The 64,455-nt window shown below is 27.4% G+C and overlaps 2 protein-coding genes across 3 annotated transcripts in view; one reads left to right on the top strand and one right to left on the bottom strand.

Annotated features, from left to right (window-relative positions):
• Positions 1–7,924: 7,924 nt before the first annotated feature.
• LOC107450924 (coiled-coil domain-containing protein 186) lies at positions 7,925–36,378 on the bottom strand. Of its 2 annotated transcripts, XM_016066867.3 has the most exons (14): positions 36,125–36,377; positions 34,606–35,254; positions 27,392–27,554; positions 26,567–26,779; positions 25,314–25,433; positions 21,016–21,219; positions 19,888–19,974; positions 18,257–18,399; positions 17,902–18,082; positions 17,163–17,237; positions 16,907–16,991; positions 14,997–15,076; positions 10,902–11,108; positions 7,925–8,259 (listed from the first exon to the last, which is right to left on the bottom strand). In XM_016066867.3, the coding sequence occupies exons 2-14, from the start codon at positions 35,049–35,051 to the stop codon at positions 8,083–8,085; spliced, it is 2,181 nt and encodes a 726-aa protein (XP_015922353.2). In that variant the 5' UTR covers positions 35,052–35,254; positions 36,125–36,377; the 3' UTR covers positions 7,925–8,082. The 2 variants fall into 2 exon arrangements, with proteins under 2 accessions (XP_015922353.2, XP_042899907.1); XM_043043973.2 differs by lacking the exon at positions 10,902–11,108 and having other exon boundaries at positions 36,125–36,378.
• Positions 36,379–53,775: 17,397 nt separating this feature from the next.
• The window catches only part of LOC107449550 (amphiphysin), a 60,630-nt gene continuing 49,950 nt past the window's right edge, over positions 53,776–64,455 (top strand). Inside the window, exon 1 of the mRNA XM_021147865.3 lies at positions 53,776–54,240. Within this exon, the coding sequence (XP_021003524.1) occupies positions 54,169–54,240 (72 nt within the window). The 5' untranslated portion in view covers positions 53,776–54,168. The remainder of the gene's footprint in view (positions 54,241–64,455) is intronic.

The following is a 64,455-nucleotide window of genomic DNA, read 5'->3' as shown; positions in this document are numbered from 1 at the left end:
ATATATATGTTTGTATATGTTTGTATATATTTCTAATAAAATGATTTGTATCATCTGAAACTGTAAACTTAGAGCTGTTATTTCGAATGCGTAGAAGTTTTTATTGGTTAAAAACAAATAATTCTCGCAATTCACTGATATTTTTCAGAGTAATATTAAAATGGAAAAATATTACACACTAATAGCTATAAAATTTCTATTCTTTTTATCATTGAATTAAATTGCTATTTCTCACAGCAATATTTTTCGTAGAGTCAGTCATGATATCTGATTTATCTAACATTTCGTTCAGTTATCTACAAATCTCGTTCACCCGGTCTCCACGGCGTTAAAAAAGGTCGTAGCTGGTATTCAATACTTTAGTGATGTCAAGTGCCAATTTTGAAAATTAAATAATAAAAAAACTAAAATTTTAAACATTTATGTGAGCTTTTTCCAGACATATTATCTAAACAGATTTTTAAAATCTGTAATGAAATATGATTTTAACTAGTATAATTGTGAGTTCATTAAAACTGTATACCCTACTTCTGATTGTTTTATATATTTTAGATGATATCAAATTAAAACTGAAAATTGTCTTTATCTTTTCTTACAAAAGCAAAAAGCTGCTACGTTACTTCTCATTCCACAAGTACCAGCTCTTAAAAACTGGTCGAATCTCCTAAACATTTTTAATTTTTGTAGAGCCCTTAACTTAACAATTTGTATATTAATAACTATAAAAGTAACTTTAGTTGCAGGTGTGAAAAAATTTATTGTGTTTATATGTATAAGTAATCAAATGGTTACCCCAAACTTTATTTTAAGTCATTTATATATATAGTAATAAATTCATAAAATTATATATCTGATAATTTAATTAATTTTTGTATAAACTCATACTTTCCTTAAATTCATTAATTTACTTAGGTATCAAAAATTAAATATCTAATAAAATAAAAACTTAAAGAAAAAGCCCTTAGACTTCTTTTAAAATCAAAAACTCAGACTTTCTTTAGAATCATTAATTTAAATATTTTTTATAACACTCAAAGTCTGATTTTTATCATTTAACGAATCTTAACGCAAATATTAAAAAAATCATATGTTGAAAGGAAACTTCATTACTTATATACATGCTGTAAAAATATTTCGCAAATCGGATGAAAATAACTGTTATTCAGGTTTAAACGTTGAGACCTGTGGTGTTCTCCCTATATCAATAAATAATAATCATTTTATGAGATCCTCTTATAATAAAACATTGGAAACAGTTTCTCTATAAAAAAAAATTTTTTAAAAATCAAGTCCAATGCATTTTTAAACAGAACTATTGTTTTCTATGATGTCAAATGTGATAGAATAACATAAAATAAAAATATGAAAATATATAATTCATACCATATGTTATCATCAATCAATCCCTATGACAGGTGAATGAAACATTAACGATTTTTGAATATCGCTAGCAAACGTAACAATCAATTTAAAGATGTTGAAATAGTATTGAAGTAATGTAATAAAAAATATCGAAATTATTGAAGTAATTTAATGCTATATTTCGAATAATTTTTTGATAGTTAGATTTGTTTAATTGGTGCTAAGAGATAATATGCTTAAATTAATTAAACCTTTCTAATACACAAAAACTCAAAGAAATTAAATCTAAATTTGCACACAGATAGAAATGGTAATGAAAATTCTTATGTTTTTGTATATTTTATGAATAAATATTTTAATATTAAATTCATTATAGATAATTAAATTTATTATTAAACGATAACACAATCAAATTTTTACTATTGGGGGAAAATGCGATAGAACAACTCCTAGTAATACTATTTTATATGATTTAGTCGACGTCTTTCACATTTTGTATGCATGGTGTCATGAGCTGAACTAGAGCAATTTAAATGCTTCCAAAATATTCCTTCAAATTATATCAGGAATAATAATAGAAAAAAAAAATCAGAAGAAAAAAAATGGGATTTGATTGACACCATTATGCTTTTTGCAAGAACGACTATTGCTGCAAATATGGATAGAGTATCGCCATCTAGTTTTAATTTATGAAACTAATTATAATTTGCCACCTTGTCATTAGTAAGTTAAAAAAAAAATCGCCGCAATAAACTTACAGCATTTAATATAGAAGTATTAACTTTTTCATACTATTTTACAATTTTTTTTTCCAAGTATCTTTACTTATGAAATATGGCTTTCGAAATCTAACTTCAGTACTGCCATCTTTTGATCATGTAGAAAACTAATTATTTTTAATTCTGCTATTATTCTATTGACTAATAACTGGAGCGATATTATTTTTAAAAATGCACTTGTAACACAAAGAAAATTAAAGCTAAAAATATATTTAATTTTTTTATTATAAGAGGCTTATTTAATTTTTGTTTTTTGTTTTATGTAAGGTCAATGAAGCCTTAAATTCTCTGTTTAGACATTCAATTTTAGTCAAAAACATTCAATTTCATTCATACGTACTCAGTTAAATATGAAAGAGTTGAATTTGAAACAAACAATAGTTCACATTTTTTAAAAAAGAAAATTTAAGACGAATGTAATGTAGAGATCTGTTTAAACCATAATATCTTGGCAATAGAGAACTGATTCAGTACTATATTAATTATTCAGTACAGTATTCTACTATATTAATAAAATACTAATAAAATTTTACAAAATTTAAAAGTAACTGAAGTTAATTTTTACTCTGATACAAAGCAAAAAACTTTTTTTTTTCAAAAATTGCTATTAAAAAAAGTTTTTTTTTTTCTCAAAATAATAATAAGAAAATAAGATATGTAAATTTTTACTGGGTAAAGGAGCATATATATATATTTTTTTTTTGTGGGAAGGGTACCCTATTTCCCCTAAATTCCTCTCGCTTCGAAATAATGGTCGCCATGATGTTTAAAAAATATTAACTTTTATGGTTCTTGTTGCATTTTTTTAAAGCTATTTCCATATTTTAAATTTTTATCAGTGATGTATTAGTGAAATCACCAGGTTTAAAACTGTCAACTATTTAAAGATTTGTCATTAATTACTTGTAGAAATAAGATTTTGAATAAGAAATAAAGATATTAATGAAAATAATCACATCGTTTTTAATAATTTCATTTTATTAATTCATAACTTTATATATTAGTCTTAATTATTAGTTTTAAATAAATATTTCAGTTCCTTAGTGATTTATATAAGATGTGATTTAATAATAAAAAATATAACTTCATTAATTTTATTACAGAAAAAATAGCATTAATCTGAAAATAGCATTTAAAAGATAAATAAGTCTACGTGATTTAAAACTTTATATAAATAGAAATTTAAAAAAGTTACAATTTAATGGAAACTATATTTCGAAAGTTTATTCATTATAAATTTTAATGGAAAACTATTAATTTCATTCTTTTATTTACTGTAAAAAAAATCAAAATCTGTAAACTAAATAGTTAAAAAAATTGATAAAACAAATGTTTCTCCTTCTTTGTATTTTTATTGTTCTTAAAAAAGGGTGGAAAATCTATCTTATAGTTTCACTTCCTAATTTTTAATCCACAATATTTGAAATCGTAAACCAGAGTAATTGAAAAAAAAAACATTTTAATTTTACAATAAAATACAAAGTTTTTCTCATTTAAAAAATTTTTTATAAATATTTATTATTTATATATTTTGAGTTTTTTAAGGCCTTAAAAACTTGTCATAAAATTCTTTTGCGTTAGTACTTTAAATATTTCCTAAAAACTGGCACAATTGAAATATTAAAAGCTTATTTTTTTATTTTGATTTTTTTATATTCAGATGAACGTAGATTTCAGCATCTGAATAGCCAAGATCTTTAAAACCTATGGTGAAATGTTTTCAGAAATAAGTTCATTATTCATCTTTTTATTTATTACAAAAAATGATGCACATGATCTTTTTTTTTTGTCACTTTTCGAGTAATTGCTTCAAACTAGTTTCCATTTTTCTAGTTTATTTCTGACACTATAAATTAATTGACACACGTAACAAATTCGCATGCTTTTCAATATTGAATTTACCTTATGCCTGATGCATGAATAAAATATACGCGAGGAAAATTTCCTTCCTGTACATTTATTTATTTTAAGATTAACTCTTAAACGTACTGTTTAATATTCTCAAGAAATTAAACATTTATAGTTCTACAGAAAAATCACGTATGTACTTTGGTGTTCAAAAATAGTTTCCGAAGAGCCTGTCATTTTTTTCAAGAACTCCTTAAATGTACACAATTACTTTTATTAAAATAACAATTACGTGATAACTTATTCTTCTTCATAAACCTTTTATAGCATTGAAAGAGAAATATTTAAATTCACTTTATTAATCAAATTATTATCATTAATATTTTTGTGAATAAGTTTTGTTTCTATTATACTCAGGTTCAACTTCAATCATTCCTTCTCTGTAACAAATTATTTTTTAAACTATAAGTCGCGTAATTACGTATGGACTTCGCGAGAAACATGCAACTTACTTTTTCCTTTCTTTTTACATTGCATAAAATAATTTATGCATAAAACAATTTATATAAGCGAGGACATTTCACAAAATTTCATCACGAAATTTAGCGCTTTAATCCTATTATAAGCGGCATGGCAGTTCTACTTACAGGGTTCAATGTTGCATATATGCAGCAAAAATTAGCTTAATATTAAAAAAAAAAAAAAAAAACTTTCTTATGTTTGTTACATTTACAAACAGTTTAATTAAAGTATATACAATAATTATTGTGATTAATTTTGGATCGGTAAGGGTTAAACTTTCTGCTTTAATCTGAAAAAAAATTTCTCCCAAAATTTTCTACGTAATCATTTTGAGACTTAAATTGCTTGTTTTTCATTGTTTTTTCTTCTGCTTCATCGAAGTTTTAATTTTTTAATGAGAACTTCTGCATTCCGTTCCGTAAAATAAAGTCCTAAATTTTAGAATTAATCAAATTTAACTTTAGAATTATGATTTGAATTATTTTTACACAAAGCGACGTTTTATCAGAACATTTTACAAATCAGTTGTTCTTGCAGGAAATTAAGAAGAAAGAGTGATCCCCTTTTTTTTAAACATCAACGAAAAAATTTTCTCGTTGCGTGCAAATTGTTGTTGTAGTTCATTTACGTCACACTAGAGCTGCACAATGGGCTATTGGCGACGGTCTGGGAAACATCCCTGAGGACGATCCGAAGACATGCCATCACAATTTTGATCCTCTGCAGAGGGGATGGCACCCCCGCTTCGGTAGCCCGACGACCTGCATGCGAAGTCGAGCACTTTACGGTTGCACAGTTTAACGAGGACCCGTACCGCACACCCTCGGTCCCTATGCAGACTGATCCAAATTGTCACCCACCAGCACACTGACCGCAGCCAGTCATGCTTGACTTCGGTGATCTGCTGGGAACCGTGTCTTAACGATCAGTCCACTACGGAACCGCTGTGCGCAAATAAAAATGCATGTAAAAAATTAATATGACGGAAAAAGTTCAGGAGAAAATCTCACGTTGTTGAGCGATATTAACATGAAAAAGACGAGGGGAAACTGTGCGTAGTTCAGAATTTGCTCCAATTCTGCAACAAATTCATTAAGATTTGTAGAAAAAATTGGCAATGGTCAATACAATAAGTTATACTGTCGTAACTTTAACTATGACTTTTTGGAATTAAAAAGTGCTTAATGTTAAGGGCATAAAAATTCTACTGCAAATTTTAGGAGTAAAATTCGGTTACATCTTTCGCAAACCCTTTGTGTGAGTTAAAGAGAAAATATTTTGTTACAGGAAGATAAAGTAATTCAAAATTTGATTCTTCAAAGGCCATTAGAAATAGAAACGTCTACATTTTATTATTAAATACTATGACAAAAGAAAATTTTGAAGTAAACTTTATCATACCTAGTATATTTATCGACAAAACGTTTTGATTACGTTACTTTTCATCACACAAGCAGTGACTAATTTCCTTTTTGATGATGCTGCGTTTATATGTTCAAATTTAATTGTATTAATTTTGTACAGTGACAAATGCATTTCTGAAGTAGTAGTAGTAGTTTATTTACGTCGCACTAGAGCTGCATAATGGGCTATTGGCGACGGCCAGGGAAACATCCCGGAGGATGATCTGAAGACATGCCATCGCAATTTCGATCATCTGCAGAGGGGATGACACCCCCGCTTCGGTAGTCCGATGACCTGCACGCGAAATCGGGCACTTTATGGTAGAACAGTTTAACGAGGATCAATACAGCACACCTTCAGTCCCTACGCAGACTAATCCAAGTGGTCACCCACCCGCAGACAGTGATGCTTGACTTCGGTGATCTGCTGGGAACCGTGTCTTAACGATCAGTCCACTGTGGGACTTTCTGAAGTAACAATTGCTTTCCTGATGATGCTTGGTTTTACAAATGCAACATTCCGTATTTGAAAAAGCATTTTTTTTTCTGTTAAAATAAATTGTTGTTATATAGAGAAAAAATAGTAATTATACCACAATTTGCATTTAAATCAAATTATGCTTTCAAGTTTCGGCAGTAAATGGAATATTGTGGTATCTGGACTTTTTCAATAAATGGTAGGTTTTCTTCAATTTAGGCAAAACTTCTTTTTAGATTCTTACTTTAAGAAAACTGTTGCTTAAGTAATTATATCTCTTGTCAATGTAATTGATGCGCTAGTCAATGCAAAAAGTGCTAAATGCTTAAAAACACTTAAAGGGATGCTTCAGAAAATTTCACACCTAAAAGCATCCGTAGGTACAGCAGTAGCCAGTTTGATTCGGCATGTAAACAAAAGAAAATTTTAAGATAACAATACATAATGTTTACTAATTAGAAAAGATTTATATTTAGTTATGGCTCCATTATCTTTTCTAAAACAGTAAATACATTTGAACACTTATCTGTACATTTGCTTTTACATCTTTGGGACAATAGATAGAAAGTATTTTTAAAAAATCCATAGAAATCTATTCACATTGCCATTGAGTCAATAATTGAATTTCCTTTATTCTTACATGACAAAGATAAAATGTATTTCAAAGAAATATTTATGAAAAAATGATTTGGAAAAACTAAATAAAAGTTTTAAAAAAATTCAAACAAATCACTAAGTTAACTAAAAAAAGCATAAGAACAAGATGCAACAAAATTAATTATTTTAAAATCATTCCCAAATAATTTTGAATCATAACATAAATTAAGAATTTTAAAAATAATGGAATTTTAACATAATAATTTAATATTACCCTATTTAAAAGCAAGAGCTCATAATATAAATACCATAGACATAACAATTGCTTAAGGTTATGATGCTATGAAACATATGCTAAGATGCCAACAACTATGGATTTTCTGTAGCATTTCATTTTTATATTTACTGTAATAATGAATCTTATAAATTTCTTTTTAATTCTTGGATCTTTAAATTTAATATGATTTTAACTAATACTAAAAGCAAATAAATCAATCTTATATATAAGAGCAAGTTATAAAAAAGAAAATGAGTGCAAGTCATAACAATTGTGAATAGTTAATTTTATGGACAATTTATGGCATTTCAATTTCTCTTTCACTACCACTAGGTAAATAGTTTCTTGGAAAGAGTAAAAGTTAGCAAGTCTGCACACACAGTCAATTTTAACTTTACTATAACTTTAAATTAAAAACCAAAACAGCAAGGTCACAAAGATGATTGTGGCAATAAATTATATTACAACATTTATATAACTAAATTAATATATGCTTGCTTTTTATGAATCATGAAAAATTTTTTGAAAAGAAATAGAAAGTTTTACCATATCACATGAATCTTGGTATTTTCATACCATGAACTTATATAATTTTATTTTGAAAGATAAACTAGTTCTTTTTTAAATTTTAATATCAGAGAAAAACAACACACTAAAGGAATCAACAAAATTAAATTTTATTAAATATATGAGAAAAAAATAATATAGTACAATTATACATAAATTTACAATTTCCGTATAGATATAAGTTATATTAGAATTTTACACAAATATAGAATGATATATAAGGCAGTCAAAAAAAAAGTTTTGGCATTCCTAAACTGTTTTTAATCCATCACACTTGCATTTCTTTTTCATTTCTTTCACTAGATGAACAATGTGATCTTTAAGGAAGTCAATTCTCTCATTTTTTGCAACTAGTTGCTTCTGAAGCTTTATAATCTTCTCTATTAACATCTCTTTATCTATTCCAGGTAAATCATTATCGATTTTCTATTATAAAAAAAATATTTTTATTATTCAGCAGCTCCTTACAAAAAAAAAAAAATACAAGAATGGAGAAGTGTCAAGCAGTAGGAAAACATTTGTACCTAGGAATATCATTTCAAGAACAGATAAATTTTTTTTATCAAATTTAACTACCCTTCAGTAACAAACAAATATACTTTAAAACAATCACTACAAGATATTTGATAGAAAATCATTGTTAAATATATCATTATAGTAGAGTTTGACTCATTATTTTTTTTTAATTATAATTATTATTAACAAGAAATTAGAAGCAAAAAAAAAATTAGTGTAAGCCCCACTATTTATGCATGTTGTGATATGAAAATAGAATGACAATAACACACTATAAAATGAACTTTCAAAAAATGTAATTTTATCTACTAATCTCCTATCTGTACAAATCTATACATAAAATCTTCAAACTAAATATTTATTTAGAAAATTTTGTTTAATTGGTTGATATGCTCCTACTTGTCATGCTGAAATGTGCTTAACACATTTCCTGGCATTTAAAAACTAATTATTATCTTATTTTATCCCTTTTACAATAAAAAATAATCATTAACATAACTGGTAATCTTTTCTTACAACAACCTTGAATCAAATATGGAATTCCTTTCCTTGGTTAAAATTATTCTAAGGTAACATCTTAGAATAATAAAATAATGACACACTTACAATTGTATTTTTGATAACTTGATGGATGAAGGTGTCCTATAGAGCTTGCCTCTGCAGCCACACCCTCCAAGCCATTTTCAAAATCTATTAGTAGTAATATTTAGATTAAAAATGAAGATTAATTTTACTTTGATTTATTATTTATCAGTTTCTGATTTGTCAGTAAATTAGTTAAGCTTCATCACTTAAAATGAATGGACAAAGGGATAATAATAATTTCCTACAATAATTCATCAACATATTTCTTCAAGCACTGTTTCCCAAGAATAACCAATTTTTCTTCAAGAAATAATAATTTAAACATCTTTAACAACAAAACATTCTTCATACTACTATATTCTTAATTCTTAGGCATAAATAAGTTTATATACTATTTTAAGTATATTTTTATCAGCATTGTTGTGTTACCATTTAATCAATACATCAGTGTAAATTCAGAATGGTTAAAACAGAATTGGAGAATGTGCAATTTGGTCAATTACTTGGCTTTTACAAAAGAAAGTCAAAACTAGCCAAGCCATGGAAGGTAAAGACGCTCTGCTCTTTATGTAATACTAGTCAGATGACCACATGATATCAATTAAAAAATTTCTAGCTATTTATGCTAGTCATAATGTAAATAGGTTAAATAGAACTAGCCTTAAATCTTTAAGCCTTAAATAACTTTAAAGTTAATAAGTTTTTATTACAACATATAAGAAAGTATAACTTGCACATACTTTTTACTGTCATTAAAATAATAAATAATTTTTCTGATCATTTTGTTTGAGTTTCTTTTCTAAATTTGTTATTTGCATTTCATGTATTTTCCTGGACTTCTATACAAAACCATCGGGTACTGAGGGAGTTAATTTAGGCATTTGCTTCTCCCTCAATTAGATATGGTTTTGTTTTTGGCTACCGGGCCGGTACCCCCTGAAAACGTCGGCTTCGGTGGTCATATTTTTATTTCCTTCGTTTCCATTATTGCTACTTTTTTGAAATTTCTGCTGCTTTTTAGCACGTTTTTTTTTCAAAGAAGTTTTATCTATTTAGAATTATAAATATTTGTGTTTTCTTTTAGTACCAATTACTTTAGATGCAGTCCCACCCACCTCAATATGGGCCTGCCTAATCTTCTAACTCCTACTGGCTTAGCAAGAAAGATTTTTTTTGTCGTTCTATTATCATTCATCCTTAAAATATGTCTGGCCTATTTCATACCTTGGACCTTAATATACTTCAGAATGTCTGTTTCTCTGAATAACCCGTAATGTTCAGAGCTAGCTCTCCACCAAAATTTTCTGGTTGATACGAATTCCACATCTGTCTTGCACCAACCACAGTTCTGATGCAAAAGTATCCTCAGTGATCATAGGTTAGAGTCCCCTTGCTGTCAGCTAGCCGTGGGAGGTTCCTTCTTTTTCCTCTTTGCAACGCAAATGTGGGTTAGTTCCATCAAAAAATCCTGCACGAAGGCAATTTCTCATAATACTTGATCCAGGAGTTTCCTTGTCTTCCGGATTGGTTTCAAAATTTCAAGGCTACAGAGTTGAATATTAGTAATCGTAAACCAAGAAAAAAAAATTGGGTCAGCTGTTCAACTATGTTTATAAAAAAATTACCTTTAAATTGACACTGTACATGTATTTGTAAAGGTAGTAAAATATAACATGATTTTTCGTGCCAGTATTTTGAATGTCCGGCAGCATTAAGTTTAGAATAAAAAAAGCAACTTGTTTAGTATTGAATTTATTTAAACTAATAGGCAAATACATCTCCTGCATCTTGCAGAGGGAGGGGGGTTTGAATTATTGTTAGATCAAATAAACTCTTTTGGATATATTTTAAAACTTTCTATCGTTTCATGTGATTTTTCAAATCAAGAAATAAAGAAAAAATGACGCATTTGGAAAAATTAATTCACATATGAAAAAACAAAAAGCATAAATATTTATAAAAATTACTTCATTTGATGAAGGCTTTTCATTTAATGACTGAGATGAAGATGAAGGGTACATTGCACTTGCTTTATGCTCATTAGAGCTCATCACATCTAAGGATGCAGCAGAGCTTGCTCTAGAACCCAAACTACTAGTTTCAGTTCTAATACCATTACGAATGTCTACCCCATCTAACCTTCTTTTACATTCTTGAAGTTCTCTAGAAAGTTCCTAACGTCAAATATATCAACATGAGTAATCATACCAACATATATTAAAATAAACTATCATTCACATACACTACTTAATCCTTAACACAATGCTAGATATCACATGTCAGAAAAATTAAAAATAAAAAAAACTATGATTCTTCAAGCCTGCTTTCGTGAGGCAATGACAACTCCCAGCCTAACAGAGGTGTGTAATAATTAGCTCTTAAAGGCATATGGTTATTCTTTCCAATACAGTAAACTCCCGATTATCCAAGGAATTAAGTTGCCTACCTAGCGAGGATAAGCAAATTCGTGGACAATCTGCAAATCAATTAAAAATAACACACATCAATTTTTTTAATAAAAATTATACAATCTTTTATTATCTATTATTAGCAGTTTTCTTAACATTTTCTTTTTTTACATTTTTTTTTAATTGCTGTATGAAAAAGTCAACTTTAAACTTTTTTTGTTTCTTGGTGCTAGAAAGGCAGGAGACTACAATAAAACAGGCACAAGCAGATTTTTAACTTAGGAGTTCATACACTATTGAAAAAAGAAGGCACAAAACAATGTTCAAAACATGTGAATTAGTTCTTATAAAAAGTCACTGTGTATGCATGATTTTTAGAAACTCTTATCAGTAACAAAGCTAAAACTAAATAATAGAATTCACTAAATTCACAGAATTAACTAAATTCAGAATTGTTGTTGTCACAACAATTCTGAAATCCTGCATATGGCTGCTAAGTTATTCAAACCTCTGATTCATTCTTTTCTTCATTCATTCCAGGGGTATAAACGTATCAGGGGTTGTATGGGACCATACTCATTTGTTAGTTAACTGTTTCAAAACTGATAAGAGTTCCAAGAATGTGTTACATGTTACAAAAATAAATGACTGAGGATAATTCATTCTTATTCATCATATAAAAGCAAGACAGAAAAAACCATGTTTCTTTCCTTGCTATCTATTAATTGAAATTTGAACTTCATTCTGCATTTGTAGTTCATCAGCTGTAAACCCTAATTCACATTATCTTGCTATTTATGAATATCTCTCCATTTTCACCCTTTCAATTCTCATTTTTATTCAGGTATTGCACTTGAAGTTGCAATGTTTAAAAGCAGACACACTATTTGATTAATTGTAAACACCTGGGCTACAAACATGAATGTTTGTTAGTATGTTGTTTTCAAAACTCTTAAATAGTTCCATTTTTATGAATTTATTAATCTTCAATTTTAAAGGCTAAGTTGTTTATTATTGCAAAAAAAAGTCAAGTGCAAATAAATCAACCTTGGAAAATCTGGAGTTTACTGTACTAGGAAAACTGAACTTCTTGATTTCACTAATAGTTTTTATTTAACAAAACTTTTTTAGGCTAGGGCTAACAGATTTCTGCTTTACCTACCTTGTTTACTGCCACTGTGTAAATAGCAGGCTAAGTAAAATTATATTTTTATAGTAATACATATTATTAAGTTTTGAATAGTTTTAATCCCAAAATAATTAAAGACTGATATTTTTCAGACATTAACTTGGGCTTTCATAAGCAAAACTACATCTACTTTATATAAAATTATAACTAATACACTTTTCAATGCAATTTTATCTAATTAGTACAATTAAAACAAGTTTATTATAAAGTTATGAATAATATGCAGATTTTGTAAAGGTTGGTGGTATTGATTATATAACTTAGATTAGAGAAACTGTCTGAAACACAAGAAATTTTTACTAATGTACAGTGTGCGAAAAGGGAAAAATAGGAACCACTCTGAGTAACTCTTGATATAATAATCAGGTCTTCACGTTTTAAGGCACAATTTTAATGGTTCAATGAGTTGACCTCAAATATACTAATTGAATAGTGCAGACGATAATTTACGTTACAAAAGCAGACACAAAAACATATTTTCTCGAAATGAACAGCTTTTTTTCAATGAATTCGGATTTCTAACTCCCAAAATATACGGCAATATAACTGCAATCTGAGAAACATGGTCCCAATAGTTTGGTCAGGAGAGCAATCCAAAGTGTGGACGTTAATTTTATTTTTTGCATATTTCGCCCTATCACAAGAACTTTTTAAGCGAATCAAAAAAACTTGCACACAATTAGGAAATTTGTTCATAAAAACATTATTCCACGCAAAAAATAAATTTTAACAAATATTTATCATTTTATTGAACAATAGTTGAAAATTTTTGAATTGTAAGGTACATAATTTTTTACATCATTTTAAAGTATGCAATCTTACAAGGAAAAATACAAAATTTAAGCAAGTTCAGTTGAATAGTTCCTGAGAAATCGAATTTTAAAGAGGTCATATATTTAAAATTTGATTTCTCGAGAACTATTCTAACAAATTTGTTTAAATTTTGTATTTTACCATGAAAAATTCTAAAATGCCATAAAAATTTTATGCTTTAGAATTCAACATTTTTTTGACTATTATTACATAAATAACAAAAAATAATAAAGATGTACTAAGATTTATTCTTTTTCATGGAACTATCTTTGGATAAACAAATTTTATAATTGTGTGCAAAACTTTTTCAATTTACTTAAAAAGTTCATGATATGTAGTGAAATACGCAAAAAATAACATTAAGGAGTCAAAACTTTGGACTGCTCTCCTGACCAAACTATTGGGACCATATTTTCCAGATTTTGGCTACCCCCTATATTTTGGGAGTTAGAAATCCAAATCCATTGAAAAAAAGGTATGTTTCTGTGTCTGTTATCGTAACTTAATATATCATCTGCACTAATTAATTAGCTTATTTGAGGTCACTCCCTTGAACCATTAAGAATGAGTGCTAGAATGTGAAGGTTAGATCATTAGATCAAAAGTTATACAGAGTGGTCCTCTTTTTTTCTTTTGGTGCACTGTACACCACGTTTTAAAGTTTATTAGAACAATTTTATACAACTTTTGTGAAGAAAATTTTTTAATCAATGTATAAGTATTAGCCACTCATGTTCAAAGCTTAATAGAATTAAATAAATGTAGTCCATTGTGTTGCACTTAATATTTTTTGTGTGTTGATGTAAAGTGTTTTTGTCAATCTGTTAAAAGTGTTCTTGTTAACCGTTAAAAGTGTTCTGTTAACTGTTAAAAGTGCTCTTGTTAACTGTTAAAAGTGTTCTTGTTAACTGTTAAAAGTGTTCCTGTTGTAAAGTGCTCTTGTTAACTGTAACTTACATTAATATAAAGGTTATTCAAATCTAATAATTCAGACTACTTAGCACAATATGTAATATAATATATTAGTCTAAAAAGTTAACAACAGCATAATTCATAAGAGACTTATTGGGAGCAAAAAGTCAAAGATCATTCCTTCTTTATTATTTTTACATCAGTAATAGTGATGTTTTCCTTATTAGTAAATTTATTAACTACAATTCCACAAATTAATTTTTATTTAATTTTGAATAATAAATCAAAGAGCAGTCTTTTAAATAAAATGTGTCAAATCTGATCTTTTTAATATTAGAAACTCTAAGTAGGGAATAGAAATTCATTTGAGTGATTTATTATTAAACTATTACCAATAATTATTTTGAGAATGTGGTTTGAAATAAATTGAATAAAAAAAAACTATTTTGATTACAATTGAAAAACATACATACATAAAACAAAATAAAGATTTTAAAACAAAATTAAAACTGAACACCTGAACGATAAGTAAAGCCCAATAAACAACTTTTTTTAAAACAAATTTCTTGTATTTGTACATTAAAATACAAATTCTACTAAAGTGTAATATCACTAGCTGAAAACTCTGGAAAAAAAAGTTTTTCCTTATAATGCAAAATAAATTAAGCATAGTATTAAATAAATTTTTTTTAAATAAAAACATCAAAAAAATTTATGATTTCAAAGGTTTCTTGAAATACCTTAATACTGGCAAGATGTCGTCGTTTTAGAACTCTATTTTCATTTTCAGATTCATCCAACTTCATACTAAGCTTTTCAACTAAATTTAACACACAAAAAGTAAAATGAAAAATAATGCGATAGTAAAATAAAAAAATTTAAAAAATACAAAAAATAAGAAAAACTAAGAAATTAAATTCAGCATAAAATTTTAAATGTTTCATGAGTTTAAATTTAAATACTTAAATCAGACTTAAAATGTTTATCTGTAACTTTAAATGATCATTGTATTAATAAAATGTACAACAAATACTTGCTTCATAAACAGTTTTTTTTTTCTATCTGTATGGATCATATCTCAATTTAAAAACTTCCATGGGCTTAAATGGCATAATTGTCCTTCTATCTTAAAAGCAGAAAAACTAACTTTTCTTTTATTTGTTACCAAACATTAAATAATAATAATGCAATTGCTCTTTAAACAATCTAATGATTAGCAGAAACTTTGATTGGAAGGTTTTAAATTTGGAAGTCATAGTTAATACAGGTACTTAGAACAATTCAAACAAAAATAAAAAACTCTCATTTAGTTCTACAAGCATTGAACTTCGAAACTTACACAATGAATAATTGCTGTCATTGAAAAAAATATGCATAGATCAAAAATTTAAAAAAAATTTTAATACAGCTGACTCAAAACTCTTTAAAAAACCAAATTTTGTAATATAACACCATTATTTAGCCTATTTCATTTCTTTAGAATTAAGAAATTAAAAAATATAATTTTATAAGGGGAAAAAAAGGAGAACAACTTTATTTGCAATAAAATCACTCTCTTCTCTAAAATTAAATATAGTAAAATACAATCAAGCCTCTTTTACACAAAATCAGTGGAATTATCATAATTATTTCATGTTAACCAAATTTCGTACATCAAGAAATGCGTCATGAAGACAATTTATTATGTATTATTAATACATGTTATGGGGGTTCCGCGTTCGGCTGACCACCTGACCGGAACATATGCTCCTGCACCCCAGAGCCCAAGGTCAAGAAAACTGAGATGGGCACAGTCGGCCTTGGCCCTCTTAATGGGCTGTCGTGCCACTGAGTGTTAGTTAGTTAATACATGTTATGTACTACGTTAACGTATGCAAACAATACTATTATGAGCCAAACAAATTAAAATAAGCAAGCATAAAAGTTTTAATTATTTTATTTTTACTACTTTATTTATTTAACTATCTGCTACTTCTAACAAAGGAAGAAAATAGAAATAGCATTCCTCAAAATGAATGATAAGGATTTTATTCACATGCTTATTATCTGTGCTGTGTCCAGTTTCCTTTCATGTTAAGCGATAATCAGTTTGAAAATTTCCTGTTAAATATGTAAAATACATCAATAATTGATTGCTGACTCACTCACGGTACCAAACATGTGTTTCATGTTATGCGATATTTCACGTTAAGTAGCTTCGCGTTAATGAGGTTCACCTGCTTTTACACTAAAATATTTAGAGTGCATGGATTAATTTATCATTGAGCTACCAAGAAAAATTATGAATCCTGAACACAAAATTGATTTAAAAAATAATAAAACTTATTATTAATCAGAATGTTAATTAATAAGTTGCAAAATAGTATTCCTAAAATAATGCAATTGCAAATAATTTCACACTTGAGATTTTGAATACCTTATTTAATTTAGAAGTATTTTAAAAATGGTAGAAAAGTATTTTATTTAGAGTAAAATAATGAATATATTCATTATTATATTATTCTTGCCATTATTATTCTTAACATGTCTGCAAAATGTTTCTTTTACTTTTTCAAATATAAATCAATGACAATATTATGAATTTTATTAAAGAGCATGTAAAGTAAAATTTAAATATAGTAGTTGTAAACAAAATCTAAGATTATCGTACCATTTTTAATTTTTTCTGCTAGCTTTCGTGCTAATAGCTGGCCTTCTTCCTCATGTTCTTTGTGAACTCTTTCTGCTTCAGATACCTATACAAAACAAGAGAATATAAAATTTTGGAAAAAAGAAATATTAAGGAACATTTATAAAACATACATTTATTTTATTGTTGTATCATTTTTCTGCTGTTATTAATTTTGTAAGTTTATGCTTTTTGAAGACAGCTAAAAACAAAATAATAAGCATCAAATATAGCTTACAGACTGTAAGTATTTTTCTTGATAATCAGCAAGTTGTTGCTTGACTTCAGCTAATTCTTCTTCTAGTGCTTGAGCCTATTCAATAAAGAAAAAGTAATGAAGTATATCAATAGATCAATGATAATAGCACATCTTATAAAGCTAAATGTAAAATTTGAATAATTTACAGTTAATTATCAAACACACAGAAATTTTCCAAGGCCTAATATTCTTCTTGACATAGAAAATATGTATTTTAAAGGGACTTTTCACAAAGAATTATTAACTATTGATCGTATAAATAATAAACACAAAGATAATTATAAACTAATTACACTTTTATAAATAAAAAATATAAAATCTATCTGTTTCAAAGTCTGTCAGGCTTCATCATAGTTTCGGTCAGATAAATGATATGACGCCCAATGCAAAACTTGTAAAGCAAACTATTGCAGTGCATATTGTAATCTTGTTTGCTTGTGTCTAAAATTATAATTGACACTACGATGAGAAGGAAAAAAGAGGTTAGAGCTCTTTAATGGTAATGCACAACTACTACTAATTTATTAATAGAGAAAGAATAAAAATTTTGAATAAGAAAAATTATAAGAAAAATAAGATATATAATTTAATGAAAGACTCATAAGGCAATATTTTCTTAGACAAAGATATTAATAGTAACATAAAATTAAAATTTGTACTTATTTGAAAAATTGAATGAAGAGATTCCATTTTTATGTTTTAAATTCCAAATTATCACCTTAATTTCCAACAAACTATAAGCAGACTGCAGTTTAACATTTGTGTCTGTGACACCTTCAGTAAACTTTAAAAGTTCTCCCTCCTTTACATGGCAAGCATTCATATCAGCTTGTAGTTCAGCATTTGTTGAACGAAGTCTCTCAACTTCTTTCAAGCTTGCATTTGATTTCTCTTTTTCTCTAGAAATTTAAAAACATAAATGTATGAAATTAGAAATAACAAAAAATGAAATATTTTTAACAAAAACTTTTTTGAAATAAAAACATTAAATTAAAAAAAATTTCTCATTTATAAACAATGCCAACTGTCACGAAAAATTTTGGAGTAAGAATAAAAAATAAGCAAATTAGTACCTTTCTAACTGTAGCTGTAAAGTCTCCATTTCAGCCAGATGAGCAGTTAAATCAACAACTTCTTGTTTTAATATATTTTGAGAATCTTTAAGTTTACTTAAATTTTGCTCATACTCCAGTCTCTGTTTTTCTAAATTATGAATCTAAATACAAAATTCCAAGAGTAAGTAATTTAAAACAAAAATTAAGGTAGTTTAAAAATATTGATTGATGTTGTTTGAAGATAACTTTTTTAAGAAGCAGTAGTATTACAAATAACAAATTTTTTCACCAAATAGAAACTAAATACAGCGAAACCTCGGTTAAGCGAACTTTCTTGGGACCGAAAAAATTTTCAGTTTATGAGAGTTTTTCATTTACAGGCAGGGTATCCTAGTTAACAAGTTTAACGCCAAAAACTCTTTTCAGAATACTTTCAAATATATAGAAATAATTAAATAATCTACAATATCCATCTAGAAGGATATTTATTTAAACTTCAAAAAATATTTTTTCTATATACAAAGAATATATGAAAAAGTTTGATATAAATACATAATTCTAGATGTAGCTACAAAAAAAATGAATTTTCCTATTAACACAGATGTTCGAGTTGGTCATATGATACCGAATAGGAGATTTTAGTCCTCAGTCGGTTTCAATTATTAGGTTTACACTTCCTATCACTTGATTACACTACCTATCAATGTATGCCTGTAAGACATGAGGACCTATGGAGTTAGTTATTCACAATTGATCATCCATCAAAAGTCTGAAATAAATGTTTCCTTTATATCAACAACTCAAAGATTATATTTCTGTTCCTTTTTTTACCCCAGCTGTGCTAAATATAGTCTTCAAATTGATAAGAAAATGAAAGAAATTTTCAGAGGGGAAAAAGCATTGAGAGCATTTAAGACTTCATTTTAACTTGAGGGGTCTCATAACTTGCATTATACTGATGAAAAGATCAAAAGATGGTGATGTCGGAATTATTTGACAAGAGCAGTATCATTTTTTCTCTTTTCCTAGCAAATATAAGGCAAGGTGGCAGGAGAAAGATTGATTCCCTAATAGTGAAATAGCTTAACAACATTTATGGTTATGGATAAGGCAAAAAATTTACAGGCTTTAAAAATGGTGAAAAGTTACTTTTTTTTTCTTGCAAGCTAAAGCAGAAAGTTTTTTTTTTTTTCAAATTTAGAAAAAGTAGTGTCCGGCTTAAAGAGATATACAATAACATTTCAGGGCAAATATTACTGTCCGTTTCCGGTTACACGAGTGCCCGCTATGCAGAAAATGTACATAACGGTTTATTCATAAAAAATCCATGGGGAATTAAAAATATGTCCACATTGAGAGGCATCTGTTTAGGAGGAATGTCCATAACAGGAGGTTTCACTGTATCTTTATTATGATATCAATATAGAATGAACAATTAACATACTAGATATAAAAAACTTCTAAATAAAAACAAAAAAATATGATAATTGTTTCTGATGAAAGAAATAACAAAAATGTAGTGCACTAAGCATTTAGAAAGAATCAGCATAAGTTATAAAATTTAATACAAGAAATAAACCAGTCACTCAATCTTCCCTTAATTATAGCTGGTAAAAAATAGATATGCATAACTTGAATATTGCACTCACTTTTAGAGTAAGAGAACTATTTTCTTCCATAGTTGATCTTTGTTTCTTTTTTAAAGCTTCTAATTCTTGTCTCAACAGCTGGTAAACCTAAGTAAAAATATTAGTAAAAATTTAAATTTTTTTTCAAAAAGTTAAACATTGAGAAAAATGTATTATAAGAAAAATTATAGATGACTGAAAAAAATGACAAAACTAATGAGAAAAAGTAGAAATATTCAAGATCAAAATTACAGGTTTTGTAGTCAATGAAAAAGAAGAACAAAAAATCTAATCTTAATGCTATCAATAATAATAAAAATAATCAATTTACAACTTCAAATGCAAAATGCTAAAAACAAATAAATTTTTTTAAAATAATTAATTTAATCTTTCTTTATCGCAAAAATTAATAAGAAAGAGAGATAAAAAGAGAAAATTTAAATATAATGACATACCAAATTAATGTTACCTTCAAATTTATACAGATATTAAAAAAAAATTATTTTAAAAAAATGCTAAACTAACACAAGAACATTTTGTCATGTAGGGATACATGTATACAATTATAAAAAAAAAATTAATTGAAGAAATCAATAGCTCAACTATTTAAGAACATAAATTTTTTAACATTATATTGAAAATCCAAAAATTAACAATAAAATGTTGAATACTGCAGTAGTTCCTAAACTTTTTGTGTCAGAGAACCCTTTAAGACAGAAATCTTTCTTCAGAAACCAAAACCTGCAATACTTATTAACTAAAGTAAATATTTATTATAAAAATAATATCTCGAGTAATTTACTTCAATGATCTTTGATCCACGTGTTTCGAAAACGACAAGCATTTCAGGTGAATAAATTTTTTACCTAATACAAGTTTTTTCAATAACATAAACAAAAAGTGAACCATGAAAGAAAGGTAACTGGTAAGTAAAATGTATGTAAAGGAAAGTATTGGAAAGGCAAAAGGTATTTTAATAAGGAAGGAGGAAAGACAATCATTCAAACTTTGAATCAAATTTACAGAGAGCAAAATTTTGATATAAAAAAAAAAATTTATATGCACAAAAAAACCTTTGCAAAACATTGACACAAAAATTTAAGAAACAAACATTCAAGTAAAAAAATTTTTAAATATGAGATGCGTTACCTGCTCTTGGTCACACTTTTCTTGTTTTTGTACTTCCAACTCAGTTTGCTTTTGTTTAAGTTGGCAATCAAGTTTAACAGATTTTGTTTCTTCTCCTTCCTGATAACATTTTATCATTTCTTGACAATCCCTACGAACTTGCTCAGCTTCTTCCTTCATCTCATTCAATCTTTGAGTTACATGATCTAATTTTGCTTGAGTTTCCTTCAAAATAATTTGGATTAAAAAGTTTAACTATAAGGCAAGGAAAAATATTAATCATTAAACATAACATTCAAAATAGAATACAGAATTGTTCTTAAAAATTATTTCAGTAGCATCACTTTCAAATGAATTAAATTGGAAATTTGCTTAGAAAATATTACTTTTTAACGTTTTCTCAGTTTATTGCACATTTTTAACTTTTTTAAAAAAAAATGTGTTTTTCGTTTTTTTTTTACTAAAAAAAAAAGAAGAAACTTTTTACTAAGTTCAAACTATTTTTTATAATACATTAACATTGAAAAAAAATAATAGTTTAACTGCATGCAATTTTCTAATAGATAAAACAAAAATTAATGCTAAGAATTAAGCTAGTTGGACACAGATATAAAATTATTTTTATCTTCTATATACATTGTGCTCAAGCACAACATGGTATAACTGAACATAAGGAAAATAAATTCATACTAATGTCATTATCATGATGTTGCTATTTTGGGTAATGGCTATGACAATTTTTAAAAATTTATTTCTTTCTTTTTTAATAAAACTTACACCACTTTTATTTTATTATATTTAAGTAAGTTAAACTATCATAATATGTGATCTATTATGTATTGGCGTAATAGCTCAATGATAAATATCACAACATTATTTAAATAATACCATTAGCACTTACACTCAATTAGAAACCTTTGTCTTAAGAAATTGATATTCAAAACTGTTTTCAAAATTTTTAACAAAGAAAAAGAACAAAGAATGTCTCAAGTTTATGAAAGTGTTTATTTAAACACTTTCAGTACCAATCTTGTGCAAACCTGGATTACATAATGAGTAGCAAGTCACTTATTCATGCAGGAAGAGATCTCAACATTTATGCAACCCTTTACATAGTGGAAAAATAACTACAACTTAACACACTTAATCAACACACTTAAACACATAATCATGATTTTAATACTGAAAACTGTTCTTACAATGTTTTGTCATTCTGTTAAACATAGTGTTTTTGAATAGCATATTGCATTTGCCTGCATTTTGTTTTCATAGGCAATGCCTATGAAAAAAATTTCTTACGATTTAGCTACCTTTAGTACATAAAGGATATTTGCAATTTAGGTATTTAGTTGTATTTATTATTCAGTATTTAGTTGATTTAAAGCTTAGTATCTTTATTTTTTTATATTGTTCATTACTTAACACTGTTCAAGCTTGAAATTGTTTACGATGAATATTAAATTCTCCTTTACCAGTTTTAATGACAAGAACTCAAATTTTTTTTTTCCTTAACAGAGAAAAAATATTTGTTCAACACTCTCTTTCATATTCATGTTCAATTAAGTAAGAAAATGTCTTTCTCCGGCCTTTACAGCCTCACTGCTGTCAAGCTAAAAATAAAAATGCATACATAGCTTACACAAAGACTTTACTGATGTCAATGATAACTGTACATGTCAATCAGTTAAGGTAATATAATAGAGAATAACATCATCCAACATAAAATTTTTCCACTTTTTCAAACAGAGATAACAAAATTAAGAATTAAAAACCACCTAATAAAAATCCCGTTCACTGAATAATAGGACATTAATACTAAAAGGCATTTCTATAACATTTGCGATTTTCTGAAATTAGACTTTAGACTTATTAAAAAATTAAGTTCGGTGAATCTACTATAGTATATGTAATTAGTATATAATAACATCTATCTAGAAATAAGGTGATAATAAAAGAATTGTTAAAAACTTTGTCTAACAACTAAAATTCCCTAAACAAACACTAACAATTATAGGAAGACACATAAAAATAATTATGATGCATTCCTTGGGATACAAAATAAAGGTAAGCGGCATTCCCTGGGATGCATAATAAATGTTATGATGCATCAATAAATGTCATGATGCATCCCCTGGGATACATAATATAAGTTATGAATCGTCTCCTGGGATGCACAATTCTACAATGCCAGGTTTTTTTTCACAAAAACTTTGTGCTAGCAAATAAGGTAGTAAGATATGATGGCAAATATAATTAAACCAATCTATAAAAATAAATAAAGAGGAACAAAATTTCTTTTTCATCTAATTAAAAGTCTTTTCCTGATTTGAAATTCTTCATGTTTTTCAATAAACAGAATAAAAATATGCATAAAAGTGCATATTTATAAATGAATAAAGAGGTAGAGAATTTATCCTCTGCTACACATTGCAAATATTTTCTTTTCTTTTAAATATTGGAAATTTTTACTTCCCACCTATCCCTAAGTTTTTTATTTTTCAAAACTTCATTTGCACAGTACCAATTTATTTCCTTTCAATTTCGAATTTGGAATTTTTAATGATTTAGAGTTTTTAAAACTTCAGCCAGTGCTTATTTGAATTCTTGAAAATTTTATTTTTAACATTTATATATAAGAGCTAAATGATTAAAATTGAGAATATTTTACATTTTTATTTTTTACTGAATTAATATTTTATTATTTTTTACAGAGTTTTTTTCAGTCAATATATTTTCTTGTTTTGTTATTCATGTTTATGATAGTTTATTTCATAATGTTGCAGATTAATACAGCCTTCTGCTTCTGGAAAAAAATATAGATGTGAAAGATGAATACTAATTCAAGAAACAGAAAATGTGAAGACAAATTGATTACAGATAAGAGGGCTGTCTCAAAGAAAATGAAGTCAAACTAGATAAGTCAATAAAAGAAAAATTAAAGTAAATCTCCTTATAGAACTGATCAAATAAACAAGCTTACTCAAAATTTAACAGATGAAATAGTTGCTACAATCAAGTTTTTAATTTTCATTCTAAATCTGTTAAAACTCAATTGTAATATTTTTCATTAGAAATAAATACAAACAAAAACTTATTGAAAATAATGTATTATTTTATTATATTTCCTAATGGCAGAGGTGATTGTGGGCCCAACTCAAAAACCCTGAAAATTTCTTGAGTAAAATCATTCAAAAAATTAATATCTTTATAAATTTAAATCATTGAAATTTTCAAAACATGATCTTCTAAATGAATTATATGCAGCATAATTTAAATGAATAGTTATGTGTAAGTTTACTTTTATCTCTAATCACATTTATTATTCTAAGAGAAAAAATATTTACAAATGAAAGAGATGCCAAGTATAAATTCCAATTCTAATATTTTTAAATAAAACATACAAGAATTTTAATATATATATGTGATCGATGATTTCTTGAAACTTCTGGACTTTGGATTTCCGGAAACTTTCGGATCGCACTTAGCGAAAAATCCGGAAATCAGGATTTTTTTCCGGAGCACAATCACCCCTGTAATGGAAACTCAATCATTTCATATAACTTACTCATTTTTAAAATTCTTCTGCATAAGTAACATAATATTTAGCTTTCAGCGATGCTTGTTTTTATATCCTACCTTAGTGAAGTGTTGTTTTAAACTATCTAATCAGCATTATGAATTATTGCATATAATAAAGAATATTGTTTGTCTAATCTTTTGAAAAGGTCATCGAACTTCAATATTTTAAAGAATGCTAGTATTTAAATTTTGGTTATAAGTCATGTTAAAATTATTACTCAAACAATTGGTAATCATACTTTTAGCATAATCATAAAATATTTACTTTTTACGCGCATCTTTTAAGTAGATTTATATCATTTCAAATATGAACTAGCCTTCAGTAAAAAAGGTTTCAAAAATTTGGATGTCTTCCATCTAAGAACCTATTCAGGGGCCTGTCCAGGCCAAATTTACTACCGTTTAGTGGTACCTTCACAAATTCAACTTCAGGAAAAACAGTAATTTCACAAAATAATTTTTCTTAAAATTTTACTTTTGTATCCCCTAAAAAACGATAAATCCATATTTTGTGTTAATTTTTAATGTTTTCTTTTAATTTTCACAAAATAGGTACCTCTCAGAAAAACCTAGACAGACTTTTGCTATTGTTTTAAAAGTCTAGAGAAATCAAGGAATAAAATGGGAAAATATAACTAACTAAACAAGGGAAATGGATCTAGAGTATTTTTTGAAGAAAAAGTCATAAATTTATAGTAATATTAAAATAAACTAGGAAAATATTTAAAAGTAAAAATTACCTGGTGAGAATTCATTTCTGTTTTTAAGTTATTTTGCAGCCATTTTATTCGAATCTCTCGAGCATTAAAATCTGAGTTCAGCTTATCAAAATTCTTTTGTACTTTAGCTATTTCAACCATCTAGAGGAATTTGAAGAAGGAAAAAAAAAGAAATAAAAAACATTGTTGTTATGGCATATAAAATCATTTCATACACATTTGAATTCAATTTCAATTTTAGTGGCTGATTTTGTTCAAAAAATATTTCAAAAAAACTTTATGTTTTAATGTTTCTTACATTTAAACTCATTGGTTTAGATATTAAGAATTGAAAACCTTTGTAAGTATTTTTTGTTAAGGGAATAAAAATTAACTAAGAATTATAAATACAGTGGACTCTGTTTTTAAATTGAATATACATAATACAAATTCGCTACAAGTTTTAGAAAATTTTCAGTTAATCCCAATGTTAAATTTTTGAATTGAGAATTATTAAAAATATACCTAGTTTTTAGAGAAAGATGAATTTATTCCTTTAAATGTTTTTAGTTTTCCCCTTATTCAATATCTGTAATTTTCTATACTCATTTCAAACTATCAGCTGAAACTATCACAATTAATATTTATTCACTAAATTTAAAACAGAAACAAGATACATTACTGAATTTCGACTAAAACAAGATTTAAATTAAAAAAATAATCCGATGTAAATATAAAAACTAAAGAATTATGATTAAATTATTACAGTACAGAACCCATTATCCGGAAATCAGAAAACCGGAACAAAATTCGATAAATTTTCGCGCCATTTTTAAAAAAAAATTTTTTTTTCCTCATTAAGATTTTAGGATTTTTTTTTTCTTTTTTGAAAGATGTTTACCTTACCATCATTTAGAAATAATCATTAGTGTATTCCTTCATCGTTTTTTCTTCTTTTTAAGATTATTTCCAAAAAAACATTTTTTTTTGTTGGGTTTAACAATAAACAAACGGCTTTTTGTAGCGATTCAGAAAACCGGAAAAATCAGTTATCCGGAATAGCGATGGTCCCGATCGTTCCGGAAAATCAGTTCCCTACTGTATAAGGTTACAAAATGATTTGCAAACAATAAAAATAAATATCTTGTGATAATAATTCTTATTTCAATATTAAGTTCATTCAAATAGATATAGTATCAAATAACTGTGTTAAATCTCAATCAGCATCGAACAAATTTCAAAACAGATTAATTAAAACATATTTCAATTAAAAATAAAATAAATATAGCACATACTTTACTTTCATGCAAAGCAGACAACCGATTGTTCTCTGAGTTAAGATGTTTTACTTTAGCCATTAAATTATCCCTCTCTTTAGCCAAATCTTTTAACTTTTTATCCATTTCTTGACGTATCTTTTTCTCTTTGATAACTTCTTTCTCACTATTTGCATAACGGATAACCATTGTTTCTTTATCTTTCCGGAGAGTATTACATTCTTTTGATAGCTAAATGAAAAAATGAAGTGCCTTACTATTTTTAAATAAAAGTCATGAATGCAAAGAATGAAGTTAATAATATATAAAAAATATTTTATAATTTCGAACAAGCTCATTTGGATTAAAAATGGTAAGTATAAGGTCAGATGATATGTCTTTCAACTTTAGTGCACTTTCTTGATGAGAGTATTAAACAAATTTATTCTTTGTTTTGAAAATAAGGAAATCGAAGATGCCATAATATCTGAAAATTGTGGAATAAATCTTGCTAAATATTCGCCATTTCAAGTAGCTGTTTTTAGTTCAGTTTTGTTTCCTGGGCTTCTGAAATTTTGTAAGGCTTTTATCTTGTCTTGATCTGCAGTAAAATATATTGAGCAAAAACAAAGACTGATGCTATGTAGAAAAACAAAATGCAATTTACCGAGACACAAAGTGAAACATAGAGCAGAAAAAAACCAAAAATTAAAAACCTAAGCACATCACAGAAAGATAATCAAAAAATTTTACAAGTGTTACCAAACTGACTAGGAAAAATCTCTTAACTTCTAGTATGGCTACAGATTATTACTTTTAACAAAATATGCTAAAAAAAAATTATTAATGAAATAAAAAGAATACCTTTTCAATACTACTTAAGAAATCTGTCCTTGATTCAGATTCAGCTTTCTTAAATGCTACCTCTTGAGCATATAATGCTTTCCTTAACTGTGCTATTTCATTTTCCATCATAGCATTTCGAGCTTCTAATGCCTTAAATATTTCATTCATAGTATTATCTGGTCTGAAAATCAGAAAACTTGATATTTATTTTTAACTTATATAAATTTTATAACAAAAATGAATTTTTAATAATAAAAAAATAACACACATAGATATGAATAAAATTTAAATATTAAATCATATTTAAATAAATCATAATGAGAATAACATTAATTCAAGGAAAAAATGTTAGAAAAAGACTAGACTAGACATTAATTTGAAGGAAAAAATGTTAGAAAAGACTTATTAGATCCCAAGTTTTTCTTTTCTTTTTTTTTTCTTTTGCAGTTAGAAAAGTCTGTTGGGCAACAATCAATATATAGGTGAAAAGAAAAAGAAAATATTATAGTCGATTTTAGATTCACACTCTACTATTATAAATTATACATGCAATATTGATATTATATTCAATGATTTGAACTACCTCAGAAATTCAGAACTTTTATAACCATAACAACATTATTTCTAATAACTAAATAATTTAATTAATTAAAAAAAAATTCTTGCTTCTTTACGGCAAAATAAAAGAACATTTATATTTATAATTTCTAAAAAAATTTATATTAAAACTATTTGGTAAACATGTTAATTACATCTATAAAATATATTGTTAACAAAAATTTTCTTAATATGTCTTATTTTAGCATTAAGGAAATTCTAAAGTTAGAAGAAGAACAATTTTTTGAGATGATACTAAAAATAGCACAGTTTTGAAATCTTTTTACAATTTTCCATTTTTAACATTTGCTGTTTAACAAAATATGGCATATAGAGCATTTTCCTGACATAGCAATACTTTTTTGAATTGTGCTAAAGCTGAGAAATAATATTAACAACTTTTTAAGCAAATTTTTTCAACATTAACATTAAGGGCAATTTTCATAAAGTTAGCAGGCAAGAGTAACTTGAAACATCAAAATAAAATTGTATGTCCATAATTTTTTGTTCATTTAAAAAACAAAGCAAACTATTGTTTTTATTATTTTTTTTTGCTGTACACACATACGCATTAAGTTTTCATCAACCAAATATGTAAGAAACAATAAAAATAGTCGACAGTCAATAAATTATCTTCATTTTTCAACAAATAAAAAATAAATATGCTTTATAAATAGTCAGCTGTTCTGCATCGAATAATTTTAATCAGTAGAATATTTTTATTTTCTTAACAAGATTTGATTCTCAGTTGGCAATAATTCTTAATTTTCTTTTAATAAAAATTTGACAATAATTTAAAAAGGAATTTCACTTTAAAGGAAAACATAAATTAAAATACTAAAACAATTGATTAGAACACTCCATAACAAATAAATCGATGCACCAAGAAGGAGTTGTCCGATTGAAACAAAAATTGGTGGATAGGAAGACAATGTACAGAATAGTAAATGATTAAAATTTCAGAACAATTGAATAATTTATTGCAGAGTTACAGTAACAAGTTCAATAAGGTGTTGACCCGCCTCTAGCCTGGATACAAGCTGCAACACGGCGTGGCATAGACCGATAAAGCTCTCGGATGGTCTCTTGCGGTATTTCCTGCCAAATAAGATCCAATTGACGAACGAGGTCATCAACATTCCGTGCCAGATGCAATCGCCTTCCCATCATATCCCAGACATGCTCGATGGGAGAGAGATCTGGTGATCTATCAGGCCAAGGAAGAGTTTGACAAGCTTGCAGACAGTTCATAGCAACACGTGCCGTATGTGGTCTGGCATTGTCCTGCTGAAAAACCAGCCCAGGGAGCTGCAAAAGAAACGGTAGCAAAACAGGTCTTAGGATGTCGTCGACGTACCGCTGTGCAGTAAGTGTACCTCTAATGACGACCAAAGGGGTCCGGCTGTCAAAGGAAATGGCACCCCAGACCATAATGCCTTGTTGAGGGCCGGTGTGGCGTGCAATAGTGAAGGCAGGATCCCCCCTCTGCCCTGTGCGTCTCCAAACACGTCTTCGATGATCGTCAGGACACAGTTGGAAGCGGGATTCGTCGCTAAAGACTATACGTCCCCAGTCGGCATCATTCCAGCCATATCTGTTCAAAACATTCATGCATACAAAATTTCAAAGCAATCGGATGATTGCTTCGTGGTGTGTCAATCTTTTTGTTATAGAGTGTATATTAATGGAAGAAGAATATACATGGTAGCGTAAAAAATAAGATTTTGAGAAATTTTAAAATTTAATTAAATAGTTGGTAAAATAATTTTGCGAAACATGCGCGGACTGGTAATTAATAAATTTATTTTAAGATGCTTAAAAATGTTGACTATGCATTCGTATTCATAATTATAAAATATATCTTGAAAAAAATTGATAAACATATTATTCCAAATCTATGCATACGTTTGAAATTGTATCAATTATTGAAAGAACAAACTAAAAAAAAATTAATAAAAGCTGATGCAAAAAATTTATAAAAGCTGACATTCTATCAGAAACATGATTTTATAAAACTAAACATTTGTTGAATAAAATGCGTTTATTCAAATCTCCTAATTAAATTACAAATAGATTTTTAGACGACTGAAAAGAAACATTATATTTTATACTTTGAAAGAAGTAAAAAAGAATTAGCAATCGGTAATTAGCGAAAAAAATATTAATCAAATTTTACTCTATGCGTGCTTATGTCAAGTTCCTTGTAAGTTAACCACATTTAAATATTTCTTCATCCTCGCCAAATTATTTTTTTAAAAACAATTCATTTTAATTTTTCTCGGCTTCTACCCAATAAAAACTGTTGAAACTTCAGATTTCGCAATAGAAAAATACTTAGATTAATATGGTATGAAAGATTTTATTTCAAAATTTTTTCACCCACAGTTAAATTTAATAATAAAAAAATAATAAATAATTATTACAAATTATTTTTTACATGAAATTATATTTGGGTTAATGGGTTTTATAAGTGAGTGCAATTTTTTTTAATTCCTTAATTAGTTTTAAAAATATGATAAAAAATGCAAAAAGTGAAATTAACATTAAGGGGTCCAAACTTTGGATAGCTCTCCTGAAGAAACTATGAGGACCATATTTCCCAGATTGCGGCTACACCCTATGTTTTGAAAGTTAAGAATCAAAATAGGTAAAAAAATATATGTAATATTCAGAGAAATATATATGTATTATTCAGAGAAAGTACGTTCTGTGTCCAATTTTGCAACTTAATTAATAGTAAGCACTAAATAATTTGCATATTTGAGGTCACCCCCAAGAACCATTAAGATTGACACTTAGTATGTGAAAATTCCATCACTACAACGAAAGTTATTCAGGATGATATCTTTTTTTTTTTGCCCACTGTACCAAGCACAGAGGTATATTTAAATTGGGGATAAATGTAACAGTCCAAAATTTATTAGCAGAAACTTCAAGAAAATATAGCTATTTCTAGCACTCAAATACAGCTTCAATAACAGTGTAGTACAGTAAAACAAGAGCTTCACAATCTCAGAAAGGTCAATGATATAACTCAGGTCAAAACACTACTAAGATTACAACTTTCAAGCAGATTACAACTCTGACAAGGCACAAACCTATTTATATAGGCTTGGCAATGAAACATTGCAACTTTCTGCATGATTCCAGACGATTCTCATATAACCTCGAAAATATTTGTTGTATCGCTTTGAAACGCAAAGCTTTCAGCATTATAATTTCGTTGCCAACATGATCGCAAAGTTGGTAAATCGAGTCTCCAAAATAATAATAACAATAATACATTAGACATTATTTCCTCTCAAAATTTGTTAAAAATTACACAACTTTTCCGTTAATTTTCTAATTGGGTATAATATAGCCTACGTCACAGGTTGTGTTGTTCCTACTAAATTTAACCCATGAACGGCATTTTCTGCGAGCCTAACTTCAAGCCACAAATAAACAAACAAAGTGTTCGATCGTTTAAATAGCTGCCCGCTAGATTTTATTGCACTATAAAGAAAAGTTATTGAAACTAAATACAACTAAATAAACAACAACAACTAAAACAAATAACAACAACTACTAATAACAATAACTAAATAAACAACAACTAAATTCCATTCGTGTTTTTTTCATATTATACCCAATTAAACTATTTATTTAGGCATTCATCTGAGACAGTCTGAGACATTCAGCGTCATAACCAAAGTATATTCACAAACTTAGACACATATTTACAAATTCATAGCAGTATGAATATTTAAACTGACTCATAAATAATATGATATACAGATTTCAAAATTCTCCATAAAACTAAAAAATAAATATTTTTTTTTAAAACAAAATAAAATTTGAAGAAACAAACTTTCTAGCACTATATTTTAATTTGTTTAAATTTGAACTATTCTTATAAAACTTCTTGCTAAGCAATTGTATAGGTCCTTTTTGGTTTCTTATCAATTCACACAGCCTATTTGGCTTGATTTCTTTTGATCATTCTATAAAATTTAAATATTTTTTACTTGAAAAATAATAAATATACTACCTTGCATATTTCATGCTATTTTGTAATAAACTTTCAATAATTTCTTTTTTTTAAATTAAGAAATTATTAATTTTAAATATTTGTTAATTGAAAAATATATTGCCTTTAATATCTCATGCTCATTTATTCTAAAACTGCAAAAAACTAATTTTAAAAAATTAAAACAGATTTACCTTATAATAATTCATTGAAATTACTGCTAGAAAATGTGTATACTGCTAAATAATAAATATAAATAAGGCTGAAATACCACATTTTTATATATACTGCCAATCAAGGTAAAAAACTAACTTTTACATACATGCACTTTTAAAATAACATTTAGATTATTAAATATTGAATGATAGTAAGTGGAGCTGTGAAGTAAAAAATAAGCATATTCAAAATCTTTATTATATTTTTTTTCATCATGTTTGCATATTTATGGAACAAAAGAATATATTTTGATCTAGTTAAAAAAGATTTATGAAAAATACTTTTTAATGACTTAGTTACTGAATTTGAGAGGAAAACATTATTAAACCTTTTGTTTTAAAAAAAACCTGGTTCAAACAAAAAAAAAATTTATTATTTTTTTAAAAAAACTTTTTTTTTTCAAAAAAAAAAAGTTTCTTACCATGGAAAACATTATGAAAAAAGCTATACTTTTATTTCCAGTTACATAATTTAGCTAGTATGCTGACAGAAAAAAAAAAAAAAAACAGCAATAAATATATTTTAAAGTTAGTAGGACTTTAATAATAAATTTTTTAAAAAAAAAACAGAATTACTACTCTAAATATGTTTAAAATAACATTTTGATACATTTTATATTACAATAACATTTTGATTCGCGAAAATCTGCGACCAATGGTCGTGAGATACTCTGATTTCCATGAAATATTCGCGAAAAAAATCACATAGGGTGACCTGGGGTAATTCCTGATCAAAAAATGCAAACATCTATTTTGTGAAAAAACTATTCAAGATAGAATTTTAATATTTACTGGAAGTTTGAGGCTATATGAGATGAGTCCTATGCTACCTTCTTTTGTTTGAAAATCTAATTAGAATTTAAAAGATTTTAAATTTTTAGTGATCAGGAATTACCCCTTCTCTTGATCATTTCTGGGGTAATTCCTGATCATTTCTGGGGTAATTACTGATTACCAGTTTTTATAGTAAATAGGCTGTTTAAAAATAATTATACAATGGTAATTAACAAATAAGACATTAAGATCAAACAAATAAACCAAAAAGATATTTTTAAGCAGCTATTAAAACGTTTTATTTAAAAGCAGGAATAAAGATTAACACTTCAGCTCTGGCAGCAGCTCTCACACTGAAATTTTCATTTTCAATCATTAAAAGAAATTCACTATTTTTGCTTTCTAGAAGCTTAGTATCCTTTTTAAGCTTATAATTTCTCACCATATTTATATTAGGTTAATTTATCAACTTAAAAATTATTCTAACAATGTACACACATAAATTTAAGATAGAAGCAAGGTAAGACAAGCTAGAAATGGTGCATATCAGAACACATTTTTCTTGTATACAGTTAAAAACAAATTTTGTGATTATAGTTAAAATATATTTTATAGTTGTTCCACTTAATAAATATGAACTGTTATTTAAGAAAAGACAATTGACTATTTATTAGCTATTTTTTATACTATTTATAAGAAGAAATGACAATGATCAGGAATTACCCCAGTGATTAATAATTACCCCATCTGTAGGGGGCAACATTTGATATAGTTTCCTATAATCAATTATAATGTTTACAGTAGATGTGAAATAATTAAGCAAAAGCCTACACTATTTTTATATCAAAGAAAAAGAAAGTAACTCAAAATATTTATTATTAAGAGAAGGAGGGGGATCTTTGCAGAAATGTGCACATTTTGAAACCCATCTTTGAAATGGAAAATACAGAAAGCATTTTAAAAGATACTTATTTTGTTAGATTAAACAAAAAACTGTTATTAAGTAAAAGTAGTTATACTTTAGTAAAGTGAACAAGCATTCTTGTCCATGTCTCAAATTTAAAAAAAATATTATTTTTTTAAATAAAACTCAGGTGATCATTATTTACCCCAGAAACAAGAGTGATCGTGAATTACCCCGGGTCACCCTGCCCTTTTGTTTTTTAGACCAGATAGAGTGATAAGAGAAACCTGGAATTCTGGGGTAAAACAAGAATACAATCATTTGTGGTTAATAAAATTTTTTTTATATTATTATTATTTTCAAAACAAACAAGAAAAAACAAAATGCAGGAAAAGACAAACCAGGAAAATTTGTTAAAATATATATGATATTCATTCCATCATTCCATTTAGATAAATTTAAAGATAAAACTTATCTTTCAAAATAATTTATTCCTCGATATGTTTATTTTTGCTTTCCTGTTGATATTGATTTTGTAAAGATAACACTAGTATTAAGAATAGCAATAAAAATATGGGGAAAAACAGATATAATAGCCGGAAAATAAAGAAAATCAGATGATAATTTCTTTGTAGTAGAAAACACCATCTATACTTTAAAAAGTAAGTAAAGTATTATAATCAAAAAACAAAAATTCAAAAAAACTAAAAATTAAAATATGATTTTAACTTACATTTTTGCTATCTCAACACTGCATTCTTGTTTTCTACTATCATCAGACGAAACACTATCAATACTTAAGTTATCAGTGTTCGTTTCTATCATGGAATCATTACTAGATACACAGGATTCAACATCACAAGTAATAGGTTCTTTTGTACTATTAAGACTATTCTCTGGAACATTAGATAATTTGTCTTTAATTATTTCATCTTCAGTTACATGATCACTTAATGGTCGCCTATTTGGTGATGTTTCATTGGAAGATGGATTACTTTCCCCTGAAGTCACAAAATCATTATTTGTGTGATCAATTGTTCCATTTTCATTCATATCACAACAATCATTATTTGATGATACAATATGAGATGTTTGCTCCATAGGTACAGAACCATTTGAACAATTGTCAATCTTACAAGAATGATTCGAATCACTTTCACTATTTTGAATATTTGACATGTTTCTGAGCAATGAAATTGAGGACAATTAATCTATACACCAAATTGATAAAAATATTAGAAGAGAGATCTTGAAAATATCACAAATTTTAAGAAATATAAATGCTTTTCTTAGAAATAATACTAAATATGAATAATATATCTCAATGCATTTGACTAGATGCACACATAATTTGGCAACTTTCAGTTCTTTACTTGGGATACCTAAAAATATTAAAATATATATATAAATATAGATAAAATAAATATAGAAAAATAAAGACATAACAATACTTAATGGTGTAAAATTAAAAAAAAGTTTCTAAAATCAATAATTAAAGTAAAACAATATCATGTACAACATAGGATAGAAAATGTAATTGTTAGATAAAATAAGACTATTTACACTCAAGAAAGATTTAACCTAAAATAGAACATTCACAAAAACAAAAACTATATATAAACTATATATATATATATATATATTCTCTCCAAAAGTACTTAAAATAAGGATTAATTTTCAGAAAAGTATTTTTTTTTAAAAAGTTATTACTGAGATACAATTTTAATTTTAAATAGAGAACACTACTTTTTTTAAAAACTCATGACTGATATTGCCAATTAGATAACTAACATTGCCAATTAGATAAAGTTATCTATTTGACAGTCATTTGTGCAATTGCAATAATCAACTAATAAAACTGCATTGATAATTTTAAAAAAATGTAACATTAATGCAGTTAACTAACTCTTAACAGTTTTTTCTTTACTAAATATGAAAATTTTTAAAACTATTATTAAATAAAAAAAATATCAATATTGAAATTGCGGGAGAATATCAAATCGAGCCAGATGAACTGATTTATGAATACTACAGATTTAATTTAAATTTTAATTATTATTGTAACATATAAGGAAGAATTCCTAAACACTTGATGCAGTAGTGCTATAAATTATAACGATAAAATGAGTTCGTAGGATAAGAATATAAATGTTGTTCATACTCTAAATAATTTTAAAACAGACAACGTTTCAAAATATGATTTGTTACTATCTATGAATAAAAAGGCAAAAAAGAAATCATTTATAGGTTACTTTTAAAGCATCATATGTTCGAATAACAGTTACGTGCAACAAGTATTTACAGCTTGATTGGTACGAGAAATATCAAGTTATCTTCATAGAGCAACAAAATATATGAAACATGATTGAGTTATGTGTTTGAAAAATAAGCGCTTTTAAGAATTATGAGTATACACAAGTTATATACAACGAAAACAAGAAGTAAATATTAGTAGACATAGGTGCCAAGTTGTAAGGCACCTTATTTGTTTTCTTGAAACGTTTCTGGCTGCCTATTTCTAGTACGCTTGAGAAACAGGTCAACAAATAAGTGCTAGTTTTAAATCCAAGTTTAGACATTGCAAATTGGGTCACAATCGCCAAGGCGCTAAGCAGATTTTGAATTTGCAACTTATTTAAAAAAAGAAAACATCTGGAGTATTTCCCGGGGGTTGGTGCGAGTTATACTCTTCGAGTTGTTCCTCTTCTTTAATGCTTTGGGTTCTCCCTAGCCGAAAAGTATTCCTCGCCAAATGCTCTGCAATGTGGAGGTAGCAGGTTCAAATCCCGCCGTAACCCTGGATGCATTTCCGTAAAGTCCTTTTCTAAAGTGTACGCTCTGTCTTTCTTTCTACTTGACAAAGGCTTATAATCCTTACTTATGTAATTCAGCACGAAATTGCCAAGACTTAGCTATTATTCTTCTGCACATCACGATTTTCGATCGAAATGGGCTTGTGGGGGGCGGAGTTATCGACAATGCCAACCTTCATCTATCGAAAGGTACCTCAAGTTTGAATCAAGTTGGCATGTCTTATATACCAGTGAATTGATGTTTAATAATTGTAGTGGTTGTTACGCCACAATACTCCACCACCAGAATTTTATCAGGGATAGAATTCGATGAACGGATACCACTAGTTGCTGAACTTTTGAAAGACCGGGAGAGCTGGATTAAGGTCACCGGGTTTGTTTTTTTAGCGCTGAGTGTGAGAGGCGCATTAACTTCAAGGTAGTAGTCGCTCCTGTGTTGCCTTTAGCAGTCGAGTGTATGCAGACTGACGTTGTGTATGATCGAGACGAGACTGAGCAGTAACAGCGCGAGGGGGTGGATAATGTTGCAGTCACAAGTAGCAAGTCAACTGTTCAATGTGAAACATCCATCGAAGTAGGCGTTACTATGAAGATAAGCGCGTGTTCGCATCACGTCCGTAAGTCACCAATGTGGGGGCGGAGTTATCGAGAATGCCGACCTTCATCTATTAAAAGGTACCTCAAGATTGAATCAAGTTAGCATGTCTTATATACCAGTGAATTGATGCTTAATAATTGTAGTGGTAGTTACGCCACAGGCTACTGGTAGCTTAGAGCAGAACTCTCTACCTATGGTGACATTTCGCATGCTTTCACCATTTGTGCGTGGAGAGTCACAGGAAGTACGATCTGTATGGGTGCGATGTGTATGGGTGTTATTTTTTAAAACTTCAATGAAATAAATTTGAGGCTAAACACAAATTTTTTTATTTATGTATTATGTTTTAAAAATCTATGAAAAAAAAAAAAAACTTCATTCCATTTTAAATTTAAAATTGTTTTTCAAATCAGCTCAATGGGACAGAAAGGTTTTTTTATTTTTTGCATAATTGAAAAAAAGTTTTAAATATTGAAAATGAATTCTTGTTTCGATAAAATGTGTACTTCACGAAATATTTAACAGTTCGAAATTTTAAACTTTAGCCCCTCACTCTGGCCAGTAAAAGTCATGAACAGAAAAACAAGGAGATTTGAAAATTATCAATCTACTAAATTTATAGGTAAGTTAACAACAATCTGAATCTGCATCTAAAACATTTCAATAACCCTTTATTATTAGTAATTCAGCCAGAAGAATCGTAAAATTTAAGTTTATAGAAATTCTTGATGATTTATAAAATTAAAGAGAGAACTTTTACAAAGATTCTGATGATTAAAAATCGAGTTTATTTAATAAAGCATAAAAATCAACAAAAAATGATTTTTAATCTTTAATACAATTTTCATAACAAATTTTGATTAAAAAGTTGCTATGATCCAAAAATTTGAAAACATTGATTATCAGTCTATGAGTTAGATTTTAAAGAAGACAATTTGTTATTTACCTAAACATCGAGAGCAGTAATTACCATGCTTAATGCACCTTCGAGTTGCAACTACAACTTTCAATTAAACCTAATATGATGTTTATTCCATCAAACTTCCTCTATATAAGATTTTTCTTCCCAGCTTAAATATTAATTTGCAACTCCCAATTTGTATACTTTTTTTTGTCTTCAGTTATGATAAAAATTAAAGGTGGTCTTTACGAAGCATCTTGCATATTTTTTGTAAGTGTCAGGCAAGGTTAGATGCTTGAAATTTTTGATATTCTTTAAATTTTCAGGATACTTTTTTAATGTAAAATTATTGGAGATGTGTTTTTTTATTTTTGCGATAAAAATGTTTCCTGAAATTTTATATATTTATTTTTTGAAGGGGAGGGGTCAAAACTGAAGATCCTTTGAAATTCTGGAAAAAAAGACAAAAAAACTCATCAATTTACAAGTAGCACAATTTTTTTTTCTTAACAAGTAATTACGACACTGATAGTTATTTTACTTTGATCGAAGGTCAAAGGTCATTCAAAAATCTTCGAAAAAAGGTTATTTTCTTGGACTTTCATCGTCAGAATCTACTACTACCTACTGTTAATCATAAATGTATATATTTCAGTGAATACATACTATAACACTCTACCTAACAAAATTAATTCATATATGGTGTATATTTAGCGTGATCTTAAAATTGACCTAAAAGTAGCAAGAAACGGACATTCTGTAGTTTTCAAGGTCATGAACTTCTTTTGCCAAATTTAAAGTCTGAAATTGGCTGGAAAAGAAACCTTAAGTATAACAGAAACAAAATCAATTCACAGACCTATGGTTACTGATTCAACTTTTTAATAATATGGTCCTAAAGTTTGAGACCCATACCTGAGTAACTGAATACAGAAATAGTTATGGGAATGCTTTAAATTGTTTTAAAAAATGTGATTTAGGCCCAATAGGAATATTTGAAGTTTCTAGGTGAACTGCAGTCTCAATCTAGAACTTACTAAGGGGAGAAATACTTTGCTATCAGATAAGTGACATATCCTTTCGATGTATTTCCTTAAGCTAAATCGAATAAAACTTCATTTTCGTTGATACAACAGTAAATCAAAATTTCTAAATGTTTTTATGGATAAAAAATAGTACAGTACATTGCTGTGCAGACAAACAAAGTTTTAGACACTATGGATTTTCTAGGATGAATCAAATGAGATAAAACCATGTCAAATGAAATCAAAACCAATTTATTATTAACAGTTTCAGAAAATTTTTATACTTTCATTTAAACATATTAGCTGTTTTGAAATAACTTCATTTACTTGCCTCAGACCAAAGCTTGTAATTAAGATAGTAAATAAGAATGCGTTATTAGTTGTAGTTGTGTTTATCATATATACATTTGTTCCTTTTTCATTTTTGTCTTGTTTACATCTAATTTGTGTTGAATTTGATGAGCCAGGCTCAAGGGTGGTGACGTATTGTTTCCGATGTACTTTTTTAAGATGATTTGAATGCACTTTTCTTTTAAATAACACCCTTGCTGCCTATGTCTTGGCCCATTAGTTAAGAAGCGTGCAGAGTCGATGCATTAGAAGATTTGGATAACTTGTCCTCATAACTTTTTTTAGAATCACCCTAAAGAATTTTCATGAATTTTTTTCATTTCTTATTTTCTATGACCAATTATGAGAAAAATGCTTCCTTTGCCGCCTTTATTTTTCAGCTTATTATTTTACTTTTTTTAATTTGGAGATATCTAGAAGGAATTAATTTAGGTCTTAGTGATTTCTCCTTAAAATAATTAAGGGTATATTTTCTAATATAATTAACTCACATTTTAAGTTCCGAATTCTTTTTTCACTTTATTATTTGCGTGAAATTATTTCATTAATTGATATTGACCATGCATTGAAAGTGAATTTAAAGGTCACTCTTGGGAAAAAATTAATATATCATTATAGAAATAAGTAATGCAACAAATTTGGGCCAACAGTCTTTTGCCCCACTCTATTTTTCATAAGCAGATCAATGTTATGGACGCTTCTTTATAAATGACACTAAAAGAATTCGCCCTTTAGAAAATAGATCCATAAATTAAGTGACTTTCATTTATAGTTACCTTGAAGGCTATACTAAACTTATATTGTTGACACAGACATCGTAATTTGTAGAGTAATAAAAATCACCACGTTCCTGTATATAGACACCGCAGTGATATATAATATATCAATTGAAGCCGCAGTGAAAAAGGTAAAATCAGTAATTGTCAAAAAAGTCTCATGGATAAATCTCATGGATGGCTATTTTTTTAATAAATTAAAAATTTTGAAATAAAAAAGCTATTTAAAATAAAAAAGAATAAAATTTTTACCAAATTCAATTTTTTAGCATTAAAAAAATTACACAAATCCTATTTTTTCTGAAAATTACTTAACATAACCATTTGCTACAGTTTTGCACCCATTGCATAATATTTGACAAAATTTTAATGAAAATAATTTAAATGTCTAAAATAACTGAGACCGAGCTTAAAGTGTTGTGAACTAGACGAGAAAAAACAATTCAAATCATGAATTTATTCAATTTGATTAAATTTTTAAATTGAAAAAATTTTAACATTTCGGATTTGTAAATTTTCATTCGAATACTATATATTGCATAATGTAAGAATTGTAATATGGCTTTTAATGATACAAACTTGTAAATTTGAAATTTACATATTTTGATTCGTCCAGAGCCGTTCGTCCCTAAAATTAATCTTAATGACTTAAATCTCTTGTGAGTCACAGTTTGTTCTTTGTAAAAACGATTTCCTTAATTAAAAAAAATAAAGTTATAGTCGTAAAATTTAGTATGCAGACAACATTTTTATTTTAAATTGTATTTAAACTTCTAGTAAGCGATTACTGTTTCAGAGAAAGTTGGAAAAAAAAGACAAAAAGAACGTTTTCTCTCACCTGTTTTTGATCTTTTATTTGCAAAATGCATGTGTTAGTTTTTATTTCTACTTAATTTATGCATAGTGCTCTATTTCTCAAGAATAAATTACCGTAAGTCATTAGAGGAATTCATCTCCTTATTTTCTGTTTTATTCCATATTTATTTATTGCGCTAAAATGAAACTTATGAAAAAAGTAACATTGAAATATATCCAATTCTTTCGGCCATTTCTGAAAAAATTTCAAATACTCAATTATAAAGAGAAAACGTGTTCCCCTGAACAATTCAAGAGACTAAGATTCTAGCTTAAACATATATTGGGAAAATTCTTTTTTAATGAGCGAATTATATAAATAAAAAATATAAATAATGCACTGTGAAAATTCGTTTTTGCTGAAGGTATGCAAAACGAAATAGAGACTGTACAACTTTTCAGCAATGAAACTTTCTTTTTGAGGGATGTGAGACCAAACCATCGTCATCAAAAAATTTTTAATTAAGGGGGAGAACAAAATTTATTTCTCTCTCTCTCTCTCTCTCTTTTATGATTGAAATGTTATATAAGATTACATGTACAGGGTGTTCCGTAAAGACAACTCTTTATACATGTTTTTATAATCCTTATCAGAAAGGAAAACAAAGTATATTTTACTGGTCACAAATTAATATTTAAGCGAGGAAGAAACAAAAGTGCATTTAAAATCTGAGAAATCACAATTTATAGAAAGGAATTTTGAAAACAAAAAGACAGGTTCAATCGTGGGAGGAAACAGAGATGAGTTGAAAGATTATTATTAGAAACAAATTCAAGATTCAATCTCAAAATAAACCTATTTTGAGATTTATTAAATTCTTAACCTGTTCTGTGATTTGTTAGATTTCGCTAGCGTTTTGGCCCTTTTGGAATTAATTTGTGAGCTTAATGAGAATACCTTTTGGTTGTCATTTTTGATGAGGATTGTATAAATATTTATTAAAGGCAGTCTGGAGAGCCCGGAATAGCGTGGTCGGTAGGGCGCTGGGCCCATGTCCGAGAGGTCGTGGGTTCGAACCCCGCCGGCCGAAGACTTCCCGTGTAGTAAAGCGACTGTAGCACGTGAAATATGTTGAGTTGCAAAAGTCCTCCATGTTCCCATAACAAATCAATACCTCTGGGGGTACTGGATTGGATATCGATCGTTCTCTGATTCAGGTCAAAATTACGATCTGTGGATGAATGAATGGATGTATGAATGGGTCCGCCCTATAAACGGGTGTGACGTATGGTGTGGCAGAAGTCGAATTCTTGGCCATAGATGGTTCCACTGGAAAACAAGAACAATCGCACTCCCTCCGCCTAAACAGGCATACTTCAACAAGGGCAGTCCGTAATGAACATTCTGTATAAAAGGTTAGGACGTAAGATTTTTTTTGCTATAACGTTTGTGGAAAGAATGACCCATTATTTTGAAAAATTTCAAAATTATCTGAAATATGTTTGTAAAAAAACTGTGCAACCAAACGAAATAATCTTTTGTAATGAATGTATTTATAAACATAAAGCTTAAATTCGAAGTTAATCGGTGAAGATTTGTTCAAGTTCTGAGTTCGACTGATTTTAAAAAAAAATCTTCGAGAAAAACGCATTTGAAGTTTTCTGAAAGCACGTAGAAGACTGAACAAAAGTTCAATATACTTAAGATCTTAAACATTTTCTTTGTTCAAAAGCTTTTGGATATCTAATTTTCAAGGTATTAAAGTTTATTTTATAAAAATACCTTTCCAAAAATCTTAAATAGCCTACCCATTTCAGAACTTCATGTTTTCATTATTGCGACTGTAATAGTAATCTTTGTAAAAGAATGGCTGCTTTTGGCCAAGCATATTCTTGCAATATTTTATGTTATTATTATGTGTTCAACTGTTTAAATTTTGATTCCTTATTATTTGAATAAAGAAACCAAACGAAATTATTTTCTGTTCTTTTGCAATGAATGCAATTTTAAACATAAAGCTAAAATAGGAAATCATTTGATGAAGATTTGTTTGAGTTATAAGTTCGACTGACTTAAAAACTGCAGCTTCGATGCAAAACGGGAGTAAAATTATTCATAAATGATAGATATGTTTATGCGAGTGTCTGTTTTATTTCACTAACTACAAATAAATTCATTCAGTTAAACTAATGAAATTTAACATCTGTCTAAAAAATATAGAAAAAACATGGAAAATAAAGATTAATGAAAAGATATGAAGCAAAATTATTAAATAGAATTAGGTATTATTACACTTAAATATTTCAGTTGTGTTAGATGAATCAAACATTAACTGAACAGTATATTGTTGAAAATTGATAAAAATGTCACTGACCACCTTTGGTTGCGACACAAAGGGTTGAAAGAAGAACTATTTCTTTAAATAAGTGTTCTACTGAGATAATAAAAACAATTGAAACAAATCGAAACTAATTATTCCTAATCACTTATGAACGTGTGGAATATATTTGTGTTGTTGTTTTGAAACTTACAACTTCATTCAAATTAATCATGCTTCCACTCATACTAAGCAAAGTCTTTAAACAATTAACTTATGAGTGTGGACTAATCCGGTCTTACAAGATTCTTCAACACAGTTCACGAAAAAAAGAAAGGAAGAAAGAAAAGAAAATAAAGATCCTACTTCCAGCCTTTTTGAGTTACCAACGTTTCTCTACTTAACCTTTGAAGGCATGAAAGATAAATGTCTAAATCCGGAACTAAAAATGATGGTTGTGAAATACTTATTTGTAGCAAAAGAATAAGAGAAAATCATCAAACTTCGAGGCTACTTCAAGATATATTGTTGTTTGATAAAAGCTTGTATGGTTTTGAATTGTTTATACAATTGTACTATACAAAAGATGACCACAAATCTTCTTTTAATCATTTAAAAGCATTTTATAATTTAGAAAATTTAAAAAAAATGATTTCATTTTGTAATGTAATTAAAATATTATTCTTCAATATTAAAATTGTTTTATTTACTTGTAATAAGAATGTTCACACTTTAAATTTTCTGAAGTATTTTAAATTATATAAGTAACAGTCAGGGTGTCGGTACTTTTCATTTTATAGCCGTCGTTGAACAGCTGACCTAATTTTGGGTTTACGATTACTAATAATTTTGAACCCAATCCAGAAGACAAGGGAACTCCTGGATCAAGTATTGGGAGAAATTTGCCTTCTTGGAGGACTTTTTGATGGAACTAACTGCATTTGCGTTACATTACGAGGAAAACCACGAAAACCTCCCATGATTAGCGTGAAGGCAAGGTACACGGATCATGGGTTAGTCTACCATTGAGGATATTTACGTCATCACAGTAGTCATTGCAAGCCAGATGCAGATTCGTATCGACCAGCCATCACTGGGATTCGAACCCGATTCACCTTATTGGAAGACGAGCACTCTGTCCCCTGATCCACCGCGGCTCTGTCGGTACTTCTTACCTGATAAAATCTATTTTTATCAGATCATGTTACGGAACAAAAAGCAGATCGTCACTTGTCTTAATGCATTGCATCGCTAAAATACGCACTGCTCAAATGAAAATGGAAAAACTATTGGAATTGGAACTCTTTCGCCATGCTTCCTACTTATTAGATATAGCCCCCGCTGGCTACTACCTCTTTCAAAGTCTGTACAGCATTCTAATCGGCAACAATTTTATTCTGAAAATGCCGTAAAACGGCTTTAGAGAAATTTATTTACTCTTATGAGACAAAGTTTTTTCAACAGTTCAGAAATGTAAATATTTTATAAAGTTTGTTTGAGTAACATGCCGCTTACAGGGAAAAAATGTAAAGAAAATTTGAGTGTATACTTTGATGAATGAAATAGTTTCTTCCAACTGCCAACTCCTTTTCATTAGCCAACTTTTTTTTTTTCATGTTTAACGACCTAAAAATAAAAATAAAAACTTTTTAAGTTTTATAATTGTTCTTTTATTATTTGAAAAGAGCTTAAAATGAAATCAAAACGGCCTATAAAAATTTTCCAAAAACGAATTTAATAAAAACAACTAAAATACATATAATCTAAGTTTCATATGCAATTACCTCTAACAGGTTTTGAGTTGCGTAGTTTTGAAGTCGGAAAAGAAAACGAATCGAAAATCATGGAAAAAAAGCTTTCGAGTTTATGCATTACTACTATATTAATAAAAGTTTAATGTTGGAAAAAATAAACTACAGGTCAAAATGGCGAAAAAAAAGAAACCGTGTTATATCTTGTTGTATTTGTGGTATAAAATATTTTTTCACAATTCGAAAAATAATTTTAAAAAAAATTTTTTGATTGATAAAATAAACTCATGATTTTTAAGAATTTTGCGTCCTGGATCCTTTTAAATTGAGATTGTATTTGAATGATATATTAAGTAAATCTAAAGATAATTATTAAATAAAAATAATTAATTGAAAATTATTAATTAAAAGTTATTAATTAAAATAGCTGAGACTGAAAACTAATTATTTGATAATTGATTTCACTTTTGTTTCGCATTTATGAACTAGTATGAAGACTAATTTTAGATTATAATTTAATCACGTAGTTGTTTTTTTCTTCTTCTTTTTTTTTACATTTTATTTCATACATAAATGATTTTATAACAGCCAATTTCTGTTTTTTCCCCTTTTTCAATAAAAATCTAAGTAAATTACTTTTCCAAACGTTTGTGGCAGTTAGATTTTAATTTTAATTTGCCCATCATGGCCCAGATCATCATCCTGCACGTTAAGGCATTTAAGATTGTGAAAGCTTTATCTTAAAATGTTCTTGCTTTTTTCCCGTCCCCACAGCTACTTAGTATAATTTATAAATTTTGCATTTTGTATTTATTTTATTTATAATTTTGTATATTTTAAAAAACATTCTCCCAAATACTTTTTTTTGCTTTTAATGATTTCTGGTCATTACATTCTCAATAAACCACAATCTTCTAGCAATTGTTTTTTAAAATTACTTTTGCTTAATGATATCAGCATTTTATAAGAATTATATGTGGTTATTTGTGCGTCATAAATAAAACAGAATCTTAGAAATAATAATCTAATCTAAAAGAATCCAATAAATAACAGAATCTAATCAATAATAATTAATTTAGCATAACGTATAGTCAGAGAAAAAGAAGTATGCTTAAAACTACCAGAATATGTTAAAATTTGCTTAGTTTCTAACTCTATGGGAACATCAAAAAATGCAGTAATTTTTACATAAGTGCTTTTGTAATGATTTTCGTAAAATTAACAATAAAATTTAGTTTTATAATGTGTCATAAAATGTGTTAACTGTGGCAAAATTTGGTAATTTTGTCATAATACTTTCATGACATAAAAACCATTTATTCGGTAAAGCTTACTTTTTTGTTTTGTATATTTAACTAAATGTATGCTAATAAGAACTATAATTTTAAAAACTAGAATTACCGGTAAAAGCTTTAACATATATGAACCGAAAAATTACCAAATGAATGGTTTAAATGCCGTATATCTTGGTTTTATTGGCAGAATTATTCTTTATTTTTGCAAGAATTGTCTTTACTTCACAAAATAATAATTTTACAAGAATGCTTTTCTCCGAGTGGAATCGTTTGCTCAAATAAATTGTATTTTCCTTCCTTTAGAAATGTTGTTTTAACGAAACGAGGACAATTTTTGAAATTTCACATTGTTGTACATTGTAAATAATACCCGTCGTTTTTTTCAGAATTTTTCCGTATATTTGGCGGTTTAAAGCCGTTTTGCTAAACGGAGAATAGCTGTTTGTTCAGAACGGCTTTTCTCCGATATTCATCCTAATTACAAACGGTCAGTTGAAGTTCTAGTTTTTGCTATTCAGTTTTGCATTCCGTTTTATAACAATCTCCAAAAATTTTACAATTATTTTCTAAATTTGTTCTTACTTTTTAAAAATTATTTTATGGTATTTGCACATCGTATAAATAAAACTGAAATTCAATTTCCTTATAATAAAGGTCCCGCAGTGGACTGATCGTTAAGACACGGTTCCCAGCAGATCACAGAAGTCAAGCATCACTGGCTGCGGTCAGTGTGCGGGTGGGTGACCACTTGGATCAGTCTGCGTAGGGACCGAGGGTGTGCGGTATTGGTCCTCGTTAAACTGTTCTACCGTAAAGTGCTCGACTTCGCGTGCAGGTCGTCGGGCTACCGAAGCGGGGGTGCCATCCCCTCTGCAGAGGATCAAAATTGTGATGGCTTGTTTTCGGATCATCCTCAGGGATGTTTCCCAGGCCGTCGCCGATAGCCCATTGTGCAGCTCTAGTGCGACGTAAATGAATTACAAGAACTTTATAATAAAGAACTTGAGCCGCAGTGGCTCAGGAGATAGAGCACGTGCCTCCTCATGAAGTGACTCTATCCCCACGATGACTGGTCGATATAAATTCTGCTGACATGAAATGTTTCCATCTGGAGCAAATACAAGTTCAATTGGTTCACATAGAAAACTTGTTCCCATCTGGTAAATGTCTATTGCAACAACAAGTATATTTTTGTTACAAAAAGCTGTTTTGTTATGGTAAAAAAAGTCTGATTACGGATGTCTTTCGTAATTTCTCCGAAGGAAACTTGTTCTTACATGGTAAAAAACCATAGAGATTACGGATTTACTTTGTAAATTTTACGGCTTTGCACAACCAACCTAGGCCGTCTTAAAACCGTAAATTTTACTGGTTGTTTATATACTGTACAAAAAAAGTTGCGCAATATCTGAAAGTTAATTTTCAAATTTTTCTTTCTTTTTTTTTATGGAACACCACTTCTCAAAACAATGTGTTTCCAAACTTTAACTTTAGAACACAACAGTTGTAATATTTCGTTGATATTACAGTTGAAACTTCTGTTCATTGTGAAATATATCCACTATACCTATTTCCTTAATTTAATGTTTTAAAAATAACGTTTTATTCAGTTGGCATAAAATAAGCTCAAATATTTATATATTTGAACTAATATATAAATACTTGCTGTCGGAAGTATGAGGCATGTCCCAAGATGCAAAAAGTTGTTGTAATTTGGAACAGTTTGTGAGTTTTATTGTAAATAGCTGACAAAATTTTTTTTTCAAATTATTTATTTTGTAAATGAATTACGGAAGAAAATGTTTATGCATTCAAATGTTGTAATTAGACAATAAATCGGACTATTATCGAAGTTAAAACTAAGACGTGAAAAATGTAGCACAGCACTACACTATCTTTAAACGATAAAATTAACATTTTTCACTTTGTTTAGATACAGACAAGGCTAATGCGACAGAATTCGGAAATTAAATAATGATTTAGGAGTGTGAAAAAAGTTTTCGAATACTTTTTTTCTCTTCCTAGTTTTCCTGATACCATTAATCTATTTTTAGAATGACGGCATTTGCTGCTTCATGATATCGTCTGTAAGAGGTGTAGAGGGAACAACACTAAACCCCAGTTTCTATTCTCAGTGAAGATTTGTGCCTTTTTATCATTCAAGCAACTTTCGCTAGTCAAGACAGTGTTTATTTCGATGCAGCTTACCCTTTTTTCTTTATGATGAGTCCGTCTTTCTTATGTTGATGACCCAAAAATTCCGGAGTTGACTTCAAATCATGACTAAAAAATGACTAAAAATTGCAAAAATGTCTCTAAAAACAGAAATTACCCTTTAGAATAATTTTTTTCATTTAATTTAAGTTAGTAAAAGGACTTTTCTCTTTGTTAAATTTCTACAAATTGATTTTATAAATAGAAAAAAAAATTCTAAATTTGATTTTGTATACATCTTTATAAATTTTATTTCGAATTCTTAAAAATTCTAAAAGTAATTCAAATAAGAATAAATATCATTTTAAGCTTTGGTAAAATTCCGTATCTATATTTCATCTTTATAAAATTAATTTCAAATTTTGAAATTTCTGAAAGAAGTACAAAAGAATAGAAAATATTGCTTTCAATCCCTTGAAAAAATTTTCATCTACGAGTATAATCCTATTTATAAAATTATTTATGAATTTCTGAAAATTCTAAAAGCAATTCAAAAAATAAAGCAATATCTATTTTAATCTTCCCTAAAATTCCATATTGATAATCCTTATTTAGAAAGTTAATTTCAAATTTCTAAAAATTCTGGAAGGTGTTCAAAAAAGAGCACAAATATTACTTAATCTTTTTTATCCTCCTTATCTGTATTCTTTGTTTATAAAATTAAATTCCGAATTTCTAAAATGCCTAAAAGTAATTCGAAAGAGTCTTAGTACTGGGTTTTTTTTTATAAAATTTCTTATTTTTGATCCTTATCTATAAATTGTACCCAGTTTCTCCAAAATTACGAAATTAGTTTAATTGCAAAAATTCCAAAACATGTTCACTACCTTTTTTTTTTAGACTCAAAACCTACTACAAAACTATCTTTATTTTTAATATGAATCACAAATTCCTAAATTAATTCGAACTAAGGAAAAGGTTAGAAAAAAATTTATGTAACATCTCTACAGTAAGTGATTCCTTTACCAACAGGCAATGAATTTCGATTGCAATACTTTATCAAAACAATGCTACTTCTAAGGAAAACAGATGTAAAACGAAATTCCATCAGATGATAAAGCACAAAAGAAATTGAAATACATTATTATTTCCATTCAAAATAAACAAAATGATTCCATCCCTTCTGTTTATGTAAAACCAGTTCTACTCAACCAGTATAGAGTAATGTTATTTCGAACAAAGCTTTCGAAGCTGAAATGAAATAAAACAAAGTAGTGAATTCTTGAAATGAAAACAAACATTCTCATTGATTTTATTGCAACACAATATAATTTTTCAACACAAAATTCTGCTGAGCAATTGATTGATAGTGGAAGATGTTTTTTTTTGCTTCAAAAGTTTGCCGTAAAATCTTGCTTAAATATTTGTTGAAATTTTTTCAAAAATAATTTTAATACTGTTATAACATTCATCATGAATTCTGTTCTGCACAAGGAATTAAAAGTTCAATATATTTATTATATTGCTCGTTGTATACAACAGTGCTCAGAAAAAAAACAATTTTGTGTTTTGTTAATTAGCTGTAATAATATGTCGCTGCAATATTTAGACGAAAAAATAATAGTTCAATCTTCTCTTTAATTCGTAGGAGCATTCCTGCTCTATGTGAAAATGGACGCAATTTCTATAAAGAAGCCATATTTCAAATAATGAAGGGAAATACGTGTAAAATAAAATAAACAAATATACAAATTAATTTAAAAGAAACTGTTTTCTTTTTGATGAGGCAGATAGTTTAACTCTTCAAAAATATAATTCTTTAGTATTCCAAAAATCAACGCAAACATAAGCGTTTAAAATTGCTAACTAAACAGCAAGTAACATCGGCTCTTATGTATGATTGAAATCAAACATTTCAAACCGGTAGGACTCATTAAACAAAACTTTTTCGTCAGATTGACCCATTTTTTAATAAATGAAAAAAAACATGAAACAATATTTTACATTATTTCAAAAAGGAATATTTAAAGTTTATTTTCCTTAGTTAGTAGTTTTATTTATTTATTTGCTTTGTATACGAACAAATTGTCAAACGTTTTTAAATGAAAGATGTTTGAAAAACATATTCACAAGTTCGGTAGTGAAGAATTAAAATTACTTTCAACTAGTGCCAAACTTATAGATCATAGCTTTTAAATAATAAACTACTGAGAAATATCTTTTATTATGTTATTTTAAGATTTTATTGTTAAAAATTTGGAAACAATTCAAAAACTCGTGCTGTATAGAGTTTTTTTTTTCTCATAAAATTGGCTCTTCTTTTCCTTTTAAAAATTAATATTTTTGAGTAAAAGAAAATATACTACGTCTCGTTTTGATTTCGAATTATTCTAAAAACAGTTTGAAAATTTTAAAGGCGACTTTGAATTTTTTTTTTTTAATAAAATATGAATATATATTTTTTCTTTTTACTTTAGTTTAATGTTAACACTTATCCTATACTTAAGCGTTAAAGCATTTAAGCTCAATGCAAGTTTCACCTATCAACAACCTAATAATATTCTTTAACTATTCGCAAACAAAATCCACTTCATCATTATTTCTGTGCCACTTTATTTTTGTGACTTATCGTGCATTTTTCGGTCAAAATGGATTTTATAACTGAGATCGTTTTAACTTTTCAGTTGCATGATATTACAAAGATTTGCCTATTTTTCTCCCCAAAAAAATTTCATCCAGTTCTTTCAAAATGTTTTTATTGTGATAAATTTTATGTTGTTGACAACCTTTTTTCAATTCTTATAAAAATGTGTGAATTCTTATAAAAATGCAAGATCGAAGTTCTCAAAATTTGAAAGCACATAATGTTTCCTTTTGAAATGGCTTCCGTTAATCATTAATTAGTTCATAAAACTTCTTAAAATCAGTAGTAATCAAAGCTACAACAATCAAGACGTCAATTTCTAAGCATAATTTCAGATATAATACTTTTCGAATTTCATTAATCAATTCTTATACTCAATTATTTCTCACAAGACTTGTATCATCATTATTTTTCGAATCTCATGGAATATGGTTGGAACTTTAGACCTCATCATCACGAAAATTCGTGATAATAATAATCAAATGAAGTATTTCTCTAACCGGGCAATGCTCTCAAATTTTTAATACTACTTTACATAGCGCTATATAATGTTAAGGAAAATTAAATTAGATGTAAACGTGATACTATAATATACCAAAGATAAATTATCAAATTAACATTATCAAATTGATAACTTATATCATAATTTATTTTATCCTACCATATTTGTCATTGAAGGTGATTGTAAAAACTAACAAAATGTTTACAATTATCTTTAATGTATATTTTTAACAAGCACACTTTTCTGGAATTTTTAACTGTTTGCACCGTGTGCACATTTTAACAAATAGTTTTTAACTTTTTTTTAGTTCAGTAAATTATAAAAAAAATTATATTTTATTGAGTTTGTAAATTAACTAGAACCAGCTATTTTGTCTGCTTTCGGTAAGGTTCAATGGTTTTAAATGATAACTTAAATAATTTTTGAAACAATAATAATGAATTTTATTTATTGCACCAGTTGCGGAGTTTCAGAACATTTTAGAGTTTGAACAAAATTTTAGGAAAAAATAAGCAGCTACACGGAAACTTTTACACTGATATTTTGTTAGCACTTATAATGAAATTATTTTTGTAAAAAAATCCTTTTTTTAAAAGGATCTTTCTCTTAAAAAAATTGAAAAAAATATTTTTTAAGAATATTATTTGTATTTTGTTTCATTTTATTTTATAATAATTGTTGAACATTCGACACAATTTTGAGTTTACGACTATCAATGTTCAACTCCGTAGCCTTGTAATTTTGAACCAAATCTAGAAGACAGGAGAACTCCTGGAACATGTATTGGAAAAAATTGCCTTCGTTTAGGAATTTTTGATGGAACTAACCCGAATTTGCATTGAGAGGAAAAACATAAAAACCTCCTACAGTTAGCCTGATGGTAATTGGACTCCAATCCTGATTATATTTTACATCAGCACTGTGGTCGGTGGGAGTCAGGTGCGGAATTAGTATCAACTAGCCATCGCTGGGATTCGAATCTGGGTCACGCAATTGGGAGGCGAGTGCTCTATCCCCTGAGCCACCACGATTGCTTAATAAACTCAGATTCATGAAAAAAGAAGTTGTTTTTTGATTAATCAAATTACAATATGACATTTAAGAAAGTTAACGTGGAAGACCAAGTTAAGGTCAAAAGTCGGAACATCGTCGCATTAAATTATTTGGAAAAGGAATTGTGTTCCGTCTTTAAATATCTCAGTTAAATGTTTACTTCTTATAAATTTTCAATTTCACTGAAATACAAAGTTCCCCAACAAACAACAATACAACGATTCTATTTTGTTTCTCATGATTGAAATTTAACAGTGGTGCAATTTAGGGTTTTATGTTTCCGTTAAAGTTTAACCATTGTATCATGTAAACAAGTTTCAGAAATACTATTATATAATTTAACTGAGCACCATATTAGGGTAGCAAAAAAATGTAAACCATATTATTGTTCAACATGCTCTAAAATTTCTAACAAATTAATACTTAAATGCTTACGTCAAAGATTAAAAGGAGCGACTTTTTATGACATAAAATGTTTTTAATCATTAATTAAAAGCGTATTTCTTTCCGAAGATCGGAATTTAATTGATTAAGTACCGAAAGACAAACCTAACAGAATTACTATGTTTAATCATAATTTGGAGTGGTTCTTTCTACCGAACTTTATTTATTGCATGCAATTCATTCGAATTTTTTCTGCTATTCAAACACTTTAAATAAATTAAGATCAAAAATTCTATTGAAATTTTAATTATTTTAAATCCAAATCTCCAAAACAAATATTTTAAACGAAAATTAAACATTGTATTTTTTGTAGACAATACTTGTCTCAATTAAAGTTGTTTTGCTCTCAAACGTCATAACTTAATTAATCAAGTAACCTTTTCAATAACAAACAAACCTTAAACAATCATCGTATTTTCATTCTAATGATTTGAATGGTCATTCTAGCGCATCCATAATTCTTGTCATTTATTCTCAAATTCTGAATGAAAGTATGTTCTCTATTGAGGAAGTAAAGGATCGTTTTCCGCTCCAAGTGTTTGTTTTGGTTTGCTCTTAATGAATTCACCCTACTCTGTTCAATGAGTGGTTTGGTTTTATTTTTTATTACAGTTTTCTTATCTTGTCCTACCTTCTTCGGCAAAAATATTAGCAACGAAAAACTCGTTGGCGAAAACGAAGGAGTAAAGTTTGGCGACTCGTTTACCTGTTGCTGCTGCAACCCCTAGGCATGCCCAAACTGTCTGTTGCTCAACTAAGGTGAAGATAGTCGAAACGAAGTTTAGAGTGGGAGATACAGTCAGTGACCCAGGTATCTCCAACACCCTGGCCCCAGTCCCGTATGCGAAATCTTACGGAACCTGGCGTAAGATTAAAATGGCTAGTGATAATAGAGCCGGTTCTCTCAGCAAAAGTGTACAAAAACATGCTGGTAGAGCAAAGGAAAGGGTAAGTAAATAAAATATTATAAGCACGTGTTTTTGATAAAATTATATAAAAATTGTTATTTTTAAAAAAATACTTTAAAAAGTTTGCATCGTGAATGTATTTAATAGATCTAACTTTATTATTAATATTTCAGTCATATTTATGGCTTTAAATTCAAGTCATAATCATTAAATTTAAGTCATTTATTTATTTAGTATTTACTCACATTTATTTAAAAAGAGTAAGATTTCCTTTGATCTCATTATTTTCTATACAGATTGAAATTAGTCACATTGTTCAACAACTTTTTTTATAAAACAGAAAATTTTACGATAATACTTTGATTTTATATTTATTTATATAATGTATNTGCAAAGGTCCTACCCCATTGTAGCCGAAACAACCATAATAAATTATATTTTTTTCGAATTATGTACAAAAATGAAAATAATGTTACATTCAGTCATAAAACAATCTAATAATATAACTACTAATAAACCCATGTAATTTGCTTTAAAGGACTATAAACCCATAAAATTTACTATATATTTAAATATTTTAAGCATTTTTCGTTTATCTTTTCTTTCATTATTTAAAGAATGAGATGCATATATTACCTTTCAATTAAAATAATTACCAACAGATGGAAAATTTTTTTAAATGAATAAAAGGGTTCATTAAACATAGTTTTTTCAAAATGTTGTTGAACTAAAAAAGTATAGTAGTTTAAAAAACATTGATTTAGTTCTTAGTCCTTGATTTAGTTTTTATTTCTTAGTAATGTAATGCATAATAATTAATTTTCTCAATAAACAATAAGCAATAAAAAATAGCAATAAGCAATTTTCTCTTTTTATCAAAATAAAAATTGTTTGGTATTTTTCAGACATCGAAAATATTGTTTCCAGTATGTAATCAACTTAAGAATTCAATCTTAATTACTCCTTTAATCTCTTTCTGCTATTTATGCTTCTGCATTTCGCAAATGGTAATATTAACGGGTGTTCTTTATGGTGTTTGAAGAATTTATTGAAATGTCTACTTGGTAAAAAATAATGAATAGATATTTTTAAGATAGAAAATTATTATTATTAAGATAGAAAATTATTTGAAAGGAAATTGAAAAAAAAATCTCTGAAAAAGGTTTTTACTGATAATAAAATAATTTATATTGAATTTATCTCATAATTTTTATAGCGTGAACACTGGGAAGAATGGGTCACAATGTGACAATGATTTGAACTACTAACGTTCAAATGATAATAAAAAAAAAGTAAAAATCAAATTTTCTTCCATTATGTACTACTTTAAACGTAAATGATCATAGACTTACATATTCATATTGAAACATAAATTTTAAAACTAAGTAATAATAGCGAGTATGAATATCTTGTATTATGTTTCTAAATAACTGGCGAAAAAGGAATAATTTTTCCGCCACTTGCTATTCTTAAGAAAAGTTGTTATACTCCTTGACAATAAAAAGCGTCATGATATTAAGGAATAAATAAGAAACAAATGTATAAAATTAAAGCGAAAAAAGCTAAAATATAACGGCAATAGGGAACTATTTGCATAAGCTGGATTTAATTGACACAGCTTTTATAATGTGTTTCCAATGAAACCCTGTTTGTAAAATATTGAAAAGAAAAGAAGAGTCTTAAAAAGAAAATAACAATTTTAAAAGAATTATGGGAACGACATAGAATTTGTGAAAAATTTTATTTCATAGCAACAAAAATTAGTTTTATGCTTAATAATTAAATTAAAAACTTTAATTTAACTGGAATTTAAAACAAAATAATTAAAAATTTTAACTGGATAAATTTGAAATAAATAAAATTAATTTTGATTAAAAGAAAAAATTCAAATTTTAAATAATAGATTAATAATTAATAACTGGAGGAATTTAAATACATTACAATGAACAATGCATGATTTAAAGCAAAACAAAAATTTAAAAAAATTGTTGGGCAATATTATTGAATTTTAAAATAAATAATTACGAATATTTTGTAAGAATCATGAAAATAAATCTATGGAATTACTCGAAGAACCTTTGCATTTGGAAATTGCGTCTTTTAAATACTATTTTAAAATTCTAAACCATGCAAGTATACATCTATTTTTTTATGATTTGAAATTGTTACGTAAATTTATTGTTCTTTCGAAGGTCACAACTATCAAATCATCAATGGTTTCTCATCCATGACTAAATGCTGGGCTATCTTATAGAAATGATTTCACGCTACCTGTGTTTATTTTCAAAATGCCGCGTGCAACTTTCATTTTCTTATTTTTTTCTTGACAGTTTCAAATTGCGCGAGCCATCGTTTATTGAATACGTTACTTTTTTCCCTGAAGCATAGCCGCAACTTTTATGCTTTTGAATAAGATTTATAAGTTATGGCGATTTTAAAATTATCTCCGAGTAGTTTTTGAGAGAAAAAATATGTATAGTCGTAGATAATTTGATAGGTGCGGGATCAATTTTTATAATTCGTTTACACTCTTAGAATTTTCATTCTAAATTTAAAGTACAATAACCGGCAGCAGACTGTCCACTCGATTAACTGTAAAGTTTACGGTAACGAACATTTTTTTACCTTTACGGTTTTGAAACAGTTTATAATTTGTATGGTAATAAGCCCATGAATACAGAACTATACGACTTTTTTCAGCCATTTAAAACTATCATAGCTTCAAAACTGTGAAAAAGAAATTTAACTGGACATAGAAGTTAAGCTTTTCGTTAAAGACACTGCAAGGAGTGCAGGACACTGCAAACTCTTTAAGCATTGAAGGGAAGGGTGGAAATGTGTTGGTGTCAAAGCTGGGACTCTAACCCAGTTCAGTCGGTCTCATGACAGATTAACTCTCTCGATTATAACGTGTATGCAGTTGCGGGTAACTAAGTGGCTTCTTTAGATGGACTTAATTGGTGTAATAAAATTTTGGTTATTTAACCGTATGAGATGAAAACAGTTAATAAACGGCTTTTTATGGTTATTTGGCTTTTTTGTTTGAATATGGTAAAATAGCAATTAAAGAAATTGTTATTTAACCATTTTTTTTTTCAAGAAATTTCAAATAGTGTAATGCAGTTTTGTTCTTGCAGTATAAAGAATGAGTAAATATTCAATACTTCATTTTTAATAGGAGTTAGGTTCAATTTAAAGATATTGTAATGANAGTTAAGCTTTTCGTTAAAGACACTGCAAAGAGTGCAGGACACTGCAAACTCTTTAAGCATTGAAGGGAAAGGTGGAAATGTGTTGGTGTCAAAGCTGGGACTCTAACCCAGTTCAGTCGGTCTCATGACAGATTAACTCTCTCGATTATAACGTGTATGCAGTTGCGGGTAACTAAGTGGCTTCTTTAGATGGACTTAATTGGTGTAATAAAATTTTGGTTATTTAACCGTATGAGATGAAAACAGTTAATAAACGGCTTTATGTGGTTATTTGACTTTTTTGTTTGAATATGGTAAAATAGCAATTAAAGAAATTGTTATTTAACCATATTTGTTTTCAAGAAATTTCAAATAGTATAATGCAGTTTTGTTCTTGCAGTATAAAAGAATGAATAAATATTCAATACTTCATTTTTAATAGGAGTTTGGTTCAATTTAAAGATATTGTAATTCTTTGATTTGTAATGATAAATATTTTCATAATTTTACAGCAAAATTAATATTATATATTGTTAGAAATTTTGAAATGAGTTGAACTTCAATATCGTGCAAATTTGATACAACATTAATACGAGGCCAAGTTGGATCATATTATCGCACAAACTAAACTATTTTAACATTTATTACCCTGCAATATTTAAAATAGTTCAACTTAAACGGAAAAAGGTTGAACTTAGCAACTTATTTATTTTGAAGCCAATCTGCATGATATTAAGATTCAAAGTACTGATATCTTGATTCAATGTTTAACTGATTTTGCTGAGTGTATTCTATAAGTATTACATATTAAGTTTATTTTTTTGGTATGCCTTAAACTATATGCAGTTAAGAAGGATAGATATTTTATGTGGTATTGCAATAAAACAGAACACAATGAAAATTATTGTCTGGATTTACACTTAGTTTTTGTCAACTATAATAATCGTGCTTTTATATGCTATTTTGATGTTTTGCTTTAATTTTAACCTAATTAATTACCTAATATTAAAATATATGGGAAATTTTAAATTTAATCTACCTATAATGTAAAAAGAAGCAAAATTATTTTTTAGTTTACGTCGTACTGGGGAAAAAGTGGTTAAGCTTAGGGGCAGCATTTCATTTTGCGCTTAATTGACATGTTTATAAATTGATAGCAGAAGAATAAAAATAAGCATCTCTTTTGTCGTTTCAAAGACATGTTTTGATTATTTAAAAATTGTACTTCTGACCATATGACCATGTTGCTTGGTTAAGACTTGTGCAGTCAAGGTCTACTCTCCTGCAGGGGCTGTTCATTTTTCTAATAATAAAGTAGATGCCCAAGACCGTTTAAAAATGGCCGTTTTTTTATTCTACGAGAAAGGGTTACGCTCAGACAAATATACTGATTCTGTTAACAGTTACTAACTGTTCCATGATCAGAGACAATGAGTTAAAAAGTACGCTTTACACTTAAAAATCTTCTCAACATTGAACCCCGACATCAGTATCTTGAACCATAACAATAGCATTCAAATTTTCTGCAACTTTAATAAGGTGCTAAAATGAACCATGCTTCTACTCAAGTGGAACAATAGTATAAAGTATTTAAATGCAAGAGGCTTGATAATGTGGTATAATATTAAATTTACAGCAAATTGGAATGGTTTCTGGTTCAACAAGTTACAACATTTCTAACAGTGTAATTTAACTTGAAAATAAGACATTTTTATTAAAATTATATTTAAGATTCACAAAACTACGAAAATTGCAGCTGTAAAAATCTAATTGCTGAAATCAAAGATGGATTTCAATAAAAGAATACAATTAATAAAATTTTGAAAGTTTTTTTTCTCGTAATTAATAAGCTGCCATGAATAGGAAAATGTTTAATTAAAATGTATCCACTCAAAGTTTTTCTTTGTGATTTCTTAATGCAAAATTCTTGTTTGTATCTTTCTTTCTTGATCTATAATAAACAATTTACATTCTTCATTTGTTTGCATATGATTGAGTGGGTTGTAACCTACGCTATTTCAAATAAAATGACCTTTCGCAAAATGCATTAGTAATTGCAAAACTGTTGCAAGAGAGTACAAAAAATTATTTCCATGAATATCCTATTAAACGTGTGCCTTTCAAAATAATAAGAAAATTACTACTTTTTATCATTTTTTTTTTGCATATTTTATTTTAAACTTATTCGCTGAAAATAGCAAACATGTTTAATATTGATTAATATACAAAAAAAATGTATTTTGAAAATGGCGAACTTTAACTCGCTAAATAACAAACAATTTTCAAAGAAAAAAACCAGCATTGTTTAGACCGCCACACATAATGTTGCTTGTATATGTATTTTGAATGATGTTAAAAATGTATTTTGAAAATAACGAACTTTAACTTGTTGAATAACAAACAATTTTTAAGGAAAAAAACCAACATTGTTTAGACAGCCACACATAATAATGTTGATAAAATTATTGAAACTTGAAACAAGAATTTGTGCATGTGAGAATAGTTTTTGCACCTTTACACAATTTATAAAATTTAACACGTATTCTGATTTTATTAACCTTTTTTAAAGGTTCTCCGTTTTTAAAATAGATTGATTTTAAGATTTGTTTTTAGTAAAAGTAATTAAGATATTATAATGAATTTTTAAAAAACATTTACTCAATTATTTAATTAAAAAAATTTTTTTATAACATTTTATGTTAAAATTGACCGAATATTACCCTTATCAAATTGCATGAAAATATAACAGTACTATTTGTATAATTGATAACTGTATATTTAAGATTAATTAAAATAATCAACTGAAGTTTGGGAAATGTTTTTAAAAACAGCTAAGGTCATCAAAAAAGTTTAAGCATTGGATAAAATTTATCATAGATATTCATTTTGTTTTATATTTAAATATCTGAAATAAAAAGTATTTAAATTTAATATTTTAAAAGTTTTTCAAAAATTCTTATATAAAATTAATGATGAATATCAAAATAGGAATCATTTTTGCCTTTAAAAATAAATTATTTGCTAAAATCTCCTGATTGTGTACGTTTAAATGAAAGCCTATTGCTTCACTGTGCTGGAAAATAAATAATAATTTGCAAATTTAGACTCCAAACTATCAATAACTATTTTTTAATGTCGCAATTTTTTTATTATTAAATTACAGTTTTGAACTCAAAAATTTGCGTTTTCGACTCAAATGAACCCTACGGCCAATTCCGGCAGTCATAGATATATTTCAAATTCACAAAAAAGTTTTGATACGTATGTGACTAAACTCACAACTTTTTATAGACCTGAAATTATAAAATTTGGAAAAAAAACTGTTTCATGATACACCCTAATCTTTGTTTACATCTGAGACAAAGAGTCTTATACAAACGAAAAATTATGTTTTACTTTTATTATTGCCTTTAAAATAGTTTCTTAAAGATTTTTTAATGATTCTTTGGCATAAACTGTAACTTCGAAAGCAATAATATCGAGAAACATATTGTGAAAATAACAAAGTTTTAAAAACTACATATTTTAATAAATTATTTCAAAATATTTCTTAGAAACAGTCAAACGCTACACCGAATATATAAGCATACGCTATTTAAAGCTAAGTATTAATGGTTGAGTAGTTGAAACGCTTTCTCGTTTTAGAAACGGTTCTTTCCTCTTTATTTCTGGTTCGTTTATAAGCTTGTCATAAATTAATTTGCGGAACTGTATTTAAATACTATTTAGGAGATAATCTGGATTAGAAAATTCTAACGAAGATTCTTGTACAACTGTTTCGACTAAATTTAGTGAGGACAAATTTTAACAGCATTTTATTCTTCAGCACTATCATTTTTGTCCTTTTATTATCAGATATTATACTGCTTTTAAATAAGTAAAAATTATTTAAGTTTTTCTGATTAATGGTTATTTGCAAATTAAACTCTATAGATTCTTTCAGGAAATAAAGAAAGATGAAATTAAACATAAAATAAGTGTTTAATAATAAGTAAAGAGCTCTTTTTGTAAATAAAATTATTCAGATTTTATTCTTTTCATATTCTCTTATGTAGTTGGTGAGAGTAGTTGATCGTGTAGAACAATTATTGGTGAGGAGAAAAAGGAATTATTATCTGTCTCCTATTTGTAAAATTTTCAAAACAATTCAAGTAAATATTTTAATGCAATGCTATATTTTAAATGTTTTGTTAATTAGTTTTCCTCTGCGAGTTTTTAAAAATTAACATAAGCTAAATTCTTTTGTCTTATTAATATTAATATTTTCTATATTCATGCTTGTGGTTAAAATTGAAAAAAAATGTATCGTACTCAAAATTTATGTTTCCTTCTGGAAGCTCTAAAAAATTAAAATTATTCGATGAAGAGGCTCTTAACTTCACAATGATGTAATAAGAAGTAAGTTTTTTTAAAAATGTAAACTGTGTTATTTCTACAATTCTAAAAATATAATAACGGACACGTACATTACATAATTAAGAAAACTTTTATACTTTAAATATATATTTTTTTATTACAAAAGTGTGATTTTTTCCAACTCAATGGCTGAAACATTTTTAAAAAAAATTTTATGTTTCGTATTTCTTTTTTTTAATTTTTATTTTTTTACATTATTACATGACCATATTATAGAAATTTATGTTCATAAACTGAATTTCAATTTTAATAGAGGAATAAGTGGGTATCAGAGACATATCAATCTTTCTTATAGAAAATAAGTAAACTAATGTACCGGTATTAAGAAACACGAATTAATTTTCTTTGATCTAAAAAACGTAGAAAAAAGAAAAATTACAGGGAAGAGTGAGAAAAGTCTATAATCTATGAGAGAAAAAAATCCAACACCTATTGTCTAAAGTTATTGAATTGAAAGTGACTCGCTTCAGTTGATGAAAAAACGGCGAATGGAATACGGAAGATGAAAAATAGGCCGCATGTCTTAACGCTTTTTTTTTCTTCTTCTAACATCGTCAACTTTGATTGATTTTTTTTTTCTTGATGCCTGGGAATTCCAATTATTTATACACGTTTTTTGTCTGCATTATAATATTTGTTTTCTTTAGATTATTGGAGTTTTATGAAAATTATTGGAATTTTATGAAAAGATATATGGTTCTTAAATATGAAAGAAAATTCAGCTTCTTTCTCCTTACTTATATCTTTTATAAGATTTTTCTAAAATTTATAGGTAAAAAAAGTTTTTTAATGAATTTTAGGACTATAAAGTAATGGTATTTAAAAAAACTATTTTCGGCTAGTCTTTTATGAAAAACTATGATTATTTTAATTGACTTTTTAGAGAAAGCTATAGTACTTAAATTTGTTGAAACATTTTATCTCTTTTCATTTTTACCTTTTGTACATTTTTTCTAAAATTTGTAACTAAGATGAATTAGAATCGGTAAAGCATAAAAATAATTTAAAGTGTATTTTAATGATTTTTTAAATTTTAAGCATAAAGATAATTTTAAGTGTATGTTAGTGAATTTTTAAATTTTAAGCATAAAGATAATTTTAAGTGTATTTTAGTGAATTTTTAAACAATTAAATGAGTGAATTTTTTATATATGCTTTAATGAAAACTTATGGTTATTTTAATAAGACTTTTATCGTTAAGTTGTATCGTTTAGTGTTATACAATATTACACAAAAATAATACTACCGAACATAATGCAAATAATATAATTTCTAGTATCTAATTAAAATTATTATTTAAAACCATATGATATAATTTATTTGTGACATTTCTTTTTTAAAATCATTAGTTCAGGTAAAAGCAATCTGAACAATTTAGGTTTAAGATTAGACTACATTGGTTAGATTGAAACTGCACTAGTTAGTAAATTTTGCCAATGATGAGCTAGTAGTTTATTATTGAGTATAATAAAATTCTGATTGCTTAATATATTCAATAAATTCTGATTGCTTAATGTATTCAATAAATTCTGATTCCTTAATGTATTCAATAAATCCTGATTGCTTAATGTATTCAATAAATTCTGATAGCTTAATGTACTTTAATGAATTCTTGACAAAAAGGTTTTTTTATTTCTTATTATTGGTCGATTTATTATTAAGCTTATTATTACTGTTACTATTATTATTTTTTTATTATTTATTATTATTATTACGCTCATGACTAATGCATAACTGAATTTTGAAAATTTAAAAAAATAAAATGCAAAAAATAATAATGCTAAAATAATAATTAAAAGAACCATTTAATTCAATGGTATTAAAATGACGGAAAGATATATTACTTTTTTTGAATACCCTCCGCACAGAAATTAAATCAATAAATTTTTGAGGGTTACTCGAAACAGATAAAACCGCTTTCGAAAATCTCGCTCTCAAGTTAATAATAATTTTTTCATCATTTTTTTGTTTTGAACTTAAATGCATATGTTAATTACAGGATAGCCCTGATCAATTGCGGTTGCATGTATCTAGTGTCGGAGTTATAAAAAATAAAAAAGAAATTAAAAGTTTACAGAGAATTATTTTGAAAAAATTAAAAATAAATACTTTAGTGTTATACATTGCCTCACATTCCGGTATTATATAGTCTGTTTGGTAAACAACACACCGATCTCATTACTTACAAAAGTTTCTTTTTTATTTTAAGCTTAATCCAATTTTTTGGTTAGATTTCCACCACATCACTATGCTTTTATCAGAAATTTCAAATATAAAACTATCTTCAAGCACAAAGATTCTAAGAAATTACTCATACACTTTTGTGTCAGGAAAACTTGTGTTTTTCTTATCAAAAGTATCAATTACTTAATAAAGGAAAATAAAATTTCAATTGTATTCTCAATATGCAACGCGAATAGAAAATTAAAATTTATCATTATTTTTATCACTATTTATCATCTGTTTTCCTTCAGACCATTTTCCTCACTAGGTTCAATTTCCGCCTTTTGAGATGTTGTTCCTTCATTGTATTATGTTCAGAAAATTTTGTAAGCTTTTGTCCTCAAATTTAAATTTATGAATTGTAATACTTATTAAGAAAAATAATAAATTTTTTAAACTTCATTTACTTCTAATATTATAAATTT

The sequence above is a fragment of the Parasteatoda tepidariorum genome, chromosome X1 (genome assembly GCF_043381705.1).
Source record: "Parasteatoda tepidariorum isolate YZ-2023 chromosome X1, CAS_Ptep_4.0, whole genome shotgun sequence".
NCBI classification, from domain to species: domain Eukaryota; kingdom Metazoa; phylum Arthropoda; class Arachnida; order Araneae; family Theridiidae; genus Parasteatoda; species Parasteatoda tepidariorum.
Note: the sequence above shows the minus strand (reverse complement) of the source record. Positions and strands in the feature narration are given on the sequence as shown.

Coding starts and splice junctions, on each gene's coding strand:
- LOC107450924 (XM_016066867.3), bottom strand. CDS start 35,051: ATGTCAAATATTCAAAATAGTGAAAGTGATTCGAATCATTCTTGTAAG. Junction 18,083..18,256: donor TTACAGCTACAGTTAGAAAG/GTACTAATTTGC, acceptor TTAAATTTCTAG/AGAAAAAGAGAAATCAAATG. Junction 11,109..14,996: donor GACATCTTGCCAGTATTAAG/GTATTTCAAGAA, acceptor ATTTGACGTTAG/GAACTTTCTAGAGAACTTCA.